General features: G+C 42.3%; 1 protein-coding gene across 1 annotated transcript; it reads right to left on the bottom strand.

Moving 5' to 3' along the window:
* Window positions 1–12,986: 12,986 nt before the first annotated feature.
* prdm5 (PR domain containing 5) lies at window positions 12,987–61,990 on the bottom strand. The gene is made up of 16 exons (XM_053686392.1): window positions 61,731–61,990; window positions 60,675–60,758; window positions 56,604–56,726; window positions 54,072–54,234; window positions 53,484–53,661; window positions 53,218–53,313; window positions 52,987–53,108; window positions 51,865–51,944; window positions 48,676–48,760; window positions 48,397–48,554; window positions 47,382–47,475; window positions 43,092–43,252; window positions 39,425–39,518; window positions 24,968–25,053; window positions 19,948–20,052; window positions 12,987–14,490 (listed from the first exon to the last, which is right to left on the bottom strand). The coding sequence occupies exons 1-16, from the start codon at window positions 61,827–61,829 to the stop codon at window positions 14,326–14,328; spliced, it is 1,893 nt and encodes a 630-aa protein (XP_053542367.1). The 5' UTR covers window positions 61,830–61,990; the 3' UTR covers window positions 12,987–14,325.
* Window positions 61,991–72,089: the final 10,099 nt, after the last annotated feature.

The following is a 72,089-nucleotide window of genomic DNA, read 5'->3' as shown; positions in this document are numbered from 1 at the left end:
CTCCATATCACGCTTTAGACAGAGATAAAAGGCCTGCTATTGTTTTTGTAGCTTGTGTAAGGGATAGCATGTTTGAGAATGCATCCTGCAAAGACTTCTAAGACTTCCAAGATTTAGCTCATGCTTCGCTTGGCCTCTGATGCAACCGATCTATTTCGCAGACGTCTTTGACAAAAAGTCCTGCCGCTGGTGAGTTCTCATGTGGTCACGTCAAATGGCTTGACGACTCGGCTTGGGTAACGTCAGATACTTCTCTGTTTCCAACAAGCAGAACTGCGCTCTTACTAAACTATGGCAGATGATCCACACTTTCTTACACATATACACATTCATCCATCCATCCATTTTCTGTACCGCTTATCCTTCATAGGGTCGCGGGCCGTCTGGAGCATATCCCAGATTATTCGGGGCACAAGGCGGGGGATGCCCTGGACGAGGTGCCAGTCCATCGTAGGGCACAATCGCACACACATTCACACCCTATGGACAATTTAGAGACACCAATCAGCCTAGAACGCATGTTTTTGGACTGAAGGAGGAAACCGGAGTACCTGGAGGAAACCCCCGAAGCACGGGGAGAACATGCGAACTCCACGCACACAGGGAATCAAAACCTCAATCCCAGAGGTGCCACACAAATGTGCTAACCACTAAGCCATATAAACAGCCAGTGTTTAGAGAAAATTCTCAGTCTGAAAGTTACAATCTTTCAAGTTTCAATCAGACTTTTGGCCCTTTATCATTATGAAGGATCCTTTACAAGAAAAAGAAACAAATTCTGATGCCTGGACCACACCACAAGATTCATTCAATATGCGGAAAATGTAAGAGATCCCAGATATTTCAAAGATCTTATAGTCCTGGATTCCAGTTTCCACTGCAAGGGTCCAGTCCATCTATGAATGGACCCCCCGACCCTTCATCTTGCAGGTGTTTGAGACCACAAGTTGAACTTGATCGAGTAACGTCATGAGTAACACCCACCTACAGATACCAAGTCAAGGCCTGGCTCCAGGCATGGGTACCAGGAACCCTAATCCGAACAGGGTACATTTAGTCCTTTTTGTACCTTTCAGGGGGATCGTTGTCATCAAATTCCTCACACTCAGAATGAAACACACTTTCAGTTTATGACAATGATCCTAACTCTCTGAATCTGGCATCCTACAAAACCTGACAGGCACCCTAGTGTGTATTCCCACCTCACGCCCAGCATTCCTGGGATAGGCACACCTGAATTCGGACTCGGATATTTAGAGCACCGAACAGATACGGATATGGATAGTGTCATTGTGTTACACCTCTTACTATGTCTAATCATCCAATCTCTTAAAGTATGGTTTAATGATCCTCTGTGGGAGATTTTCAGTCTAATTGAGGTGTTGTTTTTTTTTTTTTTTACACACAGGGGGCGCTGTGTCACACTGCACACACTCTTATTACACTTAATAAACATGAGCATTTTATATTGATGTCAGTCAACAGATATTTACACAGAAGAGAGAGAGTATGGAAAGATATTTCCTCTGCCTGGTAGACACCTGCCTTACCCTGAGTGTGTAGGTGTGTATGTGTGTGGTTGTGTGTTTGACCAGACAGATCTGTTTGTTGTTTGCAAAATGAGGACATCCTTGTGTGAGTTTATGATTGATGGAGAAGTCAGAGAGAGATTGTATATCGACAGAGCTGCTGTAGGATGCGGCCTTGGAGGCTGTCTGTGTGTGTGTGTGTGTGTGTGTGTGTACTATATGGGTGTGTGTGTGTGTATACTGCACTCACAATGCTGCTGCAAGGCCCCTGATGTTTGAGAAGCGGCTTCCTGTGAGAGATATATGTGTTGTGGGGGATTAGCACGGCGCTGAGAGCGTACTGACACCAAGGACTTTATCACCGTGAAATGTGCGTGTGTGTGTTTTGGTGGGATAGTCAGTGTCTCTGCAGAGGTGTAATTTCTGTCAGACTTTGTGTGTGAGCGTGTGTGGTCTACAGGGGAACAGGTTCAGTGTGACTAATTGAGGTGGCTTAGACGGGGCCCGTCTCACCCTCCATTACAATTACTCTCTCTCTCTTTTCTCTCTCTCTCACACACACACGTCTGACAGGCTATTATAGCCACTGCAGGCCATTATGTTAAAAGTCATTACACAGGGAGTGAAGAGGACATGCACTCTGAGTTTCGAGGACTGTGACTTTCGGCCCCGTTAGAGCATTCAGAGGGTGTGTGTGTGTGTGTGTGTGTGTGTGTCCATTCTTAATTACCAAGCACCATTTTATACCATGTCGAAAACATAAGCCTTAATTCTTGATTATTGCTCAGGATTTTGGTACAACTGTTGGAATACTACTACTCATTTTCACTGTATTTTTCTTTATTTTTTGCTTTTATGAAAAAAAACAACAACGACAACAACCCATGAGTATATTTTTACTAAGGTATTACTTTGCTACTTTATGGCAACTACTGTATGTTTTACACGTATTAAACTATGTTATTGCCTTGGAAAGACAAATCATTTCATTGTTGACGTAGCTAGTTAGCTAACAATGAACTATTTCAGCTAGCTAATTTAGTTGTTTGTTTTTTTTAAGTGATATAAAACACCTTAAAATTATAATTAGTGTGTTAATAGTAACTAGTAATATAAGTAGTGTGAGTTACATAACATTAATCGTTATAATAAATTGTTATTGTTTTACCAGAAAACTGGTTACCTCAGATTTGGGTTCTCAACACAAACACTTTCAGTTGTAAAACTGTAAAGATTAAAGGTCAGGAAGTCCAGCTACTTAGTAGTAGTAGCAGTAGTAGAAGTAGTAGTAGTAGCAGTAGTAGTAGTAGTAGTAATAGTAGTAGTAGGAGTAGCAGTAGTAGTAGTTGTAGCAGTAGTAGTAGTAGCAGTAGTAGTAGTAGTAGTAGTAGTAGTAGGAGTAGTAGTAGTACTTGTAGCAGTAGTAGAAGTAGTAGTAGTAGCAGGAGTAGCAGGAGTAGTAGTAGTAGTAGTAGTAGTAGTAGCAGCAGGAGTAGTATTAGTAGTAGTAGTAGTAGAAGTAGTAGTAGTAGCAACAGGAGTAGTATTAGTAGTAGTAGAAGTAGTAGTAGTAGTAGTAGTAGCAGCAGGAGTAGTATTAGTAGTAGTAGTAGCAGTAGTAGAAGTAGTAGTAGTAGTAGTAGCAGTAGTAGAAGTAGTAGTAGTAGCAGTAGTAGAAGTAGTAGTAGTAGCAGGAGTAGTAGTAGTAGTAGTAGTAGTAGTAGTAGCAGTAGCAGTAGTAGAACACCAAATATCCAAGCAAAGTCAAATAATATTTCAGTTTCATATGTTGAAAAGTGGTTATTTGATGTCGCAACCAGAATCCAACCAGAAGAAGATCAGTATTGAGTGGCTTGATGTGGAACGTTTTATTTTGTGATCTTTTGTTAACTGGAACAAACAACTAGCTAGATTAATTTGAGTTAAGTTGGATTATAGTACAAGTAAATGACTACTGGGTAACGTTTACTTTTAAGTTGTGAAGTTATTTGTTATTTAAACATTCAACATCAACGTCAGTATTACTTAGCATAAGACCTAGCAAATGTTCTGTGCCAACCCTTAGCGATATAGGCAGCTAGTGCACACTGGTATAAAATATATATTAACTATACAGTCTGTATAGGATTTGACAGGGTATTTGTGATGGTTGCGGCCAAAAATGAGTATTTTTGTCCTCTTTTAGTGGGAAAACTGCTCGAATCGACGAAATCGCAATTGCGTGAAATAATTCTGTGCGGTCTTTTGCAGTGATGCTTGTTGGTAAACGCGACGCACGTGACTCGTAGAGGGCTTTGGCTGAACGTGCGTTGTAACGATGTCACATGACACGTCCTGGCCAAAATGTGCGGAATATCTATGGTAATTTTGAAAAGTTGCAATCTCCTCCGAATATTGCTTTATTTCGCGTTCAGAATCGCAAAATATAAGAACAAACTTCTCTCATCATACGAATCTCACACAATGCTGTAGCCTTGGCATTTAAAGTATAATAAACACAAATTTCACAGCACTACTACCACTGTTAGTGTGAATCCTGCGCTATTCTTGAAAATCGTTAGCCCTTACAGGTTTTCTGACAATGCAATTAAGTGAAAAGAAGAGACAAAGCGAAAGATTAGTGCAAGATAAGAACGAGCTAGTTAACAAAGGTTAAAGAGGAAGAGATTAGCCTGAAAGAGAGAGTTACAGAGAGCGATGGTCAGACAGAGAGCTGAATAGGGAACAAGGGATCAAGGGTGATGCCCCGCTACCCTGTTGCCCCCTACGGAGGAGAAGAAAGGGCTCATCTCTCCTCACGTTCCTCCGGCTGTTTAGACTGAACTGCTTCTGACTCCTCCATCGTCGCCCTTTACTGGCCCGTAAAATCCGACAAAGCTCTGGAAGAACGCTTCCTTCAGGTTCAGAAGCTGCCAGAACAACAAATTACGTCCAAACCTCTCTATTTTTTTAAATAATAGAGATGTGTTCGTTTAGCATGGCTGCAGTTTCACATCAGGTTTGAGTTTCCACAGCAGAGCCTCAATGACAGCATTTGGTCTCATTTTTTTTAACGAAACAAGCCTTTTGGATAAACTTCAAACAATAGTCTCCTTTTAAATTCTTTACATTTGGAAATCTAAATAAGGAGGAGATATGGAGTCGGTGAAAAGGTAACCTTTTTCATTTGATTAAGAAAAATCTGGATCTAATTGTGAACTAGACACAATCCACAGTATATTTGTGTTAACAGTTACTACTGGCTCTTCTCTGCAAGTCTTTTATCACTAGGCTTAACTGATTTACCTTCCAAGAGCGCTGTTATAAAGGACCTGAGAGCGAGCAGATCTAATAACGAATAATTCAATCTTCATAAATGCTAGTCGTTTACTGGAGCATTCCATAGCAACGTGCATCTCTTGTGGCAGTCAAACGTTTCTGACAGCTTCAAGTTCACAAGTGACGAAATGTTGATGTTTCTCAACATGGCTGAACCGGTGGCTTGGTCTGCGCTCAATACGAAGTGTAATTACAGGGTCATTTTTCGCCAAACCGAGTGTTTTCGTAAGACGTCAGCGACACATCTGACAGAAATGTGGATATTCCTGATGGTTTCGTCTTGTTTTTATGTTCACGTTGTGTATATAAATGGCTTAAAATAGAAAGCTGCATGCTAGGTCATAAAAAAAAAAAAAAAAAAAACAATGAGAAAAAAAAAACTCCGCTAGACCAGTAGTTATACTGGAGACCATTAGAAATGAACAGAGGTAATCAGAGGTAAAAGCTGTAACGTTAACTGAAAAGTCCAGAAAAGTCTTCAGGTTTGTAGTTTTGCGTTTCCTCGGTAACATTTTTATATTATTAACCTCAAGAGAAGGAAAAAGAAAGGTCGACGAGGGACCGACTATTTACAGCGGTTTTAATGTAAATGATAACACCTTGCTGAAAAAAACCCAACAGAAATCATCATAGAAATTCTAATGGTTTCCACTACATATATCATTACAAACCATCAGTTGTTAGCCATTAAAACCATTACCAAATGGTTTCCATGACACTGTAGGACGTATTAAGGATGTAATGGTACCCACTAGACGTAAAATGCGACCAATAAAGGCAACAAATTACTAGTAAACACCCACGGTTTCCATTAAAACGAATACAATTCCCATTAAAACCATTACAAATTCTATGAAGGTTTCTGTTGTTTTTTTTACAGCACGGCAGGAACTTGTTTCACGGACATTCCACAACATTACAGCTAACTATAAACGAATAAAAATACAATATGTGGTACAAGAGGAATAAAACAGTTTCAGACATGCTGGAATAAGAATGTTTTCTTTTCCTATAACAGCAGCATGCCCTGAGGTGCTTTTCATTCCATACTTAACCGTTAGCTTCTATGCTCAGTGTCCATATATTCCAGTTGCTTAGCAACAGCGTTCCCCAATATATTCATCCACTTAAACAACAAATTTGGCTACAAGTTATATTTTAATGCAGCGTAAGTAGTCAAACACAATTATTTACTGTAGGCCTGAGCGCTTGTTGATGTTTTTCCGTCTGACGTTTTTTGTTTTGTCTGCCGCACTAAACTACTAGCTTTAAAACATGCAGGTGTTCAAAACCTTTTCACTTGCCGTGTGAATTTTTTCATTTCTGACCAGCCTACTTAAAAAGCAGCAAGGGAAAACGATCCCTCATAAAGTCTCTCGTAAAAAAGTAGTTTGCTTAATAACGGCGGGTTTAAACGCAGCTTTTTCCACACCTGTGTTGTTTCTCGAGATCCTAGCATAATGACATGTTGTGGTAATGGTGTGTGTTATAGGCTACAGACAGCTGCTCGCAGTGTTGGAGCGAGGAACGAGCCCCTTCGGATGAGAGAGAGAAAGAAAGAGAGAGAGAGAGAGAGAGAGAGAGAGAGGGAGGGAAAATAAATGAAGTGGTCAGGAACGGGATTTCCTTCGTGTTTTCTTTGCCTCCAGTGCCTTTCTTCTCCTCTCTTTTCTTTCAATGAAACACGACCGACATCATTCCCCTGGTGGCTCTCCGTCAACATGGGCCTGCGGAGTGAGGACAGCGGGCCGTGTGTGTGTGTGTGTGTGTGTGTGTGCGCGCATGACTGTGGCTTTATGTATAGACTGTGTATGTATATGTGCTAAGTGCAGACAGGTCTGTGGTGGAGGAATAGTGCACTTGATGTCGGTGATGTGTGTGCTGACAGGGCTCTCATTTCGGAGGGTTTATTTAATACTTGCCCGCTGCTGATGGACGCTTTTTGCTCTCTTTATTTGTCTCCCCCTCTCTCTCTCTCTCACACACATACACACACAAACACACACACACACACTCTCTACGTAGCTCTCATCATGTCTGACAACGTACTGCCGGCCCACTTCACAAACAAACGCTCTTCTCTTTCTTCATGCTCGTAAGTCACTTTCTCTCATCTCTACATTGTACCATTCTTCCCTTCCCTTTACTCTGCCGTGTTTTGGGAACTATTATGGGATGTATTTGTACACTACCAACCCTCAACATCACCGGTACATAAAATCCCTCAATTACAGAGGTCCGGATAAACGACAAACACGAAATGTTTAACCATTAGTGATGAGTTTATGTCTATAATTAAGGCAAATCCAAGTGGTTCTGTTTTTTGTGGTTTTGTTTCATAGTGATGCTTTGACCTTGAACTTGAAGCAGAGAATAAACTATTAATGAGTTCTCGGTCAAGCCGATTTGAAACGTTATGCTTTCATGTGCAACGTTTCTTTAAACACGTCGTGTAGTAAATTCTCTAATCGTCCCAGAGAAGGTGTGAACGTTTGTGAATCTCTCTCTCGAGTACCTGTACCTAGACTTCGGTCCGATGAGCTGCCTTCATCGAAATAATTCGCATAACCGGCCACGACTGGTCCGTGTTTAGAAAACTGAACTTCCCCGTACGATTATCAGCTCTGCCACAGTGTTTTTTCTTCAAGCACTCGGCTCACTTTGCTGGGTCTGCATCCGGACTGCGGTTCACCAGTGGACAACCCCTGCGCTAGATGTTGCCCAAGTCAAACAGAATAAAGCGGGCTGAAATCGTTGCTCTTTGGAGCACAGATGCAAAGGCAAGACTTTCCAGAAACCGCTGGATTTCTCCAGACTGACGGCTCCACCTGCGTCTCGGACTCGGAGAATGTTTACTTTGCTTAAGCTTCGCTGACTCGAATTCAGACGTGAGGATTATCTGCTTACTTCGGCGTCGACGTTTCAAAAGAGATAACCTTACAGAAAGAAAAATTTCAAACACATTTTTCACACCCGCCTTACTTTCACACCAGACAGCTCTCCATGCGGGAGTTACGGTCTAAACGGGCAGAGAAGGAATTCAGAAATCCAACAATTCCTGGCCAGACTGAGAGACTCAATCAGCCCACAGGAGCAGAGGCAGAGCGAATGTTTGCTCTGGACTCGATCAGATCTCCACGTAAGCTTTTGACAGGATCCGGTTTAAACCCCAAAATCTGCTGGAGAAGAACAACTTCAGATCAAGACGTTACAAACAAAAACCAAAATATATGTGAGCGCACACACCAGTATGTAAATTTAGTTGGCCTCTAGGGAAGGAATAATACACTTGGAGGTGTGCGGTTCTAGGAAAAGAATCAGTGGCGGGATGGTGGGACGTGCCTGAGCCGAAGCAGAGTTACTGTTATGACCCTGGCGTTTATTATTTCCCAAGAACAGAACATCGTGAGCTCTTTTATACCGCAGCAATTTAGCGACGATTATACATCTTCATTTATTCATATCATACATTTATATCCATTTATAGTTATGTCGTGGAACGTCTGAAAAACATGACATTATAGTGGCTCACCTGCCCCTCGTCTGTCTTTTTTTTTCTCTTTTGAAACGAATAAGACAAAAGTAGCGGCTTGTTGTGTTACGCCATGAAACCAGAAACTTCTCGGCAGAAAACTTACAAAATGTTGACACTGACACTGGAGACTCCTATCATGGTATAATGGAAACATCTACTTACAGAAAACTTCACCGTATCAGCAATTATGTGTTTGTTTGTTTGTTTGTTTGTTTGTGTAAATGCAGTTCTGTCACCAGCCACTAAGGATCAATTGTGATCTATAAACGCCGGAAATTTTTTCTTGGCTCTTCAATACCTTTTTGTCTCCTGAGCTCAGGATTGAACCCAGGGACCCTGGAACCTACTACTACTACTACTAATAATAATAATAATAATAATAATAATAATAATAATAATGATTTTTCTTCCTTAAAGAGCCATGTCTACACTCACTCTAAATTTGGGTTGCACATCTAATTTTGGTTGCAGAAGTGTAGCACACACACACACACACACACACACACACACACACTGTATCGGAACATACTTTACATTCTGTGGCTTGGAGAAGCATCCCACCCTACCTGTTGCCGTAGTGATACTGAGGCGGACCAATCAGGCGGTTTGTGTGGCGTCGAGTTAATCATACTCCTGGACCCAGGGTGGGGACCAGTGTCTGCACACACACACACACACACACACACACACACACACACACACACACACACACATACACATAGGGACAGGAAACCAGTGCACCCAGTAAAAGCATAATTAGAAACGCACACACACACACATTCTGTATTCAAGCCTACGATGGGCGTGATACACCCTATGACTGAGAAAATCACACACACACACCCAACTATGAGAATTCCGATGAATTCACTGCAAACACACTTTGTTATACACTTATATATAGTTTATATACAAGTTTGATGTAACCACAACTTTCTAATGCTACTATACTTCCACAAAGATACAACAGTCATCCTTATCCACGGTTAGTTATGCTGTGAGTAGTACACGTCAGTAGCTTTTTTGTAGTGCATGTCAGTATCTTTTTCAGTACCTCAGTGTAGTTTTGCTGTGGAACCGAGTATCTCAGCTGTAACAGCTCTCCACAGCTTCAGCAGCAGGACTCAGCAGTTAGCCGTCAGGTCTGAATCGGATCTGTGGTGCAGGTTAAGTTGTGGAAACACACATGCTGGAAAATACGTGATTAGTCATTTCAGAGGTCTATCATTTCCAGTCCTGCATCCAATGAAAGCAATTCAGGTTGGATCTGGCCAACGCCATCTTCCGCTCCATAAAGAAAAGCCGCTCTTAACCAGTGATTACAGCTAATAGTATCAATCATCAGCGTATAAGACACTTCCCATAAATACTAGCAGCAGAGCCACACATCAGTCATATACCATCACATCAGCAAATATTACACTTCGAGAAGAAAGAAAATAGGAAGCAAGAAAATAGCATGACGTGAAAAGGAAGGAAGAAAGAGAAAAACCAGCAAGCAATATAATAGGAAAAGGAAAGAACGAACATGAAGCAAGCAAGAAAGAAATATAATAGGAAAAGAAAAGAAAGAACATGAAGAAAGAAAGAAAGAAAGAATTATCGTACACAGGGTCATGGGGAACCTGGAGCCTGTCCCAGGGAGCTCGGGGAACGAGGCGGGGGACACCGTGGACGGGGTACCGACCCGTCACAGGGCACAATCGCACACACGCACACACGCACACACACACACACACGCACACACACACACACACTACGGACACTTTGGAAATGCCAGTCAGCCCACAACATGTCTTTGGACTGGAGGAGGAAACCGGAGTACCCGGAGGAAACCCCCGCAGCACAGGGAGAACATGCAAACTCCGTACACACAGGGCGGAGGCGGGAATCGAACCCCGGACGTGCCTCGTCGTTGATTATTTTTCGATATCCACATGCCCCATGGAGTTTTATTCCTTACTTTGTACATTTTAATGGCTTCTTTGTTGGTATTTAAAAATCCTGCATGTGTTTTTCCAGTTTCCAGAAAAAAGTGCACTGTAACGTACAGAAGCGTAAAGACTGCAGTGGAATTCGCAGGGTAACACTTTATTTCATCATTTCATAATGACATGGGGTCGTGGCAGATTAGTGGTAACCCAGCAGAAGGTTGTGGTTTTTAAAAAAATCCGCCGGGTAACTCAGAAAGTGGCTTAATCCTGGCCTGCTAAGTCACTTCGGATAAAAGCGACTGCCGAGTCAATCTATTCCACACAAAATTAAAGCAGGAATGAAAGTCTGAACTCTTAAATAGTGCAATTTTGTTGCATTACATTCCCAGAAATGTGACGTAGAGATTTAAAGATTTACCCAGCGGCTGTGAAGTCCTCCATGGTGTGTGTGCTGTCTTTCTCTTGATGAGCCGTTGCCTTTGACGAGTCAGCGGCAGCTCGAGCCGCACTGAGGCTTTAATTAGCCTGTAAGCCATAGTTCCCAGCGTCGGAGACGTGCTTTAGTTAATCGCTGTCGAGTGAGCACTTGTAATCAAGTCTGGAAAGCACATATGATTAGAGTGACATCAACAATTTACCCAGGCTCAAGGCTTTATAATCAAATCACTACCTGGGAAGCTGGAGCCTTCAGAAACGGGCGATGGTGACGCCGCAGGTTGGCAGTGCTATCTTATTTATGTATGTATTCACTGTTCAAGTTGTTTATTTTCATTCTCTCTCTCTCTCTGTCTATATATACACACACACACACACACACAGGTGCATCTCAAAAAATTTTAATATCATGGGAAAGTAAAAAAAATTTCTGTAATTTAATTCAAAAAGTGGAACTTTCATATATTCTAGATTCATTACACACAGAGTAAAATATTTCAATCCTTTTTTGTTTTAATCTTGAAGATTACGGCGTACAGCTCGTGTGTGTGTGTGTGTATATATATATATATATACACACTACATATGTGTATACACACACATATATGTATATATAATTTTTTAATTAGATCTGATATATTTGCTTGTTAAATCTATAACAATATGTATATATATATATATATCACTCCTTACAGTTAGCTGGCTAGCTTGTTACTAACAAAAGACAACCATGGAAGTATCCCACTTGTTTTTTTTCTGGCTTTGTAGCTCGAACGTATGAAGGTCGATAATGTAATTCCGAGTTACAATCAAAGACGTAATCAAAGATGTAAGTTTTTTGTGATTTTTGCGGCCAAGAATTCTTGATTTTCCTGCAGCCTTTTTTGAAAAGTTTGTTGCGGGGACTGCAAAAAACTCCCAATGCGGAGTTTTTTGTGCTTTTTTAAAAAAAATTATTTTTAGGAAAACTTCTTGAATTGGCGAAATTGCAATTGCACAAAATTGTTTCGCACATGCTGTTTGTTGGTAAACGCGACCTTTCAGCTGTACTCATGTTTGACGCACTTGAATCGAAGACGGCTTCGGCTGAATGCACGTCATGATGACGTCAAGTGACGCGTCCTGGCCCGAATCTGCTGACAATCTGAAAATGTTGAAAAATTGCAAGCTCCTCCGAATATCGTGTCATCTGCTTGATTTGGAACTAGTTGTATTTGAGCATACGCTCCTGTTGCTTTTTGGGTTTCCTCCTTGGACTCCGCTTTCCTCCCCCACTCCTAAGACATACTGATTAGGCATTTCCAAATGGATGGATGGATGGATGGAAGTCTTGGATTTGAACTGCATTCCATTGGCTTTGTACTTATACTCAATGTCAATCAAGTTGAATCTAATCTAAAAAAAAATTCCACGTTCCAACTTCATTCTGAGGTAAGTCGAATGCAGCATTTTTCTCGATGAACTCTGACCTTTGAATTGGCTCACAAAGAAGGCAGGACCATGATCTCAGTGGTGGTTTAAAAAAACGGTGTTGCTTATTATTAAGGAGCCTCACACCAGACATTGTCCTCGTTTCCTTACTTTTTCTTGATGTTTGGGGAAGCAAAACATCCGTCTGGTCCAGGTCCTTGTTGCCACCTCTGATTAGTAGGCTTTCCACAGAAATAATATTAATTCCCATATCCAAACCCTGTTATTCTTTTCTAATTACCTTTGCTCATATTAAATATTCAGGTTCTTGTCCAATTAGATCAGAGAGAGATGATGATGTCAGTCCACTTCCAGGTGACCTGGTTTCATTGCAGTAAGAAACGGATTCGACCCTGAATTCAACTCAAGTGCAGGAAATGAATCAAATAAGCTGTGCACCATTTTATAGGGCAAGAGCTTCTAAATTGGACATTCTGCTGCACTCGTGTGTGTGTGTGTGTGTGTGTGTGTGTGTGTGTGTGTGTTTCCCAAAAACTAATGAAGCACTTCATTTGTATATGTAAAAATGACAGCATGTGAACACACAAAACCGCAGCACTCGTTTCATTATTTATATTGAATAACAGGTTATGAAAGGAAGAAAAAGTGGGAATGAAAATACAAATCAAAATCATACTGAGATACTGATAGTTGTAACACTCGAGCATTAACATTCAACATTCCAGAAACACAACTGGCCAATCAGCATTCGGCTCCTTGTATGATCACGACAATAATTCATAAACCTTCTTCTCTTTTCAATAATAATAATAATAATAATAATAATAATAATAATAATAATAATAATAAGCGTAACATACAAAAATACTGACACTTTAATAAAGGAATGTATCTGTACCTTGTAACATATGTAACATAAATACTGCATAACACAAAATACTCTTCTTATTGCATTTCTCTCATTATTTCTGCACCAGTTAATGTGGAGAAACATTATTGCGTGGAAAAGTGTAAGTACAACACGGACGACGAGTGAAACGTCATCCTTCCCGGTGACACGGTGCCCAGTAAAATGTACCGGGATGCAAACGGACAAAATCGTACGTCTTTCTTTAATAAATTAACGTTTTCTTGGAATCTTTGGCAAACTGCTCAGGCGTCAGAGGAATAAAACACGTCGTCGTGCACATCGTTTAGAAAGCGATCGACTTCGGAGTGGTAGTATTTAACAAGCTACGTGTTCGACGGCTCAACGGATTCCCTGAAGATATAATAATCGTTTAAATGGCGTGAATTCATTTCAGAGAGGTGGCAGTGACCGTGCTTCATGTCGGGCCACGTCGCACCACCCGGTCACCGATTCGTTTCCTAGAATGGCATGCGCACTGGTGTTTTATTCCTTACTGACTTTGTAGAAAGAAGTGGAAAACTCAAGAAACTTAATTATATGTAAACATTACATGAAGAGTGCAGGCTTCAAGGGGTACCCTCTTGTATATTTTCATTTCTAGCCGGACGATCGTTAATACAAAGTCAGGCTCTCTGGTTGAAATATCCGTGTGATTGTCCTGTGCTGTAACAGGGTTTACCCCCTAGAAATTCTGCTCTGTATGGATAAATAACAAGGATTCGGGCTGCATTAAAAAAAAAAAAAAAAAAAAACCCAACCAAAAACGCTATTTAACACTGACATAATGCAATACTATACTGCAAAAAAAAACATCTTAGCGAGTGAAAATATCTTGAATATAGGCACATTTATCTAATATTAATAATATGTAAAAATAATACACGGTTATTTATTATCTAGCTTTAAATCTTCTTATTTTATGGGTAGATAATTTTGCTTCTTTGTATAAATACAATATATATAAGTTTAATGATCATCTGTAATAAGAATTACAATCTGTAATACTAGATAGCTTAAGATATTTTCACTTGCTGTCGTTTTTGTGTACGCGTGTGTACATTTCTAACCATGTGAGCGCGTGTGTGAGTGTGTAGGAGCATGTTTTTATATTGTAGTAGCGACCAGATTTAGGTGTTACCTGGCTACGTTAATAATACTTATGAGGTCTTTATGAAGATAGTAAAATGAACGTGTGTGTGCGTGGGTCCGTATCCGGAGGCGTGTGACCTGTCTCTAGCTTTCCGTCTCTCCGTGGACGTTCTCCATGTGCACTTTGAGGTAGTCGTTGCGGGTGAACTTCTTGTGGCAGAGCGAGCACTCGGCCATGGGCCGGTTGGGGTTGTGGGTGAGCTTGTGGCGGATCAGCATCTTCTTCAGACTGAACGACAGGTCACAAACCTGCAGTCAATCGCAGCACGGGAAAACACAAGCAAGCCACGTTACATGGGGAAGTGTAAAACTATTGTGAAGTGTACTGAAATGTAATTCTATTGTGAAGTGTACTGAAATGTAATTCTATTGTGAAGTGTACTGAAATGTAATTCTATTGTGAAGTGTACTGAAATGTAATTCTATTGTAAAGGGTACTGAAATGTAATTCTATTGTGAAGTGTACTGAAATGTAATTCTATTGTGAAGTGTACTGAAATGTAATTCTATTGTGAAGTGTACTGAAATGTAATTCTATTGTGAAGTGTACTGAAATGTAATTCTATTGTGAAGTGTACTGAAATGTAATTCTATTGTAAAGGGTACTGAAATGTAATTCTATTGTGAAGTGTACTGAAATGTAATTCTATTGTAAAGTGTACTGAAATGTAATACTATTGTAAAGGGTACTATACTTCTAACGTGGTTTCTCGGTCTCTTTTGTTTTTCCAGAAAGTCGTCTTTAATATTTATAAGCAGACCCCTGACGTTCCTTAATATTTATTAACTGACACATGTGTAAGCTCGGAAATACAGCTGCTGCACCTTTACTGTACGTGTATGAGCATGTGGAGGAAAATCATGTAGATTAAACTGTGTTGACTGTTAATCACTGCAAATTCGGTTTAAAAGGGGGGCAAGATGGCTTAGTGGGTCTGAGTCCCGCCTCTGCCCTGTGTTCACAGAGTTTGCATGTTCTTTCTGTGTTTCGGGGGATTCCTCCAGGTACTCCGGTCTGCTCCCCTAGTCCAAAGACATGCGGTGTGAGTGTGGGAGCGATTGTGCCCTATGATGGGTTGTCTCCCACCTCGTGTCCCAAGTTCCCCAGGCTCCCCGCGACCCTGTGTAGGATAAGCGGTACAGAAAATGGAGGGATGGAATTTGGTTTCATTTAACAATATGGCTTCCACCCTTAAGGTGCGTCCACACTTATGAGTGACAAAGTGACAGGTGACCAACCATTTTCTATGCGCGATGCAGAGTCACATTTTCAACGTGGTTCCACTTTTAGTCAGAATTTTATGGGAACGTTTTTGCAAAGAACACGACGTTTGATATACTGAGAACGAAAGAGTGTAATGTTTTCTTAAAGAAAGCAAAAAGGAGAAAGATGTATTTGTTCACTGCTTGCCCGTCTCTTTCTCTTTCACAATAACATACACACTGTGTGTTAACTCGCATCTTAGCATCATTTAATGGTCCTTTTCATGCTAAAGCCAATGCACCAATGTGTGCGTGTATGTATGTATGTATGTATGTCTTGATTAGCCACGTCTTCATGAGCATGACTTTATTCTCCTTATGCTAAGTCATATATTGTGATCACGGGCTGGAATCACAGCTACAACTGAATCTTCATCCTGATACGTTACACGAGAGCATAACAACAAAACAGCAGGAGTGAAGGCAGCGAGGCAACAGCGCTCTCACTAGCACATGCTCTCAATTGAGAAAGCTTCGCACTTACGCACACACACACACCGACCCAAAACCACTTAAAAATGACACTGCCAACAAAAAGTCTAACGCAACCGGTTAGAAGGCATTGGCCAAGCCAGATACTAAATCACACACAACTGGAGCTATCAGTCAGAGCAGCAGCCTGTGAATCTGTCCATGTAACACACACACACACACACACCAGCCAGTTTACTGCACACATATTTATGTACACATATTTAAAACTCATATTTATAAGCTCCTCTTCATAGATTTAATTGATCATTCTAGTCAGCTAACTCACTTGAGCGATTAATTTACCATTGCTAATGCTAGCCATCTAGTTAATCTGCTAACCTGGCAGGATTTCTGAGAGAATTTTAACTTGCTATTCATACACTTCATTCTGAATTTCTGAAAATAGTTATTAGTTAGTATTTAATTAATACTGATAACGCTAGCCAGCTAACCAGCTTGAGCTATAGATAATGCTTGCTTGTTAGCTAATGTGCAACAGGATTTCTGAAGAGTGTCCAAAGTTAGGGTACAAATTTTATTTGCTACCTACCAATACAATTCAGCTAGCTAACCTGAGCTAACCTAGCAGGATTTCTGAGAGGATTTTAACTGTCCCGTTCCTACAATTTACTGCTAACACTATTCCTATGTTCCCAAGTTCAATAACACACGTTAAATAAACGTTCCCGAAGGCCTTATGTAGTCAGGACTCATTTTTACAGCTTTCGTTACTAACATGAGCTAACCTGACAGGATAACTGAAAGATATGTTTAAGTTATAGTTCCTACATGTTTACAATTCCATATTACTGTTAACACTAGCCAGCTTACTAACATGAACTAACCTGACAGGAGTTCTCAAAGGATGTTATTAAAAAGTCATAAGTTTACACCGCTGATGCTAGTCAGCAAGCTAACGAGCTAACCTGACAGGAATTCTGAATGAAGTGTTCAATTACTCTTCACAAATTTTCACGTTTTACTGAAGTGTTCATAAGCTAGTTTACCTCAGAAAACCTGAACTGGGTTTTAAAGTTACTGCTCCTACATGTTTACAATCGTTACTGCTAACACGAGTGAGTTTGCTAACTCGAGATAACCTCACCGGAATTCCAAAAGTATTTTTAAGCTTTAAGGTTTATGACATTTCAAGTTTTTGAGGGGATTTCTCAATTGATTTTTAAGTTGCCGTTCACACACTGCTAACACTAGTCAGCAGGCTAATGTGCTAACCTGACAGGATTTCTGAGAGGATTTGAGAGCTTAATGCAAGCTTGCTAGTTAATGTAGTAGCCTGAGAGGATTTCAGAAAGAAAGGTTTATAAATTGTTTATAAATTCTTACTGATAATGCTAGGCAGCTAGCTAGCATGAGCTAACCTGCCCAGGATTTCTGATAGGATTTTAAAGTCCCTGCTAACACAAGCCGGTTAAACCTAACCGGACAGGAAAGGAAGAAATTTAGGAACTTAGGAAGTTTTTTTTCCCCTAAGTTTTCTATTTTTCCTACACTTTTTATTCTTTACTGCTAATGCTAGGCAACTAACAGGATTCCTGAGTGGATTTTTAAGTTGCTAATCATATATTTTCGAAAATCAAAAATTTTTGCTAACATTGCCCTGTTGGCTAACGTGCTACCGCTGACAGGATTTCTGGGAGAAATTTTCCTTGCCACAATTGCTTTCAAAGACTGTATAGGATGTTCTCTCTCTCTGTGTCTGTGTGTGTGTGTGTGTGTGTGTGTGTGTGTACTGTATGTCTGGAATGCTTTGGGAGAATCCGAAGATCAGAATAGATTTAATTTGTTCCCAAAGTTATTCAAAAACTTTGCGTTTTTAAAAGCTCAAGGCGTTGTCTAGGTTCGCACACATACTCACACACACACACACACAAGTACAGAACTGCTTTTCCACATGGCATCTATTTCATAAAAATGCGACAAATGCTAACCACATTATAACATTACTCTCGCTAATTCCGCTAAAGCCGCCGCTGGTCCGAACGCTTTCTGCTTGGTGTTGTTAAATGACATTGTGGACGGAGTTAAGCCCGTCGCCCCTACAGCTTTTCCTCCCTGTTCATATTAAGAACGATGTATAATTTATGCTGTTGGTGTGTTTCTAAACCAGGCACGAAGTCCATCCTGTCCACGGTAAATGTCTTCAAATGATGCGAAAGCATTTTTAAAAGGAGCCAATAAGCGGGGGGAATAAAATTTAAATGAATCCGGATTAAGGGACGGTTTCTGCTTCACACAAAAGAACGAAAGAATTGAGTGACTAAATTGCCGTGGATGGTGGCTGCTTGTGTTAGTGCGCTCGGAGAGAAAGAGCGAGAGACACAGAGAGAGAGAGAGAGAGAGAGAGAGAGAGACAGGGAGAGAGACAGAGACAGAGAGACAGCGGGAGAGAGACAGAGAGAGAGATAGAGAGAGAGTCAGAGAGAGATAGACAGACAGAGAGAGACAGATGGAGGGGGAGTAAAAGAAAGAAATGCTTCAGGGCTTAAAAGACCCGTCACATCAGAAGTGAGAAGAGAGGCCGTCTAGAGGAAACAGCCAATTTCACTCGTTTGTGGACGGAGAAAAGAGAAAAAATAACAGCGTGACTTTAAAAGGCGCGCTTGTGGCCGGCCAGCAAAATCAAATAAAAGCAGTGCGAGTGTTTTTCATTTGGTCTGATGAGATCAGTGAGACGGCTGTGTGTCCCTTCCCTCTGTGTGTGTGTGCGAAAGTCTTCCTTAAACTCCTGCTGAGTGGAGGTATTATTTAGGAAGTGTTTTAGAAATGTGTGTGTGTGTGTGTCTGTGTGAGTTTGTGCATACATGTTTATGCAAGATCGTTAACTACCCGGTTTAACCAACACTGACTTAGTGCCAAGCGCTGCAAACACACACATTTCCATTTCCATTCACTTGTGTGTTAGCGTAGACAAACAATCATATGCCTAGACATTTTGTGAAGTGTTTAGTGATTCTGCTGTTGATTTGTGGGTCGGGGAGATGAAGTGGAGATGTTGGACTCCAGGTCCCAGAATGCAATGCAGCTTTACGAAGCTTTACGAAGAGTTAGGGCAGAGAACCAGCTTGGCTGGTCGGTCTACGAGACGATGATTGCGATGGCGGAGTTCACACAAGAGTAAGTTGAAGCTTCATGTCTGTTCGAGGAGGTGCACAGATGACGAGGTGAGAGAGCTGGATAGAGTGAAGGAGTAAAGCGCCGCTGCATCGCTCTCGTTACGTAGAGATGAAGCGAGGGCTAACTCCCACCGCAGCGCTGTCGGGAAGTAGCCAAAGTGCATTGTGGGTGATGGAGGAAACCGGGAAGTGAAAACAGACCAATTCAGGGTGGATCTTTCCTTTAAAGTCCTCCTTTCTTAAACCATGTTTTAAACAATTGTGTTATCACACAATGAAGCGTAATGTTGGACATTTTCCATCGCAGGAGGAGTGAGACAGTAAGACAGTGAGACGGGCTGCTGTCCCCTTGCTCAGAAAGCAGACACCACGAGGCCTTGTGTTATTCTAACAGCGCGGTTTGGAGCCGGGCCGCTTCGGCATGTCAGCTTTGAGTGCTGATGTGTTTGTGTGTGTGTGTATGTATGTATGTGTGTGTGTGTGTGTGTGTGTGTGGAGGTCAGAGTGGGGTCAGTTTGCGCAGGGTGGTTACAGTCTCGTGTCCGCTTGGCAGGACATCCTTCCTCTGTGGCTCCGACGCCACTGTAACGCTCCATCACTGCTCACACACACACACACACACACACACGGAGGTGGATTTATATCAGTCAGTCCCGGCTCCAGTGGTCTGCTCTCTAAACCTGTGCGTCAGACACTGCACCCACAACCCACTGCTACGTCCACTCCTACTGTCAGAGTCTGTGGACTGAGGTGAGGGGTGTGTGTGTGTGTGTGTGTGTGTGTGTGTGTGTAGTGTGTGAGTAGTGTGTATGGTGCAATGTGGTGTGGTACTAACGTCACATTGGAAGGGCTTCTCTCCGGTGTGTGTGCGCATGTGTTCATCCAGACCTCGCTTCTGACTGAAGGCCTTGTTGCACTCGCTGCATTTATACGGCTTCTCCTGTGTGTGTGTGAGAGAAAGAGAGAGAGAGAGAGAGAGAGACAGAGAGAGAGAGAGACAGACAGACAGATAGACATACGGAGAAATAGAGAGGGGCAGAGAGATGAAGAGAGAGAGAGGCAGAAAGAGACAGAGAGACAAACCGATAGAGAGAGAGAGACAGACAGACGAAGAGAGAGAGGGGTAGAGAGATGAAGAAAGAGACAGGCAGAGAGAGAGAGAGAAAGAGAGAGAGACGAGTCTTCATTAATAAACCGTAGAAAAGTTGGATATATATATACACATTAAACAGCTTCGGTCCACAGCCCAGTGACACGGTGAGATGTTCTTGAGGTTCACTCCAGCTTGTGCTCGGCTCCTGTGAACCGGACATTAAACGCAGATCTACTCCGATTACAGAAACACACAGAGAGAAATAAAGATCGCATCAGCTCTGATAAATCACAACTATAATCAGCTGTAAGTCTACAGGCTTCTGAAGAAAAAAACAAAACAGACAAATGTGAGAACAGCGCTGTGGTTTAAATATATATCTGTACTTCCTGCCTGCCATGTTCTTATCATTATGGGAATGATTTAGGTGTCTGTTTTCTAAATGTTGCATGCCATGACGCGTGTTTTTGTGTACACACACACACACACATCACAGTCCTAACCCAGACTGTCACGGGAATGGGTGGACACAGGAAGCTCGAATCCTGGGAAAAAGAGATATCTTATAGGAGGGGCGACACATAATACACACAGGATATGCAAGATCAAGTGTGTGTGTCGGTATGTGTGTATGGGGTTAAAAACAGAAACAAAAAAATTGTAAGAAAGTGAGAGAAGTATGGGTTGTACATCATGCCCAAAAAAAGAAGAAAAAGCTCTGTATGTGCCAGATTAATAAGCATCAGACCAGCTGAGCTCAAACACGTGAGAAGTCAACTGTGTGTATAGATGTGTGTGTGTGAGACAAACACACACACACACACACACTTTCTTGTTTCTTTGCGAAGTCTTGCCACTCTTACATGCAGTTCTGAAATCTTCGCTAGAATTGAACTCCACCTTATTGTGACTTTTGTCTCCGAGTCTCGACTACACATATCCGCTTGTCTGACTCCGACAACGTTTTGGAACGTTTTTTTTTTTTCGGAATAAAGCCGGAGTTCGTCGTTAAAATTTAGAAATCGTTGTAGAAACCAGTCCGGTATTTAGAAGCAGCTTGTTATTGTCTTATTCAGAATAAGGTCAATAATTAGATTACTGCGGTTCATGTAAATGTACTCAATGCATGTGGTAGATTGTCGTTTCGTTTGAGAATCTAATAAATAAGCACAACAAAATGGCGGCAAAATGGTGAATTTTTCATTGTTTCTTGAGACCTCATCATAATTCCACACTGGCGATGACAAGACTGCGGCGCTAAAGTTTAACGTCATCATGTGCTGTATGTCATTCGTCAGATCGGCCAAATTTAGAGACTACCGATCAAGTCGTAGAATGTGATTGGCGGCTGATCGATTAGGAGCGTCCCTATCTAAATCCATATTCTGCTGTCGTTAGTCCTAAACCCAGACTTGTCTTCGTGGGCGGAGGAAAAATCTAGAGGGAGTAATAATTGCTAGTGAGGACCAGCAAACTGTCCTTTCATTCTGGGGACATTTATTATTGCAGGACATGTGTGTGTGTGTGTGTGTGTGTGTGTGTGCGTGTGTGTGTGCACATGTGTGTTAAGCACAGGTTATTATTCGTCAGTATTATACACTGGTGTGAGCTCTGAGTCAGAGTGTAATGCAGAGCTCTTGGGTGTGTTTGAGGTAGAGTAAACAAGTCCAAGTTTCCAAGCCTGTGGAAATGCTGTTTTCCAAAGGAATAATATATATAAATAATTTTTTTTTTTTTTTTTTTAAACTAAAAGACTTAGTGTTGCATGTTTTGATTAGCAAGCTTTCGGATAATTATTGAAGCTGGCATTTAGGTTAAGTCATAGAAACACTGTAGTAATGTTAAAATCCTAAAGTGTAGCAAGTGAAAAAGTGTCTGTAGAAAGAGTGGAACAGGATACATATAACTGTTAGCACTAACAACTGTGCTTGGTTTCTCTCACTAGTGTCTTGTTGTCTCTAACGTTTGGGTTTTGCACTAGCTTGCTTGGGTTTTGACCTTGAGTATCAGTCATCCAGTATTAAAGAAGGTCAAATCAAGAACCATTAGAACCTTTGGGGCAGTGGTGGCTTACCGGTTACTGATCAGAAGGTCAGGGGTTCAGACCCCAGCACTGCCAAGATGCCACTGTTGGGCCCTTGAGCAAGGCCCTAAACCCCCTCTGCTCCATATGCGCTGTATCATGACTGACCCTGCGCTCTGACCCCAACCTCCTAACATGCTGGGATATGCGAAGAAAAAAGAATTTCACTGTGTAATGTATATGTAACCAATAAAGATTCATCATTAAGGGTTCTTCAGCTTGTCACAAAGGTCTGAGCAGAACCCTACAACACCGCGTTTCTCTGTCAGTGAGAGTTTCAAGTAGAAGCGAAGAACCTTTAAGTATCCAAAGAACCCTTGAAGAGTTCTTTTTTTTTTTTTTTTTTTAAAGTGTCAGTGGGACCTTTCTTCTGGAACTTTCCTCATGGTATCTTCATAAATATATTAACATTGCCCATTTCTAGCTATGACCCAAATGCATTTTGAGCGCTGATGTCTGGAAAGACCAAGAACGAACCTAAAGTGGCCATGAGACCATTAAACCTGGAGTTTGTATAGATGTCCTTTGGCATCATGCTAATGGAGGGATGGGAAGGGACATAAATCGTTAAATGGGGCCACTCTGTTGGCGGGGGGGTGGGGGTGGGGGTCTCTTGAGTGGCACAACAGAAAATCATTCGCTTTATCGCCGGGAGATTGCAGGTTACCGCTGTCATCCATAGCTAGGAGGCCAAAGGAGCTAAACTGGCTGTGCATTCTGGGTGGCGGCATACGTTTACATTTATGGCATTTGGAAGATGCCCTTATTCAGAGCAACTTACATTTATCTCATTTATTCAACTGAGCAGTTGAGGGTTAAGGGTCTTGCTGAAAGGCCCAGAGGCGGCAGCTTTGTGGTGCTGGGATTTCAACTCGCAACCTTCCAATCAGTAGTCCAACGTCTTCACCACTGAGTTACCACTGCCCTAAATACCCTCTCACTACCCAGTTAATCACAGCAACACTAGCCAATCGCAGGAGTCTGTGAGCTTAAGTATGTGGAAGAGGGTAGATAGTGCCTCTGAGTCTGAGTGTGTAACGCTGCACTGGGACACAGTATGAGCAGCAGTATGATATAACAAGGTTGGATGGCTAGTGGGTGGGACACACCAGGTGACCAAATTGGCTGGTGGTACAGGAATGACTGTGTGGATGGAACGCTTTCCGTCATGGCCATTTTGAACAGGTCTACCTGAAGCAAGAGGCTCAAAAAGAACATGGCACACAGCAGGGTTTGATAAGTGCCTTCAAGTAATTGGGGGTCTGTTTTCTCTTTCTAACCAAGCATTATTTTTGGGACAGGGCGACGTTGGAGAACTTGGCGGGATTGCCTCCGAAGGGTTTCAGGAAAGCCACAGCGAGTCTTCACTGCCTCCATGGCTTGCACAGTCAGTCAGAGATCTCGACCGTATCCTTGGGATGAAGTCGAAAGGTCTGAGTAGCCAGGAATTGTGCAATCCAATCATGTCCTGCAAAAGGTACAACCATGTAGAATCCATGTGGAAGTGAAACATGCTTCTACCTAATAACCTAATTGAAACGATTCGAGGTTATACCGTGCCGAGCCTGTCCCATGTTGATCCACTCGACCGCAAATCACGTAGAGCACAAAGTGTGTGATATGGGTGTGTCGTGGCTTATGTCCTTTCAAATCCAAATACATCTTTCTTCATTCCAAGCTACCTGCATGTCCTCGCGTCCCCTCACCGATTACACATGTCAGAACTGAACATGACGTCCTCCCTACTGTACATACAAGAGTGTGAATATGTTTTCTTAGTCAAAGCCCTGGAACGTATCCCTTTACCGATGCGTAGCGGTCCGAGAGAATAAAGAAAAGCTCTTTCAAACAGCTGGACAAGCTTCAAACATAAAAACGGATTCAGGCACGCACACACGCTATCACACCTACACACACACACATACAAAAAACAGTGGTTTTTCTATGTATAAATCACAGCTGGTGGAATAAGTGAATTCACTTGTATTTGGGAGAGCCACTCCGAGGCGCCTCGTTCTGTGGTAGAGAGGCATTTCCCTACCAGCCAGATGCTGAGGAGCTCAAAAACATCTGCCAGAGAAGCAGATTTATAACACTGCTGCTGCATGCTGTGCTTTAAGGTCCAGTCCAACACACACTTGCGTACAAATCTCATGTGCACTTATATATAAATCCCTCTCTCTCTCTCTCTCTCTCGCTCACTCATAAACTTTTGTAAAAGTACATAATTAAGTGATCATATGCAAAAATATCAACATGCAAATGTTTCAGATCTTACATTGTACTTTTACTTGTATGTAAAATGGATGTTTAATCAACATGTTGGCCAAAATGCATCACTTTATATAGGAAAATATCTATTATGGCTGTAGTATACCTTGTTTACTCATATATAAATGAACATGTGATAAAGGTAATACCGTGCATATTTCCAAATACCTCTGTGGTTGAGTCATGAATTGCATTTTTTTGGGGGGAATACGGAACACTACATCGGCTGTAGCACACTATTATGTTATGCCTTATGTAGGGAGCAAACACTGTGAATAGGAAAGCGTTCGTGATTCGACCTGCCTTTGTGGTAGAGTCTTAAATAATAAAAAAATGTATTCAAACAGTTGTGATAGAAAAAGGAATATAGGACTAGGTGTGTGAACACGAGGACGTGTTTGGTCTTACCCGAGTGTGTGTTCGTATGTGCATCTTCAGTCCATCGTTCTTGCTGAAGGCCTTGTCACAGTACGGGCACTGGTAAGGGCGTTCACCTAAACACGCAAACAAGCGCACACACACACACACACACACACACACAATCATTATCATCATCATCATGATATAACACACCTTTGCTAAATACAGATATTAAGCAAGCACACTACTGTGCATCAGCCCACAGGCATGGCGCTGTGTGTGTCCTGGAGGAGACGTGGCCTCTGTGCCTGTCAGTCTCAGTAAAGGAGGTGTGGCATCTGTGCCTGTCAGTCTCAGTAAAGGGTGTGGCCTCTGTGGACTCAAATGTAAAACCCCCCAAACTGTTTGCATAATGCTGATTTCTTGCACTGCGCCATATCTAATTGTATCACACTGTAGCTCTACGTCACCTCATAAAAAATTAAACACCTTAAACCTTTAAATATTAAGATACGCATCACGCCATCTCAGACCGATAGATACTTGTTCTTGCCAGGCACCACTCTGTCTCGAACTCCTTCCACACTGAAAGCATATCCCAGCTAATAAAAGCACAGCTTTATCAGAGGTGTGGGGCATGAATGAGAAAGCACAGTGAATTGTCGTGCAGGAAGTACGAGTCGGACTCGAGCCTTGAACTTTCTGAAAATTCTATTTGTGATTCCATCCTGATGACATCATATGGGCTTTGTGGCATTGGGTTCTGCCGTGTCAGAATCCTCCGCTCGGTTCTACGTAGGAAGCCAAAGCCAAGCTGCGGTTAGGAGCTGATCGTCTGGAGCTGAGTCTCAGAAAAAATATGTGCAAAAGTCCATAGACCCCTGTGCTGTCATCCTGGCCATGTCACATTACTGTTAATTCAACAGCAGCATACCAGAACAAGTGTAATAATATAAACTTTGCAGTCCGAACTACTGAACAAAAATGGGAAGTGTGAAACCACCCCTTTATGCACACACCCCCCCTCCTCCATCATGCTATTCAATTCCCTTTCTGTATCTTCCAGATCTCCAGCCAGCTTGACCCACAGTGGGCGGGGTCACGTAGGCCCCTCCCTCCTGCACATTAAAGCCCCGCTGCTCCGACTGGCAGAGATGCTATCTGAACTCTCGCAATAAAGCTGCAAACAGGCGGTGACAAGCCGTCAATCACAGCAGGGTCGGACACGTGGATCTGATTTAAACCCGAGCCGATTTGGGCAGCAGATAGCACTGAACGACTCTGATTGGTGGGGGGGTTGGCGAAAATGGAACATTTCGCATACCGCGGGTATGGCAACACATTCATGATTCATGTCTGCTGCTGAATCTGATTTGAAAGAAACCTGAAATTGAAATACGTTTCGCCTCATAAAACAGCAGGAACCCTGGAACTTCGTCTCAGAACGTTTGTCGGAAAGATCCGACATACGCGCACGTTCTCGAATATCCTTGGTCGATACGTAAAAAGCCGAATCGCTTTAATTCACCAGACGGGATTCCAAGCAAAACTGCAATTCCACAGAAAAGTGGCATGCTACTAAATAATTAGTGACCATCATCTACCTAACACGTGTCAGTGTATCTGGCTTGTAATGGTTGCTTATTTTGCAGCGTTCTGTAAATAGGAATTGTGTATTATACTTACTTGGTTCGTATGAAAAAGACCAGTTTATTATTACAAGCTCTTCTGCTAGTCTTTAAGTCTAATGGGGTTTGAATTGTAGCTCTTGTTTTTCTCAGCGTTGCCGTTTTTGTTTTGTTTTTATTAAAAGGAGAAAAAAAAAACACCATAACGTCATGTCTGTGGCTGGAGCAACTCCTCGTAATGCTGGTCCGAACGAGGCAAAATGATAGCTTATACTTTTATATTCAGCTTTCTACCGCTGATCTATCGTTAGCTGCTTCGGCTAGTAAACCAACTAGCACAAAAATACACAAATAAACAACAACAACAACAAATCGAACTGCCTGCCCCAAAGTGGTTGTTGGCCTTTAAAATTTATGCGGCATCTCGCGGTCACTGTTTTAACGTTCATAAACGTATTAATAGTTAATAGGCGCAATACTCATGCGAGTATCATCAGCTGAGAGACAGAACGAACCAATTAGCATTACTGCATTCACAATGTACTAACGTTCTCCCAATAGCCCGCGTTCATTACGAACAAGGTTAAAACGTTTGGCTCGGAGTTCTTCGTTAATTGTGAGTTATTAAGACCCGATGATCTATTACAGCTCTAGCCGACATCACCGCTGTCTGAAACCGTGCCATGTGTACATGATTCACTCAGCTGCTTTTGGAAGACGCTGAAAAATCTGCTCTCTTGCAGACCGTATCCCTCACCGCTGGGAAACGGAGAGGATCCCAGGCTCATGAAACAAAACCTTATTCCAATTTCAGTGCTTTCTTCTGGGCTAATGAAATAAGGGGTTTGCTGGCTGGAGAATGGCTCCCTTTGGAATAAGTAATGCGCCTGGCAACTGGGACAGCTCCTCAAGGAAACGCGAAATGGCGATGCCTGACTTAATAAGATGCAGGCTGTAGAGAGATGCCAGCTGTGTGTGTGTGTGTGTGTGTGTGTGTGTGTGTGTGTGTGTGTGTGTGTTTGTGTGTGTGCTGACTGTACGGCGATCTAATTTCCAATTCATGTTGTTGGTGTAACCACTTAAGGGACTAATTGTCGAACAGAAAAAAAAAAAGACACATGTTGTTTAATTAGACGGAGTGCGGGACTGGTGGATATTTTCTGTCCTGCGAGTAATAAGGTTAATTAGCTCGGCTTCGGGGGGAATTAACAGGGTAAGATCCTCATTAAGCTGAACGCTGGCCTCGAGGCGAATCCATCTTGAAATTACCGGCTGTGTATGATGGGTAGTTTAACCCAGCAGCCCTTTCTTATTGATTCAACATCTATCTCAATAACGTATTGCTGTATCAGTTACCTGGAACATAATCACATGGTTCTATAAGGGAGAGGGTAATTAGTGTAAGCTGGACCCCCAAGCAACTGTAAAAATTGTAAGGTGTAACTGCATCTCCAAGTCACAAATATCTACGATAAAGGACCTAAGGACTGGATATATCATTCGACATATTGGCGAAAGTCTATGGACACCTGACCATCACACGCTTATATGCTTGTTGAACATCCCGTTCCAGATTTAGTTCCTATTTGCTGTTAGAATAAGCTCCACTATTTTCTTCTGGGAAGGTTTAATACTAGATTTTGGTGCGAGCGTGGCTGTGGGGATTTGTGTTCATTCAGCCACAAGAGCGTACACTGATGTCCAGTGAGGAGGTCTGGGGTGCGGTCGATGTTCCAGTTCATCCCGAATGGGTTCAGTGGGGTTGAAGTCTGGGCTCTGTGCAGGACACTCGAGTTCTTCTACTCCGACCATCTCAAAACATGTGTTCATGGAGCTCGCTTTGTGCACAGGAGCCTTGTCATGCTAGAACCGGTTCCAGCCTCTTAGTTCCAGTGAAAGGAAAGCACACAAGGACTTTTTATACAATTGTGTGCTTCCAACTTTGTGGCAACAGGTGGGGAAGAACCACATATGGGTTGTGGGTCAGGCATCCACAAACTTTTGGCCATATAGTGTATTTCGACCTATTTCAAATAAGGGTGTTTATGAGACATCTTGCTCTGATGGCATTTGGGAGAACATAATGGTTCAGCAAATAGGTAGGGTTAGGATTAACCCTAAACATAACCCTAACCATAACCCTAGTTTGTTTTTATGCAATGTTAAATAGTAACACAGCAAATGTTTTAAGAGTTACTCCAATTTTGGATTTCTCACAAACAAAAGGACCTAACCTGAGCTCTCACGTTCAAGCATTGCACCAATGAAAATGAAATGCAAGTGTATTTAACCACTACCAGAAACATTCTTTTTCTTGATCCAGAGTGAATTTTACTTGCGTCTTTGTGTCTATTTCTCTACTTTCAATAATCTCTACGTCCAACGAATATACATTCTCCGATCCCTGCCACCAAACACCCACGCCACCTCCACATCTTCCCCCTACCCTTCCTCTCGAGTTTAGCCTCAAGCCGCATAGAGTTTCTTCGAAAGGCCTCGGCTGCCCTCAGACAATCTCGTTCCTTAAAAGCAAGACTGTCGAACTGACAAACAAACCAATCTACTCTGAAAAGCATCATAAACACTAAGTATTGGGTTAAAGCTCATCTGAGACCGACCCGAGCAGCTCTGTGGAAACCATTAGAGGGTCAAGCCAACCAAGACCTAGCACAGCGGTGAATTCTGGGACTGCGGAGGAGTTTTATGAAGCTTGTAAAACTGTAGTAGGTCAAGCCAGGAAACCCTACATTCTTGTTTCAAGGATTAGACAGGCTTAAGATACGCTAACAGTGATAAAAAAGCTTAAGATTGATTTGAGGTATGTTGGCCATTATGGCCAAAATGTAAAGAAGACACAAAATGTAGAATATTAAATGAACAAGATAAATGCAGTGTTCAAAGATTAAGAGAAAATGACAATGTAATTACACGCATGTACCTGTAGAAGCACATGATCCAATGCGTAATAGGCAAAATGATTAACCGGCTTTGACTGTGGTATGGTTGTTTGTGCCAGGCGTAGAAGATATCCGTCTCCTGGGAGATGCTTTTCTGCTCACCACGTTTGTAAAGCAAGTAAGGTACCATCGCCTTCCTGTCAGCCTGAACCAGTCTGGCCATTCTCCATTGGTCTCTCTCATTATCAAGGCGTTTTTGCCCACAGACTGGCTCCTAGCAGGATGTTTTGGTTTTTTTTTGTTTCACACCATTCTGTGTAAACTCCATGAACTGTTGTGTGTGAAAATCCCTGAAGATCAGCAGTTTGTGAAATACGCAAACCAGCCAATCTGGGACCAACAACCATGCCACGGTCAAAGTCACTGATAAATTTTGAATGTTTTCAATGTTTAATGTTTTGACCTATTTAGCTACATATCATATATTGTGTGTGTGTGTATATATATATATATATATATACAGACACACACACATAAATGTATATATATATGTGTGTGTGTCTGTGTGTGTGTGTGCGTGTGCATTAGTAATTGTTTAAACCTTCATTTCAGTTAAAATATTATATCCTTTGGGCAAACACCTTCCAAAAACAACACGAAAAAGGGTTCCTCCTTTTAGATATTTGGATAGTTCCTATGGGTTTTTCCTTTGTCATAGGCTGATCTGATGTAGAAGACAGACCAGCTGAAGAACATGAAGAAGGAACTAGATTGTACTTAGGCAGCCTCCTCGCAAAAACCACCTGAGGTACTGGTGGTATTTGAACTGGTTATACAATATGCTGCGATATTCAACGTGCCTTTAATTATAGAGCCTTTAACACATAACTGATGGATGCACGTGGCTAATGTGTACAGTTGCTCTCGCTGTCTCAGAATGCTAACGCACCCTCTTAACAGCTTAACCCTCAATGAGGCGGGCTCCAGACAGTGGAGTTCAATTCCAAACTTCAACCTATGATTAGAGCGGGACTGGAGTTCGATGGTTTCAGACACATGCCGTTATAAATGGATTCTTATTTAGCCTAGTCACAGGGGGATTAGCATTGAGTCTGATGTGTGTGTGGAGAAACAGAGGGGCTAATTGATTTAGCATGCTCTGTAAGGGGACACCGTGCGTGTGTGACCCCTGGGTGCCTCCATAGCATACCTTTAGCCCTGGCAGTCCCAAGCGTCCCCGGACGCCCTAACCGATCGATTCATTTGGCACCCTGTTGTGTGTGTGTGTGTGTGTGTGTGTGAGAGAGAGAAAGAAAGAAAGAGTATGGTGTACAGATGGCTGTCCCCGTCGCATGCTTTACACGCTGAGCGTTTTTTTTTCTTCTTCTCTAGGTTGTATGGAGAGCTCTGAGGCTCGAAAGCTCCAGTCTGAATTGCATTAGCCTTGTCTGTCACACATTCACAGTTTCCTCCTACACACGCACTCCTCTGTCTCCAAACGGAAAAGAAACGCAATATCGATCCACTTGAGCTGATAAGAGTTTAACTTGGATCATTCACACAGATCTTTTCATCTGACCTGCTTGGCAGTGAGAGAGAGAGAGAGAGAGGCTCTGCTAAAGATCCCATAACACGTTATTTCCTGCAGCGCCTAGGATAAAGAGGCCCATGTGGATTATTCCCGTACGGACACATGCGCACACATGCACTAACCAACTATATGGAAAGTACAGAAAGTCCTTAGTGAAATCCTACAAATATACCCAAACCCACAATTTTCTCCATCGCAAACCCACACTCAGTTTAGTCTCAATGTAAAGCAAGATGATAACTCAGTACCATCCACAATAAACATCCACACTGCGGCATGTAGATCTGCATCACGTGACGAAATGTTGAACTGTAACAAATCTAAAAGCACTGGGACTGTAAACAACCACATCTCCGCTTGTCCATCTCACGTTGCCGTCCTGCTGAAACAACATGGCAGATCGTAAAAGATGAGACAGTATAAACACACACACACACACACACTCATGCAGACATGAGACGAGGATGAGATTTCAGGAGTCACGTGTGAAATGAGGTTGTGAGAAAGAGTGTGCTGTGCCTGAACACTCCAAAACACTGAGGACTACTGAGAGGCCATGATTCCTACCGAGAGGACATTACCCATAACCACACACACACAAACACACACACACACACACATACAGTATCAGACAGATGCACATACATATATATATATATATATATATATCCACATAAATGGCCTCTTTGTACTCAAGCCAAACTGAATACATCTGTAAATCTTTCTTAGCTACATTATAATATTTCATAGTGATACAGAATATCATATGGATGTCATAAAGACTTAGAAAGATCTTATATCTTTGTCTCCTTTTCATGTCTTTGGCACTTATGATGTTCTTGTTGCATAAAATCACTTGTCAGGCAAAAGAGAATTTCATTCTAGTTTCTTTAGGGTTATGAAATACTGCTAGTTGGTGCTTGCTGCTCTTTATCTTCTTATATGGGCCTGACGGAACTGTCCGATAGTCATGGCAAAGACCCCTTGGCTGTAAGTTTTCACCCCGATGGCACTGCAGTCAATCACAGAAGTCCCTTTCACATAGACATACACAGGAATTTAAGGGCAATTTAACAGAAAATGGATAAGTGCGAAATCCCAATACTCAAGGTAGACAGAGTATTGCAACTGTACAAAGTGGAACTTCCCGGTACTCAAGTTGAACTGAGTCAGAATACCAGATATTGAGGATAGACAGAGTCAAAATATCAGATACAGATGCTGAACAGTATCGAAATCCTGGATACTGAAGCTGAGCAAAATTGAAAATCCCAGGTACTGAAGCTGGACAGAGTTGAAATATCAGGTACTGATGCTAGAAAATGTTAAAATCCCAGTTACTGAAGCTTGACAGAGTCAAATAATCCAAGTATTGAAGTTGCACAAAGTTGAAAATCCCAGGTACTGAAGCCAGATAGAGGCAAATTCCCAGGTGGAAATAGTGGACAATGGAAATTCCCAAGAACTGAAGCTGGTTAGAATCAAATTCCCAAAGAACTGAAGGGGGACAGAGTAGAAGCCAGACAGAGGTGAATTTCCAGGTGAAAATAGAGGATAGTGTAAATGCCCAAGAACTGAAGCTGGACAGAATCAAATTCCCAAGGACTGAAATAGGACAGAATAGAAATCCCAGGTACTGAAGATGGAAGTCTATTTCCCAGGACTTGAAGCTAAGCAGAGTCAGGTTCCTAAATACTGAAGATGGACAGAGTTGAAATCCAAGGTACTGAAGCTGGATAGACTCATATTCCCAGGTACTGAAGCTGGACAGAGTAGAAATCCCAGCATGTATCCTGGTAAAATACCCTTTGAAGGCTGCAAGTATGAATGATGCAAAGCCCGAACATTATGGTATAATGCAGATAATGTCCCAGGTTATGAGTGGAAAGAATGCTAAAAAATAAGAAAAACTAAGTCTACATTTCTGAAAGAATTGATCAATTGTTGTAAAAAGACCTCAGATAAATGAACACATTAAAAAATGTTCTGTTATGACTAATCATTGCTGACAACTGCAAGTACTCGTAACCGTCCCTAATATCAAATGTCAATAGACTGGGTTTGTACATGTTGTGGCATAACCCAATCACTCACACGCACACACCTCCATTTTTACAAGGGGCTTTTCAGTGAAATGTAAATCCAGGGGAAACATCTAAACCTGTGTCTTTTCCCAACCACGACACACCCTGTGATGTCATTCAGTGTCTGCATTTTGTAAGTGTTTCCTTTAGGTTCTCCTGCATGGCTGATCCCCCAGGCAACTACAACTCAGACACACACACACACACACACACACACACACACACACACACACACACACACATACACACACACACAACCCCCTATGACGTGCTGTCGGGTCCAGATCAGGAAAACGGACACAATTACACATACTGCTATAGGAACATGAATATTCACACACACACACCTGCTCCATGACATAGTGCCGAACCAGGTCGTCAAACAAGCTATCCATTCACAATGGAAGCCTTAGATCTGTCTGAAGGGCAGTCTGAGAAGAGGTTTGGGGAAAAACCCTTCCTAAACTTAGCTTGCAAAACAACTCAGCCTCCACCTTCTCCCCATCTCAGGGTGCATTTCACTGGATAAATAAGTGGTTAGATGCTGATCTGAGACCAGTTTAAAGCAGTTCACAATCTTCCCTATACGGCTTTAACACTGCCCTGCAAGGATTTTTCAGTATTCCAGGTTACTGTAAAAGGCCTTAGACGCCATGGCTCCTTTACTGGGACTCTCAGAAACAGAGGCCACACCTCCTTCACTGGGACTCTCAGTCACACAGGCCCCACCGGGGCTGACAGGTACAGAGGCCACACCTCCTTCACTGGGACTCTCAGGCACAGAGGCCACACCTCCTTCATTGGGACTCTCAGGAACAGACGCCGCACCTCTTTCACTGGGGCTGACAGGTACAGAGGCCACACCTCCTTCACTGGGACTCTCATTCACAGAGGCCACTCCTCCTTCACTAGAGCTGACAAGTACAGAGGCCACACCTCCTTCACTGGGACTCTCAGTCACAGAGGCCACACCTTCTTCACTGGAGCTGACAAGTACCGAGGCCACACCTCCTTCACTGGGACTGAAAGGTTAGAGTCCCGCCTCCTTCACTGCGACCGTTCAGCACTGAGGTCTTCACTGGACATGAAAGCGGAGAAGTCTTTGACAATGTTTCTAAATAATAGTATGCTAATAGATCTGAATTTGCAGTTTATGGTCTCTAGATCAACGCTGAAACTAAAGCAGCCCATTAGTCAAGCTCCTGGAGCAGCACTGGTGGAACACTTCACAGCAAAAAAGAGTGACTCGAGCCCAAATGTCTCAAGAAGCCGAATACCTGGTGGTGCCTGAGAATGACATCATCAACACCTTGGACCAAAAGAAAACGCTCAGGAAAACTGCTGGCACACGGGTGAGCTAACATCAAGTAAATCCCCCCGATCTGGGACGTGTTAGCCAACGCCTGCCATGCACGTAGTCGTGTTGAGTCCCTTACAGACAGGCCAACTTCAGATCAGTGAAAACAGGAGATTCTGGCTCTGGACATGATGGATGCACTGAGAGCACTGAGAACACTTCTTATCCATGTAACCTTAAGCAAGAACAGTCATATGTGATTCTGCCAATATTTCTCTACACATTGTGTCATGGATGTGAACACTTGGCCAAAATAAATACAATTATCCATTGATACATCTTTTGTAAACACATCTAGTCACCTCTTACCCAACCTCCACTTCCTCTTACCAAACTTCTAATGAGGCTTTAACTCCTATCACAGATGAAAAAACAAAGGCTGATCGGATGTGGTCATTCGAGACGAGTTAACTCACGATGACAGTGAAGTTTCCCCATCATGTGAACTCTTTAGGGACCATCTCAGACTATCTGGACTAAGGCTGGGATTTAGGAAAAGTTTGGTTTGGGGTAAAGAAGATACCTTTAAGGATTAAGCTAGCTTTAAACTCTCAGAGGGAGTCTTTGCTAAGGAAGATAAATGGGGTGAGTAGGCTGTATCTCCCATGATCAAACACATGGTCACGGTTTAAGTCCTTCAGTCCATCAGTACTGGCCTTCAGTACTTTCGAGACGCAACTCAAAGAGTTTACTCATTTGTCTCAGTGCTTGTTTTCTTCAGAAACAAAAATGCATGACATTAAAAGGCTTTCTATTTTAAAGTGCATTCGTTAATGAAAAGTCCAGTGATTTGCATTTGCACCCATCTACAGTATATACACGTACAGAATGGGACGTACTTTTAGGCATCCAGGAGCATGATGCAACATTCGAGACAATACATGAGCTTGACAGATCACACATCATGGAAACTGTGTGAGAGGGTATGAGACAAGTTCTATGGCACAGGACAATGAATACACCCAACAGTGTGGGTAACCACATAGCTTACACTGGCTGTGCAGAATAGCAGGAAAAACACCAGAATAAACTATGCAGCATGAGCTGTGCAATGCTGTAACCACTTACTGGATGAATTAAATGAAACTGTAAACCAACCTAAGTAGCAGCACATGAGACTATAGCAAAATGCACATTATCTACAATCATGTGCTGACCTTCAGAGAAAGATCTTCATTAGTTCATCTTCAGTAACAGGGCTGTGGTGGATCTGGAACCTATCCAGGAAACACTGGGCATGAGGTGGGAATACACCCTGGACATAATGCCAGTCCGTTACAGGGTACCTAGGGGCAATTCAGTGTAGCTACTGCACTTTCTGCTGGGAGGTCTAAAAACCCAGAAGAAACCCACGTGAACTCGGTAAACCCGAGCTCAGGAACAAACCAGGTACCCTGGAGCTGTGAGGAGGGAATACTACCTGCTGTGCCCCCATGCCACCAAGGTCAAAGGATCTCTTAAACATTATATGTCTAATTGTTCCATCCATCCATTTTCTATACTGCTTATCCTTCAGGGTCGTGGGGAACCTGGAGCCTATCCCAGGAGGCATGGGGCACAAGGCGGGGTAAGCCCTGGACAGGGTGCCAATACATCGCAGGGTACATTCACACACACATTCACACACCAATCCATACACTACGGAGACTTTGGACATGCCAATCAGCCTACTATGCAGGTCTTTGGACTGGGGGAGGAAACCGGAGTACCCGGAAGAAACCCCCGCAGCACGGGGATAACATGCAAACCCTGGAGGCGTGAGGCGAACGTGAAGTCCAATAATAGTCTTATTTCCTTATTATGGAAATGAAAGTTAGAAAATCTTGAGACACCAGAAGGAAAACGATCGAGTCAGGATTTTAACTCCATGGTGTCTAAAGAGCTGAATGAGGTCGCGCATACTTTAGGACACTTCCAATATACCACCAACACATTCAAACACCTTTAGATTTCCAATGCTTTCAATGGGGAAAATGTCATTTAATACTTCTGAAATGATTCATGATATATGATGTCCGAAAGTCCGCTGAACACTGTGTAAACAGTGTCTATACATTGTTTCCTAAAATTGGCACGCGTGTTGTATTTCTGAAAGGACTGCAGCAATTTTCTTCAATTTTGCCTGAGAACAAAGGGTTAATATCTTGAAAGCGCAAAAGGAAAATTATTCAATAAGCCATGGCGCCTCTGCTCATCAATGCGCTGCACTGACTCATCGATGTTTTACATTCCAACACAGCGGTACTGGATTTCTCACAGCCGCTTACTAGCCTGATTTCAACAACGAGAACGCAGTCTAACGTACTGAATGCACTTAGAATTATGCATCTGATTTAAAGTATTATGATTTGCCTACCCCCTTTTTTTATACCACACCCCCACCCCCATTTTTTTCAATTTAACGACAATAATAATGTACCATTGTTATGTATTCTGTTTTTTTTATTATTATTATTATATTGCTGTACTGGGCGTGTTTTCATTTGCATACACCTCCTGACCAATCAGATTTGAGAAATTAACTGCACTGTGGTATAAAGTAACAATACCATAAGCATAAAAAATGATTACGCTATTATCATATAAAAATAAATAAATAAACATTCATAAAAGCCTGGCTTGATTTATCCAGAGATGGTCCTGTAGAGAAACGGTTAACGAATCAATCATAAATTATCATAAATAATGGCGTATGTATTTGTAGAAATGTGAGCCATCTGTTTAACCTGTCGAGTTCAACACTGAGGGTGGGTGAAACTCTTCTCTCGCCTCTGTGTTATTAGCCAGAGAAAGCGGAAGGGGACGACACTAATAATAAACGTGAAAGGAAGCTTGAGTTTAGAGAAACAGATTTATAGGCAGAAGGGGTCAGAGGTCGTGTCGCTGGGTGCCTTGTTGGAGAGCTCCTTTCTTTGCGTTCTTGTTTTGTTTTTCCCTCACCTCCTTTCTCCTCCTGAGGTGCGTCCTTCGCTCACACCCCTCCTGCCGCATTCTCCAACTCCCCTCTCTTTGTGTATCTCTACGAATGCGGCTTAGGCCAGGCTCGATACACTAACTGATGAAAATGAAAAACGTGTTCGCATTCCCATGCATCTGCTACGCATCCAAACGTCTCGTCGCCGTGGTCGTTCGTCATTTTTATAGCGGGCGTGTTTACGTGCATCTGTGTGCGAGTGCGAGTGTGTGAGAGGAGGGAAAGGCTGTAGTGTTAATAATAGTTGTGTTGTGTTAGTGTTTGGACAGACAAAGAGCCTCCAGGCCAATAAACGCGCAGAATGTGTCTGTTGTCGCTCGTGTAATCAGTCTCCGGTGGTCAGGCTTCCGAACCGTTTTTAAATCTCAACCTAAACGCTGAGGAAGTGAGGAAAATCTGAGTGTATTTAATGAGCAGATGGTCTGCGTAGGGTGCGTATACAATAACAGATTATTTAGTAGCAACACACCAAACACAGGCACTGGATGTAATGGTTCCGAATCTGAGCTTTATTGCGTTTTAATTTGTGATAAATTCTCACTTCTGATTGGTCAGTAGACGGTGACTCATTATATTCACGTGTCTGTTCTAATATGTTATCGTTTCTATAGTAGCATCTTTGTAACGGTCAGAGGTAAAGTCTTAGGTGTGTTTATAGCTGACGTAACGTAAGCGATAACAAGAACTGACATGTTTCGCTGACGTTCCCCGACATTAAATGCAACTACGAATGGATGATGTGTAAAACGCTTGGAGACGTGCTGTCATGGGGAAACGCGATGAGAGATTTTTAAACGAGTGAAAGATAGAAAACAAAAACAAGAAGGGGAACCGGGTCGATAATACACGCCGATAAATCGCTACTTAGTGATGAGCCGTTTTTTTAAAAACTTTACAAATGACATTTTCAGCCTAAAAATCTACTGGCGTATCATTACAGAGCTCGGTCCCAGGAAGAAAACGAAGAGTTCTTTCCGTGCGTTCGCCCTGGCTGTCGACCGTCCCTCCTACCCTGAACCCATCCGTCCGTCTATAGCTCATTCTTCAGTCCTTAAAACCTCTGATAGAGATCCAGCTGGAACGCTTGTCCATAATGGGATTGTGGGAAGAGTGCGGGGTTTGTAGAAAACCTTTAGTTGAGAACGCCAGGGGGTTTAAAAGACTCACCAAACACCAAAAGAAGAAAATGAAGGGGGGTTAGGTGGGGGGGTGAAAGGGAGATGGGAAAAAATGGAACGGGGAAGGAAAGCAGGATTTGTGGATGATATGTATGATTTTTTAATTTCAAACCACGATTTAAAACGGGTAAGGAAGTGTAAGTGTGTGTGTGTGTGTTTGTTCGTGCGTGTGTGTGTGTGGCCTTGTGCTGAAGCATGTTGTTATGGCAGCACGAAAGAATGTCTGGATCTCCATTGTACGGACGCCCTGTCAGGACAGCAGCGCTCTGTGTGTGTCCCTATGGGGGAGCCGTACTTCCACATGCAAATCCTGACAACTACGTTCGTTTGATTATGCACGCCCTGTGAGATTTACCTATTTTAGTGCACCCAGAAACAAGACAAACTTTCAGTTATTTCCATTACAAGAGCTGGTGTCATTTCATTATCAGAACCAAATACGCTTTTTATTATTATTATTATTATTATTTATTGAAAAGAGCTGACCAGAATTCCTTTTGTGCTCATCTGAAGGAAAAAAAAAAGGATTCTATAGACAGACGCTCTATAACTGACGACACCCTCGGCAGTCCTGTCTGACTAACGAGCCGAGCTTGCGTTCTAGATTAGATTTATTATTCTCAGTAAATGAAATAAGATGAAATAAAGACTGGGGTAACTCTGGTGACAAGGAGGTTGCGATGCAATTTTAAGCTACAGTTGATGTTTCTGAGACTCAACATGGCTGTGTGTGTGTGTGTGTGTGTGTGTGTGTGTGTGTGTGTGTGTGTGTGTGTGTGTGTGTGTGTGTGTTGACCTGTATGGCTGCGAATGTGCACTCTCAGGGTCCCGTTGCTGGCGAACTTCTGACCGCAGTAAGGACAGATCTTCTCCTTCTCTCCAGTGTGAGTCTACGTGATAAAAAAAAAAAACAGACACGAGAGGAACATCTGAGACGACTAGTTGTGGATCGTTCTAGAAAATGGAGTGCGTATTATGTAGACTAGGCAGCTTTTGCATGCCCCATGTACTGTAAAACTAATAAATCACTGATTGCTCCTCCACTTATCCACATATCTCCGCTGCCACTCCGTATCTCCTCTTCCTTTTTTCACATCTCCAACACGTCCCTCGTTCACTCCCTCGGCCCGTTCTCACGGGTACAGAAACACGGACGCAAGCTGTACATCGCCTCAGAATATCTCCATCCTTGGACCTAAGCCAGTTTTCCTTCTCTTTCTTATTTATCCGACAACATGGTCTTCGGTAATCTTTGTTTCTCATTGGTGCCTCATTGGTCAAACGTGTAGCCTGTTATTACGAGATCGCACCCACACACAGTGAGAGCGCGCATGAGACGCTGCGTGTGTTATTAATGGTTTGAAGTAGTCGGGCTAAACGGCTCGGCTTCTCTCGGTGTCGTAAACAACACTTCATGTACAAATCTGCTAGACGTAGCGTGTTTGGGTCTGCGAGTGTGCGTGTGTGTGAGGTGCTCGAGATGGTTTTGTCAGGGGTATGATGGAAAGATGTGGACTTAATGACTAGCGGATTCTCAAATTGACCGTTCCAACTCCAACGCTGGCGACTTCTCGATTCTGATTGGTCAGAAGGTGTTGATTCTTTTTCTATACTAGCGGCTCTGTTAATCGGTCTGGAGGAAAGCGAATCACGACACGTTCAACTACGTTACTGTTTCTATAGGAACGAGTTGCATGGCGGTCGCGTTACATAATCTAAAGCTGATAGCAAACAAATGTAAAAACGCACCGTTATTTAGCGAAGTAAAAACGTATACTCGTTGAGATGCCGAAGGAGGCATCTCATGTTATTAATGAAGTTTATGGAAGGAGTCTCCGGTGTCAGCGATTTGTGACGGTCGGTAAGTTTTTACAGACATTCTGCAATGTAAAACATAACTATTACTAGACAAAAAGTTGTTCTTAAATCAATTTAGAAAAAATTTACATAATCAGTTTCAGGGTTTACGACTTCACTTCGTTGATTGTTTTCCTATGAACAACAACACGACAGAGTGTTTATAAAGGCAAAGGTGAGCTTACTAGAATATTTATTAGACACTCAGGAAACTCAGTCAGGAAGTGTTTCTCAACAATAATATATCTTACCATATACTGTTTAACCATTTCTGCTGCTTTTTGGGGGGGGGGGGTTAAATACACCATGAGTCATCTTGTCTTTAGGGTGTGCAAACTTTTGCGTATCCCAAAATCAGACATTGCATACAGTATGTTTGAATAAATCTCTGTTATACTTAACTGGTGACTCGATTCACAAGCAATTCTTTTCTATTCACAGCTTCTTCCAAACTTGGTTCTAGCTTCTACCCAGAATTCCCTCTTCGGTGAATCCTATCCTCTTCCTGCTGCCTCGCTACACCACACCACACCACAGCACTCTAACAGAATCTTCCAAGGGTTTCATTTCCAACTGATCTCAAATCTGATCACAAGCTGTCAGAGCTGAGTGCTTTTAATCTCCATGTTCTCTCAGAGGCTTTGAAAGCTCTACGGCGGTGATGTGAGGGTGCCTTTTGGTCCGATTTCGGCTGACGGGGAAACAACAGGAATCCCGGCTGCCAGACCTGCTGTCAGAATTCGCTCAGTGCAAGAGGGTATATTAAACACAGGCTTAAATGAAAAAATTTAAATAAATGACAGTTGCTCTAGACCAAGATAAAAAAAAAAAAATCAGAAACAGTCAAGACAAAATCAAAGAAAAACCATCCAGTGCTTCAAGAGCAGGAGAAATAAACCCTTTGTGATGGGGTAATGCTAATGTAATATACTATACGGTCCCCTCTGAAAGTACTGGAACAGCAAGGCCCCCCCGCAATACATTGAAGACACTTGGTTTTGAAATCAAAACATGAATATAAGACGACGGATCAGAATTTCAGCATCCATTTCCTCAGACTTACATCTAGACATGTTAAACAACTTAGAACATGGCACCTTTTTGTTTGAACTAACCCATTTTATCAAGGGATCAAAAATATAGGAACGCGTGTCTGACGAGTGTTTCTTGCTGCCCGGGTGAGCCCTGTTAGATTGACCGTTTAAAGAATGAATAGCTCCGAATGTCTACTCTTGGTCCGAGCCCTTAGGTGTTGCCTGTGAGGGCTGTATTTATTGTTAAATAGGATAAACCGACATGAAGATCAGAGAGCTGTCTATCGGAGAAAAGCAAGCCATTTCGAAGCTGAGAAAATACAGCAATTTGGAATGTCCTGAGAAAGAAATGAACCACTGGTGGACTGACAACTAGTCATACAGAGATGAGCTACAAAAGTTCTGGAACCAAGACTAACCTCATGTGTTACCTCATATTTATACCTCTGTGAAACAGGAAGTCATGGTTGAACAATTTCCTGTTCCTAGTCACCCAGGTGTACTTCAAATATATTTTTCTCATAGGAGTTCATAAGTGTGCTAATAATTTCTTTGGATGTTGTGTTTGCAATTGTTTGAGATCCATGAGAGCTGAGTAATTTTGTGAATTTTTAGAACAGAAGCTCAAAACAATAAATAAAGACAATTGTTCACAGCCTTCTTTGCTCATATTTACCAAGGGTGCCAATATTAGTGGAGCGCACTGTATATAAACACGTTCATTCTTATTTTTCCCCCCTTTATAAAACATCTGATGTAATATTGGAAGAACTGACACATGCTCTATAAATGCTGTTAGTCAATGCTAATGAGAGTGTTACACAAGGATTAAAACACTTGTAGATGTGATGTTATAGGGGGAAAACCACAACAACAAAAACAACAACAACAACGCCTGATGTCCAATAACAGCAAGTGTTTTGTTCCTTTTAAACCACAACAAATTTTCCAAAATGTCAGTGTTAATGAATGACGTGTTTATTTTTATAAGCCACTTATAGTTACAATTAATCTTGTGGGGCATCTGAGGAACAAGTTAGCTCCTGTTATCATTTATGATAATGTAGCTATAAACAATCAATCCTTCACCAGCATCTGGTTAATAAGAGGGGGGAAAAAACGCAGCTTGTCATGTTACTGGAATTCCTCTGTCCTGAAGAATTTCCTGTTTCTGTAAACTTACCATTACAAATGGCCGACACTGGAGACTCCTTCCTTAAATGTTAAATGAATGTATGGACGACTGTACGTGCACCTCTGATAATGACGACAGTTTACACAATCCGACTGTGATCATGTTTCACGTCTGCTGTACAAATCCCTGCAAATTAGCTGTTACTATAGAAACAATAACGTGTGTATCAATCTAAACATGCTGGAGGTAGTGTCAGAGCTGCTGTTATTGGAAGCTACTCAACACCGTCTGACCAATCGGAATGAAGAATTCAACAGAGCTGTGGTATAAGAAGTCTGTTTTCTCTCTGCTCAGATCATCTTATGCAGTATTAAGTCCTTACGAAGCCTACAGATAAAGTGAAAGTGCATATTCACGGAATTTGGGACATACGGTACCTTCTTGTGGCTCTTGAGCACGGACGGCGTGACGAAGGCTTTCTCGCACAGGTCACACTTGTACTTCTTGTGTCCGTCATGTACCACCTGTATGTGTACGTTCAGCGTGTCCTTGCGCTTAAACGTGGCGTCGCACTGGTCGCACTTGAACGTCCTCTCACCTGGACGGAAAGAACAGACGCGACGTGAGACGTCCGCCGAGGCGGAACATTTCCCTCTCCTTCCCGCACAAAGCGTGCGAGGCTGCTTTTGTGCTGCTCGTGAAAGCTTCTTTCAAGCGCCACTGCCATTTTCGCGTCCCGACGGCTTTGTGGGAGCCACTTTGCCGCCCAAAGTGTCTGTCTAGCTTTGGAAATTGTTCTATTATTCTCCCCGAGCTATTTTTTTTTTTCACGCTGAAGGACACGGGCGTCTGCACTCATGTCTACGGTGAAGGGCGGTGAGGAAGGAACGAGAAAGAAAAAAAACGAGGCGGCTGACAAATAAGACTGAAGTAAAGGGTCTGTGCAATTCTTTCGTGAAGCCACATTGGCTTAAAGGGCGCCCCTTCAAAAGCCTGACTCTCCCTCGCCTCGATTTTATAGAACACCACAAAATAATGGAAACGTTCCATGAAAATATGGACAGTGGAAAAAAAAAAAAAACACACGTCTGCGTGTCTGCTAAAACTCTGCTTTGGGTTACAAACAATAAAAAAAAAAATGCAGCAAATACTATTCCAGAGCCTGGCTCGTTTCCCCATATAGTGCTTCTAGGAGCAGCCTGTAACAGCATTGAGCATTGAGGATATGGAAAGACCGTCAGTTTTATATAAGACCGTCGACAATACGACAACTTGTGCGTTCATTGATTTGCCAGAACCTTTTAGAACCTCTAACTGGGATTATCTCTTCAGACACGAACACACCATCTCAAACACCGCTCCCGAATCTACTCCGCATCTTTTCACACCGCTCAAACTGTGCACAAGCTGAACGTTAAAGCTCTTGTTTGAGGACTCCCGAGATTTGACCCCACAACCTTCGGGTTGCTGGCGCGGTCTCTTAACCGCTACCACAGAAAGAAACGCCGCGCTCGCAATCTGTTCTATGTGAAAGTGTTTCCTACATTCATCACACTCTTTAGGGTTTGGACCAGACTCCAAAACAGCCCCGGATCGTGCGGCGGGACTTTTTTTTTGTGAAAACAGAAAGAAAAAAAGCATCTTGAATCACTTATTACTGTTGCGCGGGGTCTCAACTATTTGTGTCACTCATCACTTTTTAAAAGGAACGTTTTCTTCATCAAGGATCCAGTTCACTAATCAGTAAGACTAAAGAGGGAATCGCTCAGGCAGTTACTCGCACCGCTGAACCTGGATGAACGAGAGGCCCTTAAACGCATGTGTAATATAATATCCAAGTAACAGCATGTGTTTTTAAATCTTTAGAACTAAAATATATAGCATATTTTCCAGGCTATATGTTTGGGGTGGGGGGTGTTATCTCGCATATCTAAACAGAGACTTTTATACACATTACTGAAAATCCTCAAAATAATCGACCGCCTTTATAATAAGACTAACGTTCCTCACCTCTACATACTACATGCCACTGTACTCCTGTTGTCATGGTTACGTCTTGGACGACGCTCAAATGTTCATGCTTTTTGACATTTTTTATAAATTAAAAACCTATCCAAGCATTGCAGCCTATGAAAAATTCCTTTCTGAAATCCATCACGTGTTCTCGAGAAGGATCAGGAAGTTTTTTTCCCTCAACTTTGTCACTTCTGGCTTGCTCAGCAGGAATCTAAACCTACGTCCGGATTTCTGTGGAGCTGCTTTATGACGATGTCGATTGCTAGAAGCGCTATACAAATTTTTTTTTTTTTTTAAATCAATCGAATTGGAAAAAAAAAAAAAACTAGTCCAGTGAAGAGGAAATATAAAACTAGTTTCTCTTAAAACAACTGCTGTAGGTAGTTGTACTGTAGGTAGTTGTACTGTAGGTACTGTAAGCACTGTAGGTCCTACAGGGAAAGGTGTTCTTAACTGTGCACAAAATAAAATGCTATGTATGTTAGCATAAATCATTTTCATTTAAACACAAATATTTTGAGGTGATTATTAGAATTGGAAATGGTTATACATTAGTGCTAGATGACATCAGTGACGTCATTGTTCATCGTGTCAACAATTTAAATGTTGCCGAGGGAACACACACACACACACACACACACACACACACACTTTCAAAGAGCACAGATCTTGGCTACAGTCATGAAATACTCATCCTACTTTCCCTCCCTCCCTCTCTCTCCTGTGTGTGTGTGTGTGTGTGTGTGTGTGTGTGTGTGTGTGTGTGTGATGGAGAAGACCATCGCTGGTGGAGTCCTGCAGGGTCAGGGGCGCAGCCATCAGCCTCCGGGGAGGACAGCAGGAAATGCCTGTGGCTCTATAATCTCTGTGTCATCGGTCTAGACTGGCCTTGGGGGGGGGGATTATCCTAGCGGCTCCCCTCACAAACGCACACACACACACATATTCGGGTGGGAATGACTTAAACGGAAGACAAAGTGGGGTCTGAATAGTATGGTCCATATTTCCCTACTTTTCTTCAAGCTTTGAGTTGAAGTTCATTCAGCAGTCAATGTTAACTTTTTCTTCAGAAAAAGTATTTTCTGATGTACATCTGAGGTAACTGTTGGTATTCCTGACAATTTTGTCATGTTTCCACCATCACTGTAGCTTTAGCAGTCAATGCTAATTGTAATCACAGTGTGATTTTCATCATGAAATGTCTTTTCTTAACCATTTACCAATAAATCTGAGGTAAATGTTGATATTCCTGAGGATTTATCTTGTTTCCAATATCACTGTACCTTTAGCGGTCAATGCTAAGTGTAATCACAGCATGATTTTAATCATACAAAGTCTTTTCTTAACAATTTTCCAATATATCTTATTAAAATGGTAATATTCCTGACAATTTCTATTTTGTTTCCACTATCCATGTTCCTTTAGCGTTAAATATTATGTATAATTATGTTGTGATTTTCATCATGTAAAGCCTTTTTCTAACCATTTACCAACACATCTGAGGTAAATGTTGATATTCCGGATCATTCTGTCTCGTTTCCTTCATCATGTACCTTTAGCAGTCAATGATAATTGTGAGCTTTGTTATACAAAGCCATTTCTTAATAATTTACCAACACATCTGAGGTAAATGTTGATTATAGTCATGTTTCTACTACCACTATATCTTTACATTGTCTGTATAAAAGACTTAACAAATCTATGCCAGCTAGCTACACTGTTAAACTGTTAACCTGGGTATCTGTATTTTCCAGTTGCTTAGCAACAATGTTTTCACAAACTGGGGGAAAAAAAAAAAAAAACTGAAACTGTTGCACCTGAATCCCAAAAATGGTTCTACTGGGCACCAACATGGCCAAGTTATTCCAAATATCAGTGACAGAAAAACAATACTGTTGGTTAAATGAATACAGTTTGAACCATAAACATTAAATTGTATGATAAAACCGATGCTGCCACTTACATCTATTTGAAAAGAGAAGAATTGTTGCCAGGCAACCACTACGCTGATACTGAAGATCGCTTTGCTGAAGATGCTAGTGAGATTTTGGCTAGCTAGGCTATGTGCCAAACCACACGCTATCATGCGTACTCGTAATGTACTCTTTTTGATATTGTACCTGGAATGGTAGTATGTAATTTGGGATGCAGCCATAGTGTGTTTTGTTCAAAATGTCAAACTTGAGCGACATTGGTGTTTGACCAACAAACTTTTCTTTTTTTTTTTTTTTTTACTGTTTATAGCTCCATCCTTAAGTAAAGAAGGGTAAGAAGTTCAACGCAGGTCGAACTTCTTACAGTATGAGTCACCTAGCAATACACACAGCAACAATGGATTTGTTATTGTTCGGTGCTGTGAAGTTCCTGACGCAGGTCATGAGTTCCTGGAAAGGTTCCTGCAGTTGCAGTTTAAACACGCCCTATATTGAATCTGTGGTGAGCATTGGGTGTGACATTAGCACTCGACTGATCCATTAGCACTCAAGTGAGTGTTGGATTACATCAGCACAGTTCTGTATTAGCATGTGGTATGTGCTTAGTGATGGTGTCTAGTGCTTATATTATTATCAAACCAAATGACCTTCGTTATCCTGCTGATGAGAGAGACCGAAAGCTGACGTTAGCATGAGGACTCAGTGTGCAGACTTGTTGAGAGGGCAAACTGAAGCTGATGATGATGATGATGATGATGATGATGATGTGTATCTTACTGTTGTGGATGAGGAGATGGCGCTGGAGGGAGAACGGTGTCCGAAACAAAGCCTTACACTCCTCACACTGAAATGGCCTCTCCTCTGAGTGTGTCTGAAGGGAGGGAGAGAGAGAGAGAGAGAGAGATAGAAAAAGAAGGAGAGAAGGAGAGAAAGAATGTGAGAGAGAAAATAATTTCAAGTGCTTGGACCCATAATAATAATAATAATAATAATAATAATAATAATAACAATAATAATAATAATAATAATTGCACTGTGAATAGATTAAGACATATCTCTCATTATCTCTCACTCTCTCTTTGTCTGAACTCTGAGCTGTGTGCGGTTTCGGGGTTGACACTATCCACAGGAGTAAAGGTCGAAGGTCATTGGGGCTCAGCAGGGGGTCAGGGCTTGGCTGCGGCTGTGGCTTGGGCTCCACGGTGGCTGATTGGGCTGATGATCTCCATTAAGATAAGAGGCTTTCGGCTCCTTATTTCACCCACAATCTGTCCGTCTGGTTGTTTTGCCCTGCCTCCGTCTTAATTCCTCTCTCATCTTCCTCTCCCTCAGCCTGTCTCGGAGCGGTGTTATGTTTGCGTAGTGAGGATTTAATACCGGAACATCAGACATAACTACAGATTCAGGAGTTGGCCAAAAACAGAGCATCTCAGTAACGTTCAAGTCTGGCCTTGAACTTCAACCTAATGTTCTTGCGTGATACCGGCTCCAGTGAGGGGGTATATAGGGTGCCAAGACTTTTGCACAGTATTGGAATCGAATGATTAATCCCAATCAGCTCAACTAATTGTGCTTAGGCGATCATGTGATATGGGTGACAGCTTTAGTGATTCATTCATTCATCATCTTCAGTAAGCTCTTTATCCGGGTCAGGGTCATGGTGGAGCCAGAGTTTATCCAGGGACTCCTGGGCATGAGGAGGGAATACACCTTGGATGGTCACCTGGGACAGACACACACACACACACACACACACACACACACACACACACACAAACACACACACACACACCTTCTTGTGGTTCTTGTAGACATTACGATGAGCGAACTCTTTCCAGCACAGCTTGCACTTGTACGGTTTGTCCTCGCTGTGGATGATTTTATGAGCCGTCACCTGGTCCAAGCGCTTGAAGCTGCGATTGCAGATCTCACAAATGTAGGGTCGCTTCTCTGGTGGCCAAACACACACACACAGACACACACACACATGCATTTCTACACAGTGTACAAAGTCAGCAGTGTAGATGGTTTCCCAGTGGATTCTTTCCTCTGCAGTTTTGTTTGAACGTACCGGAATGTGTGATCATATGGCGCTTCAGCTGATTGGTTGAGATGAACTTCTTGTCGCAGGCAGAGCAGTCGAATATCTCATGGACCTGAAGGTGGAACAGAAAACGAGCACGTCATTTATTCGTTATTTACGCGTTATTTTTGAATACGTCGTGTTTTTCTTTTTTCTCTGCAACTTTTCAAACTGTGACACTAGCCGACCGATCAGATTTTTATCTCCGTAGCGCTTTTAACGACGGATGTTGTCACAAAGCAGCTTTACAGCGATCCAGACAGAAGATACAGATACAGACGTATCGCTAATGCGCTAGCCAGGGGTGACAGTGAAAAACTCTTTGAGACGCCGTGAGGAAGATACCTTGAGAGGAACCAGATTTAAAAGAAAGCCCGTCCTTCTCTGGGTGACGCCGCATGATGAGGAGAGAAATCGTTGCTCTTCTGCGACACGGCCGTTTTGATTTCAATAGAGAAATCCTGGCCGTCTGCGAACTCGCGTATGCGGAAGATGGCGGATAGCGCTTTCCTCTGAGTGTTTACTGGAGCAGTTTGAAAAGACGTGGAGCTTTGCTTCAAGCGTCTCGGAGGAAGCACGTGTTCGCCCGCACCCTCCCCGGATAGCAGCTGTCGTGTCGTACAGAAGAGTTGCTAGTGGGCGGGAATTGGCAAGACCAAACTGTGGCGCTAAGAGAACTTTTTTTTTTTTTGGGGGGGGGTTCTTACTGTGCAGACTTTTCATTTGGTGCTAAAAGTTTCCAAAACATCTTACGCATACAATATTCCAGCACCTAAGGGCTTGACAAAACTATTTCACCCTGCCAAAATACACACGACTAAACCGACTCTGTAATTCCCGGCGCACGTACGAGGCATTTTAATTGCGGGCCCGGTCGTTTTCCAGCTCCCCTCAGGTAACGTTCTGTAGCGTACCACTTCAGACCGACTCCGAGGAGGACCCGGAGGCGTTTAAAACGCGTCTCCGAGCCACACTCGGGCGCTTTTCCACAGCCGGGAAAATAATTCAAACTCGGAGGTTGAAACAGCTGCCCCGCCCGATACAGTAACACCCGATCGACGTGTCTCCGTTGAAGGATTTCAACAGAACGAATGCACGCATGCACAGACCACACAAATTCACGCAATGGATAAATATGATCGTGATGTACTGCACGAAGGTGACGTTTTCTCAGTAGTAAAAAAGCGAATGAGTTCGAGATCAAGTTTAAACAGGCGCTTTAACTGGACAGTGAAATGGCTTTCAGAGACACTCCACGTCCTTCGAGACTCAGAAAACACATTCAGAGAACAATAACATCTGTATAACGATGATGTGATTCAGCTTGCTCTTCAAACTCTCGGCACATTTAGAGTTTGAAACATATTGGGGGGGGGGGGGGGTTAAGAGTCCGTGACTCGATAAAACAATAAACGCAAGATTTTATAATACTCTTTCTCCCAACTTCCAGCTTTTCGTCATTGAGGATTTGGAGCACACAGGACTATTCCGCTGTTCTGCAGCAGCCTTTGACGAGAAACGTGTCGAAACCTCGTCTGCTTTCACGTCGCCGAATGTTCACTGGGCGTGAGATAACGCTGAAGTGGATTCACAATTGATGTCATTTACACGCTCGAGCGCTGAGCCTCGTATCTTTCTGCGGCGCGCCGAGAGCACGTCGAGGCTTGACGATGAAATGACGGCTTTGTGCCGAATCCTGAAAAGAAATGGCTTTACGAGGATAGAGTTAAACGTTAGCCCTAGCGTCTCGTTTAACGTTCTGATTGAGTTCTGCGCTTTTCTAATCTCTAATTTCTAAAACCCCGTCAGACCAGCGTAAAAGACGGCGCGCCCGGGCCCTCGCTCGAGCTTAAACTCGCTTCCGTGAACCGAATAGAGGCTGTTAAACGTTGCGGAGACTGAAATGAAATAAGGATTTTGTGAACAAATCCACAGCACGTCCCAAAAAGAAGACTTTCCTTTTCCAAAAGCCACATTTCTCATCTTACGGAAGGTTTCCGAGCGGGAACGACACTAATATCGGCCGAGTTACGTCCGCGTCGTCCACAAAGGTTAAGAGAGCGTTAGTTCTCCCCGGGGTCCTAAAGCTCCAGACAGGACCTGGTCATTTAGGGTCGGTGAGCTATGGAAGAGATGAGAAGACCAAAAAAAAAAAAAAAGCTAGACCACGATCACATCTGTTTCAGCGCAGCAAGCATGTGGCGAAGTCATTCGGCACTTGGCGGAATTGGGACGGCCGTAAAGGGGAGTGAATCTGTCCTGAGAAGTGCAGACAGACCTCATGGTAGGGGTTGCTGGGGCAGAAGGCGGTAAATGAGTAAAATAAATGAGTACGGATTGTATTTCGTTACAATGCACTCGCTAGCGAAATTGACGGCTAATGTTAATCTTTCGCTGTACCAAGTATAAATATCGGCGTGTCCATCATGGTAAATTAAAGGGAAAATACTCCACCCGGAATATTCATCTTCATAATTAACACCGAAAAGTCGACTTTATTTTTGATGGCTTTTAACAACATGTCCTACATTACCCACGATGCCTTCTTCTTTGCCTGCGATACTTAATCTATTAAGATCCTGCGCCGTGTTTTAAATCGGATTCTCGTCAGACTCCGGAACTCTTAAGTCTTGGGCTTTATACTGTTCGTCGTGCAGCTTTTTTTCCTCCTCTCGTCGGGAGGAATCCTGACGCCAGGGCTAACGGCTGATACTCTGCTCTCTCTCTCCGACTCTTAGATTTCACGAGAGCCTTAGGGACGGGACGGTGAAACAGAAGACGGCCTTTTCGGGGAAAAAAAAAAAAAGTTCGTTCGAGCGTCGACGTAAACCTCGCCTCCTACGGAGAGGACGGACGGGTGAGGGCGAGGGCCGATGTGAAAGTCTGGGAGTGACGCTGCGAGGGATGAATATATTTGGAAAGCTGGAACGTGAAACGTTGAGAATCGTGAAGCTGACAAAGAAAAGAAAAGAAAGAAAAAAAGAACAACAGCAAGAGAGATAGATAGATGGATAGACGGATGGATAGATGGATGGATGGACGGATGGATGAGGCGAGGATTAAGACGGATGAAGCGCCAGGCAGAGATGAGATGAGACGAGCGCAGGAAGTGATACAGGGAACAGAAGAAGAGGTGAACAGAGCGACGAGAGAGGAGGGGGAGGAGACGTGGCTGACCTTGCGGTGCTCCTGCAGGTTGACTGAAGACGAGCATTTTCTGTTGCAGATGGTGCATATGAGCTTCCTGCGAGTGCTGCCTGCAGAGAAAACGCACACACACACACACACACACACGCGCGCGCAATGAAATCGGCGGCAAGGTGAAAAGATGATTCTTCGAGGCAGACGGTGGCACGGCCGGCTGGAACAACGTTACGATAACAGAAAGTTTGCCTGATGAATAAACGACGCCGGCTAGGTCAGCTGAAAGACGGAGAACGTTGCACAAAAGGTCAAAGGTTGATCAGCAGCTGTTTTTTTTCTCCTTGAGCTAAAGAGCCAGCATCTTCAATAACAATGTTTTTATTTATTTGACTTCTAAATGCTTTGGATCCAGGATCAAAATACATACATATGTGTGTGTGTGTGTGTGTGTGTGTGTGTGGTCCTCGCTAGAGCCAAAGATACTCACTGACAGTAGTCCAACGAAGAGATTTGTTTAAATTGGTTCTGCAGTTTGTTTACATTTTTTTGGAGAAATATCCCAAATGGTGATATCAGGTAACGTGTTGATTCACGCCAGTGTTAGAAATGGCTCTGTTTCGCCGTTTAAACAGATATAAGAGAAGAAGGGGAAGAAATCCAACTCAGAAAAAAAAAGAAAAGAAAAAGAGAAACAGAGTGAGGGATTGACCAGATTGGACCGGGGGGGAAAAAAAAGAGGTATCTCATTTCTCAAATTTTTTTTTTGTTCCATTACAGATCCACGCTCGACGTGAATTTTAATATTGAAGCCGTAGCTTTGTTTCTGTCCGTCGAGAAATAAAAACGCTCAGACACGGCGCCGTGCGTGGGTGTCCTTATGCTGCTCGAGTCACCTTGGAAATCTTAAAAAAAAAAGATTTTCACCGTATTCAGAGTTGAGCTGAGTACAACACAAACGCTGATAATAGAATGTGCTGGATCACGTGCTATTTTATACGCTGTTCAATAATAGTAATAATAATAATAATAATAATAATAATAATAATTGAAGCCATTTTGTTGCAGTGATAATTATGACTATGACTTTTTATAAGCTAAACTGTTAATGGTGTAGGTGAATGTGTGTGTGTGTGTGTTTGTGTGTGTGTGTTGTACCTGTGTGGACGTTGCTTTTGTGCTTCTTCAGTGCGTCTTTGCTCTTGAATCTCTTCCCGCAGCTCTCGGCCTTACAGATAAACCTGGCTTCCCCCTTACAGGCTTCCTTGTGCTGTTCAAAGCTACACACAAACACTTGTGTGATTAGGTAATTCCGTGCATGTGTGTAAGTGTGTAAGTCTGTAAGTGTGTGTGTGTGTGTGTGTGTGTGTGTGTGTGTGGGCGCAGTACCTGGACTCAGAGCTGAAGGAGCAGTGACAGAGAGCACACTGGTGAACTCGGGAAGCATCTCCAGCTGAAACAGAACTCTCAGTGCAGTGGAGAACGCTATAAATCACATAAGCACGCACACACACACACATTTCTGAATCACTCAATATAAACATTTCATATTACTGTAAATATATTGAGATCGTTTTTATCATTGTCGTGCCAGTGTGTGTGTGTGTGTGTGTGTGTGTGTGTGTGTGTGTGTGTGTGTGGGTGTGTGGACTGACTGGCGCTGCAGTGCCTGTTTGACGGGGAACTCTTTGCCACAGTTGCGGCACTTGAACTCTTTGTCCTCGGCGCTGGCTCGCTGGTGTAAACTCTGCAGATGTTCAGCCAGAACCTCCTCACTGGGAAAACTGCTCTCACACAGCAGACACTGGTGATCTTCCTGCTTCATCACTGACTCTATACACACACACACACACACACACACACACACACACACACAAATATCCATACTAATTAGTCTAGAGCAAGTTCTAAAACCTTTCAAACAGCAAGGATCCCTTTAAGAGTAAATAAAAATACACAGACCCTCTCATCACAGATGTATTTTAGAAGAAAATCCAATACAAGAAGAAAAAAAAACTACTAAAAGTGCTTTGTTTTGTTTTTTTAAAGTGTGCAGTATTTTTGCCTGTTTATTGGAGCCATAAATGAGCAGCTAAAACCAAGTAATAACTATAAGAACTGAGCGGCTGTGATTTCCACCACTTTAACAACACCTTGGCTCTGCCACCTTGAGGTCTCCCGACCCCGCTTTAAGAACCAGCAACAGAAGCGGGGTAGCTGCTCCGTCTCGGCTCAACACAAACCTGGCTGAGTGCCGACGCTCTTGGCCTCTTTGCTTTCTTCTTCTTCCTCTTTGATGATCTCGTCCTCCTCTTCCTCCTCCATGTCGCTGTCCAGGTAGCCGATGAGGAGCTCTGTGTCCGTCTCGATGTCGTCCACGGCGAGGTAAAAGATATTCTCCCCGTCCTGTCGGACAATGCAAACGCCCGTGTCATGGTACACCGAGGTAAGAAAGTGAGGTGATGTATCTCCTGATGGAGATATTTACACTTAACAGAAGAAAGCAGAGATTCAGGTCAGGCTTCTATACGGTTTAAAAAGCCGGTACCTCATTCCTACTGCTAACCCACTAACCACACTGTTCACTCAGGATATTAAAACATACATGAACATAATTACACACACACACACACACACACACACACAGAAGACTAAGCGTGACCCTAATTATAATCAATATCTTAGACATGTGTTTTTGTGATTCAGGTTATACTTGTCATACATGGAGTGATGCTGTGCAGACAGAATGACAAGAAGAGGAATAGCTAATCAAATCGCTAATAAAAGACATGCGCATGAACACACACACATGCGCGCACACACACACACACACACACACAGTGAAAGATGGAGGGGCGAAAGAAGGAAAGCAGTTTATCCACTCTTCCTGATTAAGGTCACAGGTCAAACACTGGAAAACCCCAAATTTTCTGTTATCAAACCTTCCCCTTGTCACGGGTCAAACCCAAGACCTATAAATATCTTTGTTAAATGTAGGTGTGCAACAATTATTGGCACCCATATGAATTCATATGAGAAAAGTATATGTGAAGTATATTCCCATTGATATTTTACTTCTCTTTTTTTTTAGTACACCTGGGTGACTAGGAACAGGAAATTGTTCAACCATGACTTCCTGTTTCACAGGGGTATAGATGTGTAGATATGAGGTAATGCATAGACCAAATTCCCTTAGTCATTCATCATAATGGGTAAGAGCAAGGAATATAGCTGTGATGTGCGGCAAAAGGTTGTTGAGCTTCACAGAATGGGGTGTGTCTATAAGAAAATAGCACAAGCATTGAAAATGCCCATTTCCACCATCAGGGCAATAATTAAGAAGCTCCAGTCAACTGGAAATGTTATGAATCAACCTGGAATTGGACGTGTGTCTGTATCGTCTCAACGCACTGTGAAGAGGGTGGTTCGAGTGGCCAAAAAATCTCCAGGGATCACAGCTGGAGAATTGCAGAAGTTAGTTGTGTCTTGGGGTCAGAAAGTCTCCAAAACTACAATCTGAAATCACCTACATCGCCACAAGCTGTTTGGAAGGGTTTCCAGAAAAAAACATCTACTCTCATCCAAAAACAAACTCGAGCATCTTCAGCTTGCCAGACACTACTGGAACTTCAAATGGGATCGGGTTTATGGTCAGATGAACCCAAAACAGAGCTTTTTGGCAATAAACACCAGAGTTGGTTTTGGCGCACACAGAGAGGTAGCCGTATGGAAAAGTACCTCATGCCCACGGTTAAATATGGTGGAAGCTCTTTAATGTTCAGCAGGGGTTCTCAAGCATTTTATCTATACCAGGGTTTCTCAACTGTTTTGCATCCAGAGACACCTTTCAGAGTGAAAAGAATTTCCAAGGAACCTACTATGATCACAGCACAGGTGCAGTATTAAGAATAATCGAGGAAAAAACCCAGTCTACCATATTCACTTCCTGGTTTTATTAAAATCACAATTAGATCAAATGTAATGTTATTTATCTGTTTTTAATGATTGAGTTTTAGAAGCCCTTTTGTTTACGACTATGAGAACTAAACACTAACCCTAACCCCAATGAGCCTCGTTAATCAAGCTGGATACGAAATTTGGTGTTCGTGAAAATCCCGTAAATTCGGGAAACTTTTTCGTATCCTACCCGTGCTCCGAGTGTGTGTAAATTCATGCATAAAAAGACTGATTAATGTAAAACTTGTAAATCATCACTCAGCTCTAATTTGAAAAGTTCATGTGCTGGAAGTGACTGAGCAAGAATGTTGTGTGTGTGTGTGTGTGTGTGTGTGTGTGTGTGTGTGTGTGTGTGTGTGTGTGTGTGTACCCCGAACTATTTCATTTAGACAGATGACAAAGATGAAGGAGAAAATGAAGAGGGAGAAAGACAGAGAGCGTGAGACAAACGATGGTGGTTGACTTTGTGTATATCTGCATGCTTGTGTGTGTGTGTGTGTGTCATTTTTTCCTTATCTTAGGCCAAGCATCATTACACCTTCTTATCTTAGCCACCTTCAAAGCATCACCACACACACACACACACACACACACACACACACACACACACACACACACAGCACAATCGCACTGCTACAACAGACATAACAAACACACACTCTCTCTTGTTGTTTTTACTCTGTTTTGCTGTCTGCTTGCATTTTCTCAGGAATCTTTCACCCTCCTCTGAAACCTTAAACAAAACACTAACACACACGCTAACGACGTGGAGGGTTCGATTGGTGTCCTGAGCGGAGACGACGACCGTGTTCAACTACCTGGATGGCAGCCAGGTTCTTCTGCTCCTGAGACGGCGCTTGGTGCACGAAGCGCAGCCAGTTAGCGTGTCGAGGGTTGCTGGCGTCCAGTATGTACAGAACGTCACCTCTGTTCCCTCGAACCTGCAGCAGCAAAAACATACACATGGCGACAGCTTAGAGATCATGTCAGTGCAAGTAAGATTCCCTGTGTTTTATCTGCAAAGGAGGAGGCAGTCAACATTCTGATATTTGGCACTTCGACGGGTAAAAAAATATCATATCACGATACCTGAAGGCGTTTCTAGGATACCAGACGTGTACCACAATCTATAGGTTTTCTAACAAACTCAAGTACGCCTCACCGCAAAACCAAAAGTCCAGGGGGTGGAGACATCTCAGTGTGTTTCAGGCTGGATAAGTGAACATGGAAGCAAAAGTCCAGGGGGGTGTGGTTGGACATCATCCCCTCCTCGTCCCTGGCAGGAGCTGAACCGAAAAAGTTGGCTGGACAAGTGGGTTTCTTGCTGTACAGCATCTCACAGTTTAGGGATTAGGGTTAAGGGTTAGGGGTTAGGGTTGTGCTTATAGGAGCAGCTAGATCATATCTGGTTCCACCCCTTGGACTTTTAGTTCTGCAGCATTTTGAATCCACCATTCTAACACAGTCAGGTTCTTGTTTTTGAACCTCTCCAGTGTAGCTTTAACTGGACACTTATGGTTGTTGTCCTGTTGGATGGTGAACCTCCACCCCATTATTAAGTCTCATGAAGACTGGAACAGTTTTTCCTTTAGGATTGCTCTCCATCCTGCTCTCAACCTTGCCTAGTTCCCCCACATCCCTACAGCATGATGCTCCCACCACCATGCTTCATGGTCAGCATGGTTTTCTTAGGGTGATGAGCAGTGTTTGGTTTCTGACCAATATAGCGCTTCATACCAAGGCTAAAAACCTCTATTTTGGTCTCATAAGAGACCACTTTTCCATAAATTTCAGTTTTGTGGACTATCCAGGCTATGGTTGTCCTTGTCCTGTGAACAGCTTCCACTATCTGGGCCATGGCTCTCTCAAACTCTTAGCCTCTCGGTTGCTTCTCTGACTAATGGCCTCCTAACACGGTGACTATATTTTCCCGTAAAGGCATGCCTCGTTGTGTTTTATTCCTTACATAATCAAGCACCGTTGGCTTAAACAGAGGGAATGATAGTCAATCGAGTCAGAATATGCATATTTTTAAGGCCAAACGATGATTTCTTCCTTAAACCGGTGAGAAACAGGACAGCTTCTTCTTACAAACAAAACGGACACGATCCTTCAGGCAAAATGTTTTGTGTCCAGAGAAACAAAACGTCTGACCTAATACTGTAACCGGTGGTGTTTTTACCAGAAAACTGATCCAATACACAACTCTTACATCATCCTTTTGTTCACCTGATGTACCTATGCTGGATAAACATGTCACGGCCAAGTTTCTAACCCTGATATAGTTCTCGCATTGCTCGCAACAGCACTTAAGCTGATGCGTTTTACAATTCCATACACTTTTACGAGCAAATCTAGAAGACTGACCATGTTTCATCGAGCAAACAAACCAGACTAATCCTTGAGATCTGCTTAACAGCCAGTAGTGTATTAGAAATCCAAAAAATACCAATGACACCAAAATTCTCTTTCTCAGAGACATATTGGACATATTGAACTTTTATTTATATATATATATATATATATATATATATATATATATATATATATATATATATATATATATATATATATATATATATACATACATACATACATACATACATACATACAAACATGCTACTAATCCATCTTTGCCAGAGGCACTTTAGGAATGCAAAAGAGCCTGAGTCTTATTGGTCTTGACATTCAACTAATAGATGCATACAGCTCATTTCCCACCATTTTCTGCCAATTTGATCACTGGCAATTTAGAGATCCGATATTCAGGATCAGTACTGAGCCGAAATGTTGGATCGGATATTGGAGAAAACATATTGGATATCAGATCCTGGAACAAATGGCAAAGACTGGAATTGGACAAGGACAAGGTCAATGGGAAATTTCATTTTGCAACTGGAAATGTGTAGACGTTTAGCAAGGCTTAGCTTAGTAGAAAAACGCTTATCAGGAAAAAACCGATGGGTATCACTATCAGCTCATATTCAAGGTTTTAGTATCGTATCGGAAAAGGAAATGTGTTTGTACAGCTCCATCTCCATTACCGTTTCTCAAGCGCTAGATCTCTCCTATCGCCAGCTTTACAAACTTCTGCTCATGCTACGTCACAGGGCAGCTGCACGAATCCGGAAAAGCCGCCAACAGACCTCTTTTGTACGCATGAGCTCACACACGCCTGTGATTGGTTAGCGTTGTTCTGATTGACAGCAGACACAGTAACATCATCCCTCCCGCCAAAAACTCTTGGACGCGCCACGGACGCATGATCACATGATGACAGGCCAAACATGTGAGGAGATTTTATTTGAACATTTATGGAAGGAGTCTCCAGTATCGGTGCTTTGTAACAGTCAGCAGTAAAGCCATTCCTGTTATGCTTTGCGGCTTCGCTGTAACGTCTAATATGAGATGGCGTCACTAATTATCTTCCTTTAACAGCATAACTCTTAAGCGTTATCCTTACCTGAAACGGCTGCCATCGTTTTACGCTGTGATATGCAAAGATGTTTAACAATCTTACATAACTTCAATCTGCAGTTGCCTTGGAGACGCTCGTCTCTTGGCTCTTGCCTCTGTTTTTGGATACAGATGATTACCTTCGCCTGACTGTGCCAGTTTTATTGGGTTGAAATGACAGCTAATGATGCCTCGCACTCTCAAACTATGTAATGCTGCTCTCTCTTAATTGCACAGCTGCAGCGAAACCCTCCAGCGCATAAAAGCACGCTAGGGTTCGCAGATTACACGCCATGGCTGGGTATCAGAGCGAGCGCACACGCGGCGCTGTAATTTAAGGTTTCGACGTACTGTATGCCGCGCATCCGAGAATGTCGTTCGGATAGACAGATGTATAAATCACCTCGGTAATGCGGCCAGGCCCCGACTGATGCAGGCTCTAATTAAAATGTTACGGAGCTGAAAATAAAACCCGAATCTCGCAGGGCAAATATTGGGAGAGCGAGAGTGGGGAAGGGAAAAGTGGGGGTGTGGGTGCTATGTGCCCGTGGTGCTGCTTGGCAGGCAGAGCCGTTATTACGGAGACGACGTAGGCTGAGCGGTATGAGTTGAGAACACGGTCTACATGCCTGCTCTGATTACCCCTCGCCCAGAGTTGCCCAGTCGAGTGTTTCTGCACCGAAGCACAGCGTCGGTATCGTTCACCATGCCAAACCACTTTTTAAGTGCTCATGATTTAGACATCCAGTCTAGTCGAAGCATGTGTGTGTACCTTTTAACGAAAGCAGAATTTAAAATCAGTGGATCGTACATTTGGCCTATTAGGCGTGTACGCAGATTAACAGGTCAGATTAAACGCCGCATTCGATCAGATCAGGATATGCCAGGATAAATTTCACTACTCAAAGACTGTTTGAACTTTCATTATATTTACATTTATTTTCACTGAGGAAAAATATGAATCTGAATATGCGTCATGTGATGTACGAGAAAGAGCTAGAAGTACACGTCCTTTAAATCCAAATTTATTTACACTTGAGGTCGTACGTTCACTATTACAAAAAGGTGCAAACATTCAGTGATGCTCAGGTTTTGAACTCACAACCTTCAGACCTAGTCCTAACTCGACTTCATTCATCATTCGTAAATGCTTAATCTTGGTCAGGGTTGCTGTGGGTCCAGAGCCTATCCCGGGAATTCTGGACGTGAGGCGGGAATACATCTTGGACGGGATGGGATGTCAGTCTACCACAGGGCAACTTGACAATGTTTTTTATTTTTTTTTATGTATGCACATCTTTATATATTTTTTTTTTTGTGATCCATGGAAACCCCCAGTTTTTTCTTCTTGAACTTAGCACATAATTGTGTTTTGAAAAACAGCTCTGTTCAGTAAACACATAAATATATGCACTGTTTACGAGTCTAGCTACCTCCCACATCAGCCTCGGGTCCATGCTCTCATCCAGATCACCAGGCATCCTCTTCTCGCCCGCGAACGGTCCGAACTTCTCTCCCTGAAACACAGTTACAGAGTCTCAGAGTCACTCTCTCTCTCTATCTCTCTCACACACACATGCGCACACACACACAAACAGGCTTTAATTTAATACAAGAGCATAAAGCAGAATTTCCTTTTCTACTAAATGTCTGGTTTATGTTGTGAGGAATCAGATGATCGTAGGAAGGTGACGTGAATTCAATTAAAGTTCAGCTGAAATTAAGGAATAGGTTTTTATTGCATGTGGATTTATTGAAATACAATTTCACAATGTATGGATATGTTTTAAGGGACGAACTTTAAAACAAACCCTAAACAATTTAGTGCTCTACGAGACTGTCGTTGGTATTATCTCACTGGCATTTCTAATCATTTTATTTTTAATTCTTAATGCTCTCCTTAAATAATAATAATAATAATAATAATAATAATAATAATAATAATAATAACAACAACAACAACGACAACAATACTACTACTACTACTACTACTAATAATAATAATAATAATAATAATAATAATAATAATAATGGTGCAAAACAACATTGTGTAACTTTTTTTTTTTTTAATTAAAAATAATAATTTAAAATAAATAATACATTAATAATAATAAGTGTCAGGGAACTTATAGAGGCTACTTATAAATGTAGCAAGCAGAGCAGACTTTCAAATCGCGCCACACAGGCTCCCTAGTGTACTACGTGCGCGTGGGACGATCATTACGCTGAAGCCTAGGTAGTGCGCGTTTGGAGGGAGGACGGACCGGTTTGAGATGCGGCCTCAATTCCAACGTTACCTCCGCTATATACGTGGCACCTCACAGTACAGAAAAGTGAAAAGGCAATAAATTGGCATGTGGACGAGATTAGAAGACGACATGACATTCATAAACGCAATAGAAAGACTCGTTGGCTGAAAATAAAAAGTCTCCGTTTTCTGTCAGTTTGTCTTTGTTTTGGGTTTTTTTTCCTCCTAAAAACGAACAAACCTTCTTGACTCGTCTCGCAGTGTACAGCCCGACTCCGTCCTGGACTGTGGAGGACTTCAGAGCGAACCTGTCTGGCACGTACATGCCCAGCATTGTCATTACTCTGACTTACTAATCATGAAAATGTCAACTGTCCTGACAGAAAGCGAGTAAAGTGGATAAAGTTGTCTCTTTTTCTTTTCTCTCGCGCTGCTTACAGTGTTTCCCCTCAGAATCTCGGCGCAGCTCGAACGTCCATGTCGCTTTGCCTCGCTGTGATTGGTGGAAAGTTCGTAACCAAGGGCAACATGTTTTTCAACCAGGCGGAGCTTCCGCGTTGCTCACGTGACGTCAGGGCAACGCTGCATTATGATTGGTGGAAAGTTTGTAACTAGCCCTGCGGCTGCACTTTTTCATCCTCCATCCATGTTCTGTGGGAGTTCATTGAAATGTTGTTTTAGGGTGAATTCAGATATATATTTCTTTACTTCCACAAGAGTTGTTTGTTATATTCTACAGAAGCATGGGTTGGACTGACTGAAAACCATTTTTTAAGACATTTTTTCATTCCTCTTTAATAAGTACTTCATCCTGGGTCAAGGGAATAAACCTTGGATGAGAAGGTAAATGGTCTGCACTTATATAGCGCTTTTATCCAAAGCACTTTACACTGTGTCTCACACATACTTGTCATCAGGAGCAACTTGCAGTTCAGTGTCTTGCCCATGGACACTTCAGTATGTGGAGTCATGTGGGCCGGGAATCGAACCGCCAACCCTACGATTAGTGGACAACGCGCTCTACCACCCAAGCCACTGCCACCCATCAGATAAGCCAGTCACTCCAGGATTTAGCAAGTTCTCGATCCCAGAAATGAAGGAAATCAAGGAAACTCCGCAATATTCAGAGAAGTGTTCGGCCTAGACATGTCATTTGATGTCATCAGAACGCACATTCAGCCAAAGCCCTCTTCGATTCACGTGCGTCGAACATGAGTACAGTTAAAAGGTCACATTTACCAACAAACATCACTGTGAAAGAGCGTATAAAACTATTTAGTGCAATTACAATTTTGCCAATTCAAGTAATTTTCAGCACAAAAAGGACATTTTGAAAAAATCATTATTTGGTTGCAACAATCACAAAAAAGAACAACTCTACGAAACCCAGTACGGACTGATAACCTTGTCTGTTTGCATATAATTATATATTTAAAAAATTTGATCTTGTATCCATGGAAACCTACCGTTCGGTTTTTCTTGAACTTAATGTATCATTAGCTATGTTTCCATCCACATATTTTTATGCAAATTTTGTGATATGACATTTTCTAAAAAAAATGCTGGATGGAAACGACAGATGCGATTAAAATCTGTACATGAAAAGCGTATGCGCTTAATTGAGGTCGATAATTTCTGCATTCGATAAGAAGACACGCACATAAACTACGATGGATGCACATTTACCGAATAAATTCCTCGATGCGCATCAGAAGAGTCATGTGACTGTGCCTCGACAAATCATGGGATTGGGATAATTGGTTTTGAAAAGTAAAAATGGCGGCAAGCGAGAGGTACGTTCGGATAGACGACGAGGTCCGGACATTTTTCAACATCATTTTTGAAAAAAACTGACTTAAATTCTTGATGGAAATCATGAAGGAAACGTGCAGATTTTCCAAGAAGTGTGAGTGGAGATGATCCTTAAAGGATACAGGAAACCTTGGGTTTCTGAGACTTAAGCAGAGATATATGAAAGCTAGGACATAGTGGAGCAGGTGCCAAGACCGCATTTTGGCTACTTTGATGATATGGACAAAATACTAGGACGAAGGCCAAAGGTCACGTCTCTGTCTTCCAACATAAACTCCAGTATGATCAACCTCTTGTTTTTATAACGTTAGAGTGTGTCAGATTGAGTGGATGCATGCACTTCCCTGGTTGCAACAACGTCCATTTGTATTGATACCTTGATACTTTGCAGCGCTTTCCCCGGAAGTGAAGATTTGTTTCTCTCGAACACACGGGATGGAAGCGGTGCTTTGTTTGCTAATGTTTTATGCGATATTCCAATTTTTTTTACATAAGTTAAATTCACAACTTGGATGGAAAAATAGTTATTGTGTTGCAATATAGTGTTTTGGGGGAAAAAAGCTATACTCAGTAAACACATAGGTGTTGTTTATGAGTCTAACTACCGCCCACATCAACTGGTTTCATTGGTTTTATCCTCAACAATGTGGTAAAAACGTTATTTATTTGTAGCATACTCATTCATGGAATCCATCCATCCATCCATCCATTTTCTGTTCAGCTAATCCTTACTGGGTTGAGGGGAACCTGGAGCCTATCCCAGGAAGCATGGGGCACAAGGCGGGATATTCATGGAATCAATTAGTCAAATTTCAATAACAGGATATGAAGAATTTCTACGTTCACATGCTCATGCACACTTAGGGTCAATATAGCAAAGCCAGTCTACCTACTGGTGTGTTTTCAAAGGTGGGAGAAACCCGGAGAACTGGAACACAAGACAGAAACCTAAGCTCAGGATTGCACCAAGAACCCTGGAGCTGTGACGTTTTTGGCATTGTGGGTAACGTAGGAACCCGTTAACAACAAGAAAATCGGCATGTCGGCGAGATAAGTTTAATCTGAAAAAAAAACCCACGTCGACTCTGAATTTCTCAAAATAAAATAAATCTTGGATGCCATTGACGATCACGTGAAAGATCCGTATACAAATCATGCAGGGTTTACTTTTCCTTCAAGCACTCAACTTTAACAAGAAACGTTAAGCTTGAAAGAGAGCATTTTAATCACCATCTCTCGACATCCAGCCTATGCAGTTCACCGCTACCGAAATTCATTAACATGCTTTGTCTCCAACTTTTTGGTCTTACATCGTGGATGTGAACTGGGGCAGTATTTAGGCCACGTGTCCCAGAGGAATGGGCAGGAAAAGTCACAGACAACGATGCACATTAGGAATTAGAAACAGATCAAACAAGCTCTAGATGTGCCACACTCTGACATTTGTCTCAAGCAACTTAAAATGTGAAGCCACATACAATTTACTAAACTATTAAGTGAGCTGATCCGAAAAGAGCAAGAGCAAAACGTGACGTTTTCAGAGCAAGTGTCAGAAGTCAGAAAGGTTATAAAGTCATAAAATATAACACTAAAGTGAACAAACACAGATGGCATTTTGTTGAATTCTCTCAGTCATCCACCTTCTAAATACACCGCTGTTTATATATCTGAAATTCTATATGAAACACACGCCTCACTTTTCTCAGTTCTCTCAGTACTCCACTTGATGGTATCCTTGAAATGATTAGGTACCATACACTATCTAAACCCTTACGATATTTGCCTTCAAAAAATTTGCCAGATGAACATCAAGAGAAACATTTGTCATAGATTTGTTTAGCTTTAACGTTATGACTTGATAAAGTTGAAGCGTGTCAGTCGAGAACCTGTATCTGTAATTCGTATGTTGTTATTACACCAAACACTCATTTTAGCACTCTGTCTTTAGGCATCGCCAGCTTCCCGTTCTTGTTTAGCTTCCCTGATTGTGTTCACCTGTTCCGTGTTGCCCCTTGATTACTTGATTAGTTTGTGTACGTATATGTTCCGTGTTGTGTAAAGTCTTGTACGTTTACATCAGTCCCAGAGGCTTGTTTTCCTGCCTTCGTTGTTCACAGGTTCATTCATTTCCTGATTTTGAACTCTTCATGAATATGGATTTCCAAGGTTTAACGCCATCTACCAGTGTTTTGAAGACTTACTATGGACAATTTCTGTGATTTCTGGAAATACCCTTGTAAACATAACATCAAGCTCACTCGCTTGCCTCCAGTTTCTATCACATGACAGAGGAAGGGTGTTATGAAACAAAACATAACAAAAAGCGCACAGAGCCGAGTCGAGTCGAGTCGTACCGTGCGGTGGAAAGGCGCCATTAATCAGTTTCCCAGCTCTCTAGATGGTGAATCAGTATATCGTGTACACGAGTTCGGGTGCAGCTAAGGACCCTGTCTCACTGCACGCTGGGACACCGATGACTCAATTTCCGCCAACATGACTACGTACTCGCGTTGTAAACCACTGGCATTTACCAACAACAGGGAGGACCGATATCTTTCTCACATTATACCTTATATAAATTTGTTAGCATAATCACACGAGTTTCTGTCATGGTACTTACTTCAAGCAGGATCGTAGGCAAGCTAGTGGGTTTATTTTAAAAAAATCATTAAACACTTAAAAGACTCAAACACACCGTATATAGAACGTCAAATAAAGTTAAGCATCGCTAAAGTAATAAATCATTCGACAGCTACAATAACAATAACAAGCTACTAACACTTGACGAGTTCATCCGCCTTTTTTTGAGAGGTTTCAGAAACTATGACGTCATTTCCAGTACGGGAACATAGTGAGCATCGATGCTCTCTGGGTTTTGTGGTGCATTGTGGGATTTTTTTTAGCGAGCGAAAGGATTTTCAGCCCTTAAAATGGCCGACTCCCTGATCACCGCCCTGACTACTGAACTAGGGAGCTGACTGACGTGCACCCATTGGCTCGTCGCGATGTATTATTTATCTGTATACCATGTTGATATTTCTGTAAAGCTGCTTTGAGACAATGTCTATTGTAAAAAGCGCTATACAAATAAAATTGAATTGAATTGAATTGAAATTATTGGTTGTTTTGTCCAGGCTTGTTTCGTAGTTCTGTATTCCGTGTCTCAACCCTTGCACGTACTACAATTAACAATCTTTTTTTTTCTTTTATACTGATGGGATTTAGGTCTAGCTGTATTTACTCACGTAATACTCAACTACAGATACCCGCACTCGAGAACTATCACAAGACACCTCACACTGATTGCATTTGTGCGATCTGGAAGCCTCTCTTTATCTCCAAGCTGTATCGGTTCTTCCAAATCCCATGCACTGATTCTTCATACTGGATCTACCGAAGTATCTGGTAACCAGGAATAATTGGAGGCAGGTTGCTGCCGGGGGGCGAATCCCTGAGAAATGGATATGCTGTCCAGACATGAAAACATGTGGACAACCAGCTGTCTAAATGTAGAGAGACCGAGGAGAGGATACACGCAAACGCACACATGCAGCCACTCAGGAACACACATGTAAACACACACACACACACACACATATACATATACATCTGAGCAGGCTTTTAAGTCCGGTTCTTTAAACATAAACCACAATGTTTCTTTCCATGAGAGCCTTTTGATCAAGTGTTGAATGGCTTTTAAATGCTTCTCACACACACACGCACACACACTTTTGTGTGTTTTTAAGTGTGTTATTGATAATACACCTTCCGCAACCCTTCTCTCTTTCCGTTCTAATCAGCTGCACATCTACGTTTTGATGCGTTTGTTTACTCCTTTCCCCGGCCGTGTTTATCTCACGCGCTTCCTGATGAGCCGCTTCTTCGGCTCGGTGGAGATTGTGGTCATGCGAAAGTGTCGGGTAGGGTCGGTTTCGGGTTTTCTTTTATTTGTTTGGTTTTCGTTTTAAAAGTGAACGGAGCAACGCGCTTTATTTATTTGAGCTCGGTTTAACGGTGCAAACTGGAAACCGCAAACCTCGGCTTCTTCGATTTGGTTAAACGGTGTGTTTTCGGCTGAGGGAAAGATATACAGTAGGCGATTAGTCATGGAGTGTCATTTTAAAGGAAAACTCCACCCCGAAGCAAATCAAATACGTTTATATTGCAATGTTGCTGAAGTGTTTAGCGATCGGCGCGGTATTCTGTTGGTTGGTGCTGTATTCTCGTTGTTCCCGGGAGAAGTTAGCTGTTCCGTTTCAAAGGGAACTCACGCAACGTCTCATTCCCTTCTCGGCGAACCCACGCGTAACCCAGATGTTTTTCACTGCTGATGCGACATGAAGCGTGTTTTTGCCAGCGCAGGCGATATCCGCGTGAATTTGAAAGCACGACTTTTTTCCGCTTTATGTTTTGGCCTTGCGTCCACACTGAGACTTAAAAAAAAAAAAAAAAAAACACTTGAAAAACACCCGCCCTATTGGATGAATTCGAAACCGGCGCGTTTGCGTTGTAGCGTGGACTGAGACAATGGAGATCCTCCAAAATGATAACGGATTTTTAGTCACATGACCCATTCGACTCAATCGAGCACAAACAAGATGGTGGACGACGTTGTGCTGCGGTTGTTGTATCCATTTTGGTAGCGCTCTTAAAGATTTATGTCATTTTATACAATCTTCAGACTGCATTTTTAAATGAAATGCCTGAAGGAAACAGCGTAGGCCAACAGCTTCTTACGTTTTTTTCTACACGTGCACGGTATAGGGATGCGAGCATTTTCAGATGTTTCACTGTGGCAATTTTTGGAAAACACCAGTGTAGAGGGTTTTAAAATGAAAATGCAGATCTATTGGGACTATTGTGGACATAGCCGTAGATACAATGGCTCCTTCAAAAAACAAAACACACGACAGCTTCTTTTTTCACATTCAGCATCATATTCACGAGAAACCCCGTGTAAAAGTTGGAATGTTGGAAATGGTGCGAAAGTCCCAGTATGCAGTGCGGCTATACGACGCAGTTGCTCTGAGACGCAGAGGAGACTCGGCTCGGCTAGTTTGTGAGCCGCGAGATGACGAGTGAGATGAAACAGCTTGAGCTGAATGTACAGGTGAGGTAGTGAAAGAGCTGGACCACCTAAAGGACTAAAGCAGCACTGCATCGCTCTCTTTAAAGACTCGCTTACACTTTCTAAGCTAAATGATGCACTGTATAAATGCCCAAAAGCATCCTTTTTTTTTTTTATATAATTATTTTTAAATGCCCCCAACAAGTAGTTTTCATTTAGACAACTACAGTGCTCGGAATATGTGGAAACGTCTGCTGTTTGTAAAGCGTCCCGGGTACGCTTCCTTGTGAAGATGACTCGGAGAACGCCAACAGGACACAAAACTTTTGGACACAAAACAAACAGATTACAAACATTAATGCAATTAATGCAATGGGTTTTTTAACGCCTTTCTCAGATCGACATGTTTCTGCCACAGGGGTCCACGCTGACATCGGTCAGTGTCTCATATATGCAACCTGCATGCAGATGAATAATCAACGTCACATGCTGATCCAAAGTACATGCCTTACTGGAGAAACACTTCATCACAGCAGCAGTGAAGAAAATAATCCTTATAATTCACCTGATTCATTCTTACACTCTTAGTGGTGTCACTGTGGAGGTAAATAGTGTGTGTGTGTGTGTGTGTGTGTGTGTGTGTGTGTGTGTGTGCGTGCTGAGTTTACACAGGTGTGCATATATGTATAGGTGTGCTTGCTTCTGTGTTACTATGTATTTTGTGTGTGTGTGTGTGTGTGTGTGTTGTGTACTGTCCAGATAAAGGCAGCTATTCTAACAGTAGTCTTTGTGTGGCCCCTACCGTCCTGCCCCCAACCTCCGCGACCTCTGACCCCTGATGACTCCGCTGTCAGCGGCACTGCTGTAAAGAGGGCTGAAACGATTAGGAGCCGACGACCCCAAACGTGACCCCATAGTGCATGCGCGCACACACACACACACACACACACGCACACACACACACACACACACACACGCACACACACACGCACACACAGTGACCCAACTACAACTTTCACTCTCAACTTTCACTTTTCAGTGTTGATTATGTGGTTCATTAGGTCTCTCCCTCTCTCTTTCTCTCTCTCTCTCTCTCGCTCTCTCTCTCTCACACACACACACACACACACACATGCATACACACACTTACTAACATGTAGTGTGGATGAAAGTGAATAAACACTGTGGGGTCTGTGACTCACACTAAAGTACACGCTTTTAACATTTTTCCCAGTTGAGGTGAAAGTGCATTTGTCTTGACCTCACCTGTCACCTCTCTCTCTCTCTCTCTCTCTCTCTCTCTCTCTCTCTCTCTCTCTCTGAGTTAATGATGTTTTCTCTGCAGTTTCGATTAGCTTTGGCACCACACAGCTCTCTCTGTAGCAGATTAACCCAAGTGTACACATATTGCTGCACGATGCTGTGTGAGTGATAGAAAGCTCTCTCTCTCTCTCTCTCTCTCTCTCTCTCTCTCTCTCTCTCTCTCTCTCCCTCAAGGCTAGTTATTTCATGTCTGTTCAGACACAGCTCTGTTTCTGCCACTCCGACCCCGCTCCAGTCTCACAACCGCAGCCTCGCCCACTCCTCTTCTCCTCCAAGCTCGGCCTTTAATGCCTCTCTCTGTGTTAGATCTGAGAGAAAGAAAGGATGAGAGAGGGAGGAAGGGCGCAGGGAGACGAGACAGAGATCATTGTGTAGATTAAGCGTGAGAAAATGGCGCGGACGGAGACAGACCCGGGAGACAAATGACCCGCGGGGACAACCGCAACAAGCTTTGTTTATATAGCGGAAGAAAATCCTCAAATCTATCTTTTACATGTTAAAACGAGTTAAAGATGGATCATTGTCAGGATTATAAATCTGTAGAAATGATAAGAAATCGTAAAAATAAGTAAAAGTTGCATGTACACACCTGCTGATATGTTTTGTGCACTTTTCTGGCCAGAAGCTTCGGGATCTTAAAGATTCAAACCTGAACTCGATTGAAAAAAGTTGATAGAATCCCTTCTTTTAGCAGATAGTGATGAGTAAACAATCAGCACTGAACTGTGGGAAAATACCTTGCTGCTCATCTGCCATGTCAGTCTAATTGACTTTATTGACAAAATAGAATATATATATATATATATATATATATATATATATATATATATATATATATATATATATATATATATATAGGTCGTTGCAACTTTATATCTCACAATTTTGAATTTATATCTCACAATTCAACTTTATATCTCAGAGTTTATATCTCACAATTTGAGTTTATATCTCATAATTCAACTTTATATCTCACAATTTGAGTTTCCATCCATCCATCCATCCATTTCAACCACTTACTCCTTTTCAGGGTCACGGGGAACCTGGAGCCTCGGGCACGAGGCAGGGTACACCCTGGACAGAGTGCCAATACAATTTGAGTTTATATCTCATAATTCAACTTTATATCTCAGAGTTTATATCTCACAATTTGTGTTTATATCTCATAATTCAACTTTATATCTCACAATTTGAGTTTATATCTCATAATTCAACTTTATAGCTTACAATTTTGAGTTTATATCTCACCATTTTGAGTTTATATCTGTGCGGCTGTGGCTCAGGTGGTAGACTAATCGTAGGGTCGGCGGTTCGATTCCTGGCCCGCATGACTCCACATACCGAAGTGTCCTTGGGCAAGACACTGAACCCCGAGTTGCTCCTGATGGCAAGTTAGCGCCTTGCATGGCTGCTCTGCTACCATTGGTGTGTGTGTGTGTGTGAATGGGTGAATGAGACATAGTGTAAAGTGCTTTGGATAAAAGCACCATTTACCATATCTCAAAATTCGACTTTATATCTCACAATGTTGAGTTTATATCTCAGAGTTCTTATCTCACAATTCGACTTTATATCTCACAATTTTGAGTTTATATGTCAGAGTTCATATCTCACAATTCGACTTTATATCTCACAATTTTGAGTTTATATCTCACAATTTGACTTTATAGCTTACAATTTTGAGTTTATATCTCAGAGTTTATATCTCACAATAAATCTCGCAATTCTGACATTTGTTTCTGCAAAAGTTCACACTGTGCAATTTTGACTTTATTTCTTGCAATTACGAGTTTACAAAAGAAAAAAGTCAGCATTGTGAGATGTAAAATGGCAATTGTGAGAAATAAATTCAAAATTCCGAGAAATAGAGTCAGCATTGTGAGATGTAACCTCAAAATCACGAGAAATAGTGAGAATTATAAGATTTAAACTTGTAATTGTGAGAAATAAAGTCAGAATTGCGAGATTTACACTTGTAAGAAATAAAGTCAGAATTGTGCAATATAAAGTCACAATAAGCTTTTTCTTTTTTTTCCTCCATGGTGTCAACAGGGATCCATACCATAATATCCATGGCTAGTTTTGTGCAGATATAACATGCAAATACTCTATAACAACAGACATAATACATTATCTAAATTCACCTGAGAGAAACTTTATATTATTATTATTATTATTATTATTATTATTATTATTATTATTATTATTATTATTATCTTTGACATTTTTTTTTTTACATTTTATTTTGCTAGACTAGATTAAAGAGTAATCAACAGTAAACGTACCTCAACAGCCTGTATCAACTCCATCCAAATGTTACCCAAAAAAATCTTACAATTCAACTCAAGGGAGACATTTTGGAAAATGGTGGTGGCATGAAATGCGTTCATTTTCATT

The sequence above is a fragment of the Ictalurus punctatus genome, chromosome 15 (genome assembly GCF_001660625.3).
Source record: "Ictalurus punctatus breed USDA103 chromosome 15, Coco_2.0, whole genome shotgun sequence".
Taxonomy (NCBI): domain Eukaryota; kingdom Metazoa; phylum Chordata; class Actinopteri; order Siluriformes; family Ictaluridae; genus Ictalurus; species Ictalurus punctatus.
Note: the sequence above shows the minus strand (reverse complement) of the source record. Positions and strands in the feature narration are given on the sequence as shown.

Bases quoted from the DNA above. Each gene is read 5' to 3' on its own strand.
- prdm5 (XM_053686392.1), bottom strand. From the start codon at position 61,829: ATGACAATGCTGGGCATGTACGTGCCAGACAGGTTCGCTCTGAAGTCC. The intron at 60,759-61,730 runs GTTTGTTCGTTT...ACTGTGTTTCAG, and splicing joins CTGCGAGACGAGTCAAGAAG to GGAGAGAAGTTCGGACCGTT. The intron at 39,519-43,091 runs GTACCGTATGTC...TTTATCACGTAG, and splicing joins TGCTCAAGAGCCACAAGAAG to ACTCACACTGGAGAGAAGGA.